Source organism: Leiobunum rupestre, chromosome 3 (assembly GCF_980474605.1).
Source record: "Leiobunum rupestre chromosome 3, qqLeiRupe1.1.hap1, whole genome shotgun sequence".
NCBI lineage: Eukaryota > Metazoa > Arthropoda > Arachnida > Opiliones > Sclerosomatidae > Leiobunum > Leiobunum rupestre.
In genome coordinates, this window is record NC_143386.1 from 50,199,814 (window position 1) to 50,271,902 (window position 72,089).

At 37.0% G+C, this 72,089-nt stretch overlaps 1 protein-coding gene across 1 annotated transcript; it reads left to right on the forward strand.

Annotated features, from left to right (window-relative positions):
- Positions 1 to 17,826: 17,826 nt before the first annotated feature.
- On the forward strand, positions 17,827 to 50,027 carry LOC149952509 (protein white-like). The gene is made up of 13 exons (XM_090169727.1): positions 17,827 to 17,968; positions 18,519 to 18,757; positions 23,350 to 23,588; positions 24,646 to 24,748; positions 25,111 to 25,197; positions 27,416 to 27,547; positions 29,838 to 29,930; positions 31,463 to 31,520; positions 33,525 to 33,602; positions 34,662 to 34,767; positions 36,993 to 37,093; positions 37,819 to 37,889; positions 49,923 to 50,027. Exons 1-13 carry the CDS (start codon positions 17,827 to 17,829, stop codon positions 50,025 to 50,027), a joined length of 1,554 nt encoding a protein of 517 aa, XP_090025853.1.
- Positions 50,028 to 72,089: the final 22,062 nt, after the last annotated feature.

The following is a 72,089-nucleotide window of genomic DNA, read 5'->3' on the forward strand; positions in this document are numbered from 1 at the left end:
GCTCTAAGGTTACACTAGTCCTTTAAAGAGTACCCTCGAGACGATACAAGCTTTAAGGTTTCACCAGTCCTTTAAAGAGTGCCCTCAATACGATACAAGCTATAAGCTTACACCAGTCCTTTAAAGAGTACCCTCGAGACGATACAAGCTATAAGGTTACACTAGTCCTTTAAAGAGTACCCTCGAGACGATACAAGCTATAAGGTTACACTAGTCCTTTAAAGAGTTCCCTCGAGACGATTCAAGCTATAAGGTTACACTAGTCCTTTAAAGAGTACCCTCGAGACGATACAAGCTTTAAGGTTTCACCACTCCTTTAAAGAGTGCCCTCAATACGATACAAGCTCTAAGCTTACACCAGTCCTTTAAAGAGTACCCTCGAGACGATACAAGCTATAAGGTTACACTAGTCCTTTAAAGAGTACCCTCGAGACGATACAAGCTATAAGGTTACACTAGTCCTTTAAAGAGTTCCCTCGAGACGATTCAAGCTATAAGGTTACACTAGTCCTTTAAAGAGTACCCTCGAGACGATACAAGCTTTAAGGTTTCACCACTCCTTTAAAAAGTGCCCTCAATACGATACAAGCTCTAAGCTTACACCAGTCCTTTAAAGAGTACCCTAGAGACGATACAAGATATAAGGTACACCAGTCCTTTAAAGAATACCCTCGAGACGAGACAAGCTATAAGGTTGCACCAGTCCTTAAAAGAGTACCCTTGAGACGAGAGAAGCTATAAGGGTACATCAGTCCTTAAAAGAGTACCCTCGAGACGATACAAGCTCTAAGGTTTCACCGGTCCGGTAAAGAGTGCCCACGAGACGATACAAGCTCTAAGGTTACACTAGTCCTTTAAAGAGTACCCTCGAGACGATTCAAGCTATAAGGTTACACTAGTCCTTTAAAGAGTACCCTCGAGACGATACAAGCTCTAAGGTTTCACCGGTCCTGTAAAGAGTGCCCTCGAGACGATACAAGCTCTAAGGTTACACTAGTCCTTTAAAGAGTACCCTCGAGACGATACAAGATATAAGGTACGCCAGTCCTTTAAAGAATACCCTCGAGACGAGACAAGCTATAAGGTTGCACCAGTCCTTTAAAGAGTACCCTCGAGACGATACAAGCTCTAAGGTTTCACCAGTCCTTTAAAGAGTGCCCTCGAGACGATACAAGCTATAAGGTAACAACAGTCCTTTAAAGAGTACCCTTGAGACGAGAGAAGCTATAAGGTTACATCAGTCCTTTAAAGAGTGCCCTCCATACGATAAAAGCTATAAGGTTACACCAGTCCTTTAAAGAGTACCCTCGAGACGATACAAGCTCTAAGGTTTCACCGGTCCTGTAAAGAGTGCCCTCGAGACGATACAAGCTCTAAGGTTACACTAGTCCTTTAAAGAGTACCCTCGAGACGATACAAGCTTTAAGGTTTCACCAGTCCTTTAAAGAGTGCCCTCAATACGATACAAGCTATAAGCTTACACCAGTCCTTTAAAGAGTACCCTAGAGACGATACAAGATAAATGGTACACCAGTCCTTTAAAGAGGACCCTCGAGACGAGACAAGCTATAAGGTTACACCAGTCCTTTAAAGAGTACCCTCGAGACGAGACAAGCTATAAGGTTGCACCAGTCCTTTAAATAGTACCCTCGAGACGATACAAGCTATAAGGTTACACTAGTCCTTTAAAGAGTACCCTCGAGACGATACAAGCTATAAGGTTACACTAGTCCTTTAAAGAGTACCCTCGAGACGATACAAGCTATAAGGTTACACTAGTCCTTTAAAGAGTTCCCTCGAGACGATTCAAGCTATAAGGTTACACTAGTCCTTTAAAGAGTACCCTCGAGACGATACAAGCTTTAAGGTTTCACCACTCCTTTAAAGAGTGCCCTCAATACGATACAAGCTCTAAGCTTACACCAGTCCTTTAAAGAGTACCCTAGAGACGATACAAGATATAAGGTACACCAGTCCTTTAAAGAATACCCTCGAGACGAGACAAGCTTAAAGATTACACCAGTCCTTTAAAGAGTACCCTCGAGACGATACAAGCTATAAGGTAACGCCAGTCCTTTAAAGAGTACCCTTGAGACGAGAGAAGCTATAAGGTTACATCAGTCCTTTAAAGAGTACCCTCGAGACGATACAAGCTAAAAGGTTACACCAGTCCTTTAATGAGTGCTCTCAATACGATACAAGCTATAAGGTTACACCAGTCCTTTAAAGAGTACGCTCGAGACGAGACAAGCTATAAGGTTACACCAGTCCTTTAAAGAGTACCCTCGAGACGAGACAAGCTATAAGGTTGCACTAGTCCTTTAAAGAGTACCCTCGAGACGATACAAGCTCTAAGGTTTCACCAGTCCTTTAAAGAGTGCCCTCCATACGATAAAAGCTATTAGGTTACACCAGTCCTTTAAAGAGTACCCTCGAGACGAAACAAGCTCTAAGGTTTCACCGGTCCGGTAAAGAGTGCCCACGAGACGATACAAGCTCTAAGGTTACACTAGTCCTTTAAAGAGTACCCTCGAGACGATACAAGATATAAGGTTACACTAGTCCTTTAAAGAGTACCCTCGAGACGATACAAGCTATAAGGTTACACTAGTCCTTTGAAGAGTACCCTCGAGACGATTCAAGCTATAAGGTTACACTAGTCCTTTAAAGAGTACCCTCGAGACGATACAAGCTCTAAGGTTTCACCGGTCCTGTAAAGAGTGCCCTCGAGACGATACAAGCTCTTAGGTTACACTAGTCCTTTAAAGAGTACCCTCGAGACGATACAAGATATAAGGTACGCCAGTCCTTTAAAGAATACCCTCGAGACGAGACAAGCTATAAGGTTGCACCAGTCCTTTAAAGAGTACCCTCGAGACGATACAAGCTCTAAGGTTTCACCAGTCCTTTAAAGAGTGCCCTCGAGACGATACAAGCTATAAGGTAACAACAGTCCTTTAAAAAGTACCCTTGAGACGAGAGAAGCTATAAGGTTACATCAGTCCTTTAAAGAGTGCCCTCCATACGATAAAAGCTATAAGGTTACACCAGTCCTTTAAAGAGTACCCTCGAGACGATACAAGCTCTAAGGTTTCACCGGTCCTGTAAAGAGTGCCCTCGAGACGATACAAGCTCTAAGGTTACACTAGTCCTTTAAAGAGTACCCTCGAGACGATACAAGCTTTAAGGTTTCACCAGTCCTTTCAAGAGTGCCCTCAATACGATACAAGCTATAAGCTTACACCAGTCCTTTAAAGAGTACCCTAGAGACGATACAAGATATAAGGTACACCAGTCCTTTAAAGAGGACCCTCGAGACGAGACAAGCTATAAGGTTACACCAGTCCTTTAAAGAGTACCCTCGAGACGAGACAAGCTATAAGGTTGCACCAGTCCTTTAAATAGTACCCTCGAGACGATACAAGCTATAAGGTTACACTAGTCCTTTAAAGAGTACCCTCGAGACGATACAAGCTATAAGGTTACACTAGTCCTTTAAAGAGTACCCTCGAGACGATACAAGCTATAAGGTTACACTAGTCCTTTAAAGAGTTCCCTCGAGACGATTCAAGTTATAAGGTTACACTAGTCCTTTAAAGAGTACCCTCGAGACGATACAAGCTTTAAGGTTTCACCACTCCTTTAAAGAGTGCCCTCAATACGATACAAGCTCTAAGCTTACACCAGTCCTTTAAAGAGTACCCTAGAGACGATACAAGATATGAGGTACACCAGTCCTTTAAAGAATACCCTCGAGACGAGACAAGCTATAAGGTTGCACCAGTCCTTTAAAGAGTACCCTTGAGACGAGAGAAGCTATAAGGGTACATCAGTCCTTTAAAGAGTACCCTCGAGACGATACAAGCTATAAGATTACACCAGTCCTTTAAAGAGTACCCTCGAGACGATACAAGCTATAAGGTAACACCAGTCCTTTAAAGAGTACCCTTGAGACGAGAGAAGCTATAAGGTTACATCAGTCCTTTAAAGAGTGCCCTCCATACGATAAAAGCTATTAGGTTACACCAGTCCTTTAAAGAGTACCCTCGAGACGATACAAGCTCTAAGGTTTCACCGGTCCTGTAAAGAGTGCCCTCGAGACGATACAAGCTCTAAGGTTACACTAGTCCTTTAAAGAGTACCCTCGAGACGATACAAGCATTAAGGTTTCACCAGTCCTTTAAAGAGTGCCCTCAATACGATACAAGCTCTAAGCTTACACCCGTCCTTTAAAGAGTACCCTAGAGACGATACAAGATATAAGGTACACCAGTCCTTTAAAGAATACCCTCGAGACGAGACAAGCTATAAGGTTGCACCAGTCCTTTAAAGAGTACCCTTGAGACGAGAGAAGCTAAAAGGGTACATCAGTACTTTAAAGAGTACCCTCGAGACGATACAAGCTATAAGATTACACCAGTCCTTTAAAGAGTACCCTCGAGACGATACAAGCTATAAGGTAACACCAGTCCTTTAAAGAGTACCCTTGAGACGAGAGAAGCTATAAGGTTACATCAGTCCTTTAAAGAGTACCCTCGAGACGATACAAGCTATAAAGTTACACCAGTCCTTTAATGAGTGCTCTCAATACGATACAAGCTATAAGGTTACACCATCCCTTTAAAGAGTACCCTCGAGACGAGACAAGCTATAAGGTAACACCAGTCCTTTAAAGAGTACCCTCGAGACGAGACAAGCTATAAGCTTGCACCAGTCCTTTAAAGAGTACCCTCGAGACGATACAAGCTTTAAGGTTTCACCAGTCCTTGAAAGAGTGCCCTCAATACGATACAAGCTATAAGCTTACACCAGTCCTTTAAAGAGTACCCTAGAGACGATACAAGATATAAGGTACACCAGTCCTTTAAAGAGGACCCTCGAGACGAGACAAGCTATAAGGTTACACCAGTCCTTTAAAGAGAACCCTCGAGACGAGACAAGCTATAAGGTTGCACCAGTCCTTTAAAGAGTACCCTCGAGACGATACAAGCTTTAAGGTTTCACCAGTCCTTTAAAGAGTGCCCTCAATACGATACAAGCTCTAAGCTTACACCAGTCCTTTAAAGAGTACCCTAGAGACGATACAAGATATAAGGTACACCAGTCCTTTAAAGAATACCCTCGAGACGAGACAAGCTATAAGGTTGCACCAGTCCTTTAAAGAGTACCCTTGAGACGAGAGAAGCTATAAGGGTACATCAGTCCTTTAAAGAGTACCTTCGACACGATACAAGCTATAAGATTACACCAGTCCTTTAAAGAGTACCCTCGAGACGATACAAGCTATAAGGTAACACCAGTCCTTTAAAGAGTACCCTTGAGACGAGAGAAGCTATAAGGTTACATCAGTCCTTTAAAGAGTACCCTAGAGACGATACAAGATATAAGGTACACCAGACCTTTAAAGAATACCCTCGAGACGAGACAAGCTATAAGGTTGCACCAGTCCTTTAAATAGTACCCCTGAGACGAGAGAAGCTATAAGGGTACATCAGTCCTTTAAAGAGTACCCTCGAGACGATACAAGCTATAAGATTACACCAGTCCTTTAAAGAGTACCCTCGAGACGATACAAGCTATAAGGTTACATCAGTCCTTTAAAGAGTACCCTCGAGACGATACAAGCCATAAGGTTACACCAGTCCTTTAATGAGTGTTCTCAATACGATACAAGCTATAAGGTTACACCATCCCTTTAAAGAGTACCCTCGAGACGAGACAAGCTATAAGGTTACACCAGTCCTTTAAAGAGTACCCTCGAGACGAGATAAGCTATAAGGTTGCACCAGTCCTTTAAAGAGTACCCTCATGACGATACAAGCTCTAAGGTTTCACCAGTCCTGTAAAGAGTACCCTCGAGACGATACAAGCTTTAAGGTTTCACCAGTCCTTTAAAGAGTGCCCTCAATACGATACAAGCTATAAGCTTACACCAGTCCTTTAAAGAGTACCCTAGAGACGATACAAGATATAAGGTAAACCAGTCCTTTAAAGAGGATCCTCGAGACGAGACAAGCTATAAGGTTACACCAGTCCTTTAAAGAGTTCCCTCGAGACGAGACAAGCTATAAGGTTGCACCAGTCCTTTAAATAGTACCCTCGAGACGATACAAGCTATAAGGTTACACTAGTCCTTTAAAGAGTACCCTCGAGACGATACAAGCTATAAGGTTACACTAGTCCTTTAAAGAGTACCCTCGAGACGATACAAGCTATAAGGTTACACTAGTCCTTTAAAGAGTTCCCTCGAGACGATTCAAGCTATAAGGTTACATTAGTCCTTTAAAGAGTACCCTCGAGACGATACAAGCTTTAAGGTTTCACCAGTCCTTTAAAGAGTGCCCTCAATACGATACAAGCTCTAAGCTTACAACAGTCCTTTAAAGAGTACCCTAGAGACGATACAAGATATAAGGTACACCAGTCCTTTAAAGAATACCCTCGAGACGAGACAAGCTATAAGGTTGCACCAGTCCTTTAAAGAGTACCCTCGAGACGAGAGAAGCTATAAGGGTACATCAGTCCTTTAAAGAGTACCCTCGACACGATACAAGCTATAAGATTACACCAGTCCTTTAAAGAGTACCCTCGAGACGATACAAGCTATAAGGTAACACCAGTCCTTTAAAGAGTACCCTTGAGACGAGAGAAGCTATAAGGTTACATCAGTCCTTTAAAGAGTACCCTCGAGACGATACAAGCTATAATGTTACACCAGTCCTTTAATGAGTGCTCTCAATACGATACAAGCTATAAGGTTACACCGGTCCTTTAAAGAGTACCCTCGAGACGAGACAAGCTACAAGGTTACACCAGTCCTTTAAAGAGTACCCTCGAGACGAGACAAGCTATAAGGTTGCACCAGTCCTTTAAAGAGTACCCTCGAGACGATACAAGCTCTAAGGTTTCACCAGTCCTTTAAAGAGTGCCCTCCATATGATAAAAGCTTTTAGGTTACACCAGTCCTTTAAAGAGTACCCTCGAGACGATACAAGCTCTAAGGTTTCACCGGTCCTGTAAAGAGTGCCCACGAGACGATACAAGCTCTAAGGTTACACTAGTCCTTTAAAGAGTACCCTTGAGACGATACAAGCTTTAAGGTTTCACCAGTCCTTTAAAGAGTGCCCTCAATACGATACAAGCTATAAGCTTACACCAGTCCTTTAAAGAGTAACCTAGAGACGATACAAGATATAAGGTTACACCAGTCCTTTAAAGAGTACCCTCGAGACGAGACAAGCTATAAGGTTGCACCAGTCCTTTAAAGAGTACCCTCGAGACGATAAAAGCTGTAAGGTTACACTAGTCCTTTAAAGAGTACCCTCGAGACGATACAAGCTATAAGGTTACACTAGTCCTTTAAAGAGTACCCTCGAGACGATACAAGCTTTAAGATTACACCAGTCCTTTAAAGAGTACCCTCGAGATGATACAAGCTATAAGGTAACACCAGTCCTTTAAAGAGTACCCTTGAGACGAGAGAAGCTATAAGGTTACATCAGTCCTTTAAAGAGTACCCTCGAGACTATACAAGCTATAAGGTTACACCAGTCCTTTAATGAGTGCTCTCAATACGATACAAGCTATAAGGTTACACCAGTCCTTTAAAGAGTACCCTCGAGACGAGACAAGCTATTAGGTTACACCAGTCCTTTAAAGAGTACCCTCGAGACGAGACAAGCTATAAGGTTGCACCAGTCCTTTAAAGAGTACCCTCGAGACGATACAAGCTCTAAGGTTTCACCAGTCCTTTAAAGAGTGCCCTCCATATGATAAAAGCTTTTAGGTTACACCAGTCCTTTAAAGAGTACCCTCGAGACGATACAAGCTCTAAGGTTTCACCGGTCGTGTAAAGAGTGCCCACGAGACGATACAAGCTCTAAGGTTACACTAGTCCTTTAAAGAGTACCCTCGAGACGATACAAGCTTTAAGGTTTCACCAGTCCTTTAAAGAGTGCCCTCAATACGATACAAGCTATAAGCTTACACCAGTCCTTTAAAGAGTAACCTAGAGACGATACAAGATATAAGGTACACCAGTCCTTTAAAGAGTACCCTCTAGACGAGACAAGCTATAAGGTTGCACCAGTCCTTTAAAGAGTACCCTCGAGACAATACAAGCTATAAGGTTACACTAGTCCTTTAAAGAGTACCCTCGAGACGATACAAGATATAAGGTTACACTAGTCCTTTAAAGAGTACCCTCGAGACGATTCAAGCTATAAGGTAACACCAGTCCTTTAAAGAGTACCCTTGAGACGAGAGAAGCTATAAGGTTACATCAGTCTTTTAAAGAGTGCCCTCCATACGATAAAAGCTATTAGTTTACACCAGTACTTTAAAGAGTACCCTAGAGACGATACAAGCTCTAAGGTTTCACCGGTCCTGTAAAGAGTGCCCTCGAGACGATACAAGCTCTAAGGTTACACTAGTCCTTTAAAGAGTACCCTCGAGACGAGAGAAGCTATAAGGTTACATCAGTCCTTTAAAGAGTGCCCTCCATACGATAAAAGCTATTAGGTTACACCAGTCCTTTAAAGAGTACCCTCGAGACGATACAAGCTCTAAGGTTTCACCGGTCCTGTAAAGAGTGCCCTCGAGACGATACAAGCTATAAGGTTGCACCAGTCCTTTAAAGAGTACCCTCGAGACGATACAAACTCTAAGGTTTCACCAGTCCTTTAAAGAGTGCCCTCGAGACGTTACAAGCTATAAGGTAACACCAGTCCTTTAAAGAGTACCCTTGAGACGAGAGAAGCTATAAGGTTACATCAGTCCTTTAAAGAGTGTCCTCCATACGATAAAAGCTATTAGGTTACACCAGTCCTTTAAAGAGTACCCTCGAGACGATACAAGCTCTAAGGTTTCACCGGTCCTGTAAAGAGTGCCCTCGAGACGATAGAAGCTCTAAGGTTACACTAGTCCTTTAAAGAGTACCCTCGAGACGATAGAAGCTTTAAGGTTTCACCAGTCCTTTAAAGAGTGCCCTCAATACGATACAAGCTATAAGCTTACACCAGTCCTTTAAAGAGTACCCTAGAGACGATACAAGATATAAGGTACACCAGTCCTTTAAAGAGGACCCTCGAGACGAGACAAGCTATAAGGTTACACCAGTCCTTTAAAGAGAACCCTCGAGACGAGACAAGCTATAAGGTTGCACCAGTCCTTTAAAGAGTACCCTCGAGACGATACAAGCTTTAAGGTTTCACCAGTCCTTTAAAGAGTGCCCTCAATACGATACAAGCTCTAAGCTTACACCAGTCCTTTAAAGAGTACCCTAGAGACGATACAAGATATAAGGTACACCAGTCCTTTAAAGAATACCCTCGAGACGAGACAAGCTATAAGGTTGCACCAGTCCTTTAAAGAGTACCCTTGAGACGAGAGAAGCTATAAGGGTACATCAGTCCTTTAAAGAGTACCTTCGACACGATACAAGCTATAAGATTACACCAGTCCTTTAAAGAGTACCCTCGAGACGATACAAGCTATAAGGTAACACCAGTCCTTTAAAGAGTACCCTTGAGACGAGAGAAGCTATAAGGTTACATCAGTCCTTTAAAGAGTACCCTAGAGACGATACAAGATATAAGGTACACCAGACCTTTAAAGAATACCCTCGAGACGAGACAAGCTATAAGGTTGCACCAGTCCTTTAAATAGTACCCCTGAGACGAGAGAAGCTATAAGGGTACATCAGTCCTTTAAAGAGTACCCTCGAGACGATACAAGCTATAAGATTACACCAGTCCTTTAAAGAGTACCCTCGAGACGATACAAGCTATAAGGTTACATCAGTCCTTTAAAGAGTACCCTCGAGACGATACAAGCCATAAGGTTACACCAGTCCTTTAATGAGTGTTCTCAATACGATACAAGCTATAAGGTTACACCATCCCTTTAAAGAGTACCCTCGAGACGAGACAAGCTATAAGGTTACACCAGTCCTTTAAAGAGTACCCTCGAGACGAGATAAGCTATAAGGTTGCACCAGTCCTTTAAAGAGTACCCTCATGACGATACAAGCTCTAAGGTTTCACCAGTCCTGTAAAGAGTACCCTCGAGACGATACAAGCTTTAAGGTTTCACCAGTCCTTTAAAGAGTGCCCTCAATACGATACAAGCTATAAGCTTACACCAGTCCTTTAAAGAGTACCCTAGAGACGATACAAGATATAAGGTAAACCAGTCCTTTAAAGAGGATCCTCGAGACGAGACAAGCTATAAGGTTACACCAGTCCTTTAAAGAGTTCCCTCGAGACGAGACAAGCTATAAGGTTGCACCAGTCCTTTAAATAGTACCCTCGAGACGATACAAGCTATAAGGTTACACTAGTCCTTTAAAGAGTACCCTCGAGACGATACAAGCTATAAGGTTACACTAGTCCTTTAAAGAGTTCCCTCGAGACGATTCAAGCTATAAGGTTACATTAGTCCTTTAAAGAGTACCCTCGAGACGATACAAGCTTTAAGGTTTCACCAGTCCTTTAAAGAGTGCCCTCAATACGATACAAGCTCTAAGCTTACAACAGTCCTTTAAAGAGTACCCTAGAGACGATACAAGATATAAGGTACACCAGTCCTTTAAAGAATACCCTCGAGACGAGACAAGCTATAAGGTTGCACCAGTCCTTTAAAGAGTACCCTTGAGACGAGAGAAGCTATAAGGGTACATCAGTCCTTTAAAGAGTACCCTCGACACGATACAAGCTATAAGATTACACCAGTCCTTTAAAGAGTACCCTCGAGACGATACAAGCTATAAGGTAACACCAGTCCTTTAAAGAGTACCCTTGAGACGAGAGAAGCTATAAGGTTACATCAGTCCTTTAAAGAGTACCCTCGAGACGATACAAGCTATAATGTTACACCAGTCCTTTAATGAGTGCTCTCAATACGATACAAGCTATAAGGTTACACCGGTCCTTTAAAGAGTACCCTCGAGACGAGACAAGCTACAAGGTTACACCAGTCCTTTAAAGAGTACCCTCGAGACGAGACAAGCTATAAGGTTGCACCAGTCCTTTAAAGAGTACCCTCGAGACAATACAAGCTCTAAGGTTTCACCAGTCCTTTAAAGAGTGCCCTCCATATGATAAAAGCTTTTAGGTTACACCAGTCCTTTAAAGAGTACCCTCGAGACGATACAAGCTCTAAGGTTTCACCGGTCCTGTAAAGAGTGCCCACGAGACGATACAAGCTCTAAGGTTACACTAGTCCTTTAAAGAGTACCCTTGAGACGATACAAGCTTTAAGGTTTCACCAGTCCTTTAAAGAGTGCCCTCAATACGATACAAGCTATAAGCTTACACCAGTCCTTTAAAGAGTAACCTAGAGACGATACAAGATATAAGGTTACACCAGTCCTTTAAAGAGTACCCTCGAGACGAGACAAGCTATAAGGTTGCACCAGTCCTTTAAAGAGTACCCTCGAGACGATAAAAGCTGTAAGGTTACACTAGTCCTTTAAAGAGTACCCTCGAGACGATACAAGCTATAAGGTTACACTAGTCCTTTAAAGAGTACCCTCGAGACGATACAAGCTTTAAGATTACACCAGTCCTTTAAAGAGTACCCTCGAGATGATACAAGCTATAAGGTTGCACCAGTCCTTTAAAGAGTACCCTCGAGACGAGACAAGCTATAAGGTTGCACCAGTCCTTTAAAGAGTACCCTCGAGACGATACAAGCTCTAAGGTTTCACCAGTCCTTTAAAGAGTGCCCTCCATATGATAAAAGCTTTTAGGTTACACCAGTCCTTTAAAGAGTACCCTCGAGACGATACAAGCTTTAAGGTTTCACCAGTCCTTTAAAGAGTGCCCTCAATACGATACAAGCTATAAGCTTACACCAGTCCTTTAAAGAGTAACCTAGAGACGATACAAGATATAAGGTACACCAGTCCTTTAAAGAGTACCCTCGAGACGAGACAAGCTATAAGGTTGCACCAGTCCTTTAAAGAGTACCCTCGAGACGATACAAGCTATAAGGTTACACTAGTCCTTTAAAGAGTACCCTCGAGACGATACAAGCTATAAGGTTACACTAGTCCTTTAAAGAGTACCCTCGAGACGATACAAGATATAAGGTTACACTAGTCCTTTAAAGAGTACCCTCGAGACGATTCAAGCTATAAGGTAACACCAGTCCTTTAAAGAGTACCCTTGAGACGAGAGAAGCTATAAGGTTACATCAGTCTTTTAAAGAGTGCCCTCCATACGATAAAAGCTATTAGTTTACACCAGTACTTTAAAGAGTACCCTAGAGACGATACAAGCTCTAAGGTTTCACCGGTCCTGTAAAGAGTGCCCTCGAGACGATACAAGCTCTAAGGTTACACTAGTCCTTTAAAGAGTACCCTCGAGACGAGAGAAGCTATAAGGTTACATCAGTCCTTTAAAGAGTGCCCTCCATACGATAAAAGCTATTAGGTTACACCAGTCCTTTAAAGAGTACCCTCGAGACGATACAAGCTCTAAGGTTTCACCGGTCCTGTAAAGAGTGCCCTCGAGACGATACAAGCTATAAGGTTGCACCAGTCCTTTAAAGAGTACCCTCGAGACGATACAAACTCTAAGGTTTCACCAGTCCTTTAAAGAGTGCCCTCGAGACGTTACAAGCTATAAGGTAACACCAGTCCTTTAAAGAGTACCCTTGAGACGAGAGAAGCTATAAGGTTACATCAGTCCTTTAAAGAGTGTCCTCCATACGATAAAAGCTATTAGGTTACACCAGTCCTTTAAAGAGTACCCTCGAGACGATACAAGCTCTAAGGTTTCACCGGTCCTGTAAAGAGTGCCCCCGAGACGATACAAGCTCTAAGGTTACACTAGTCCTTTAAAGAGTACCCTCGAGACGATACAAGCTCTAAGGTTTCACCAGTCCTTTAAAGAGTGCCCTCCATATGATAAAAGCTTTTAGGTTACACCAGTCCTTTAAAGAGTACCCTCGAGACGATACAAGCTCTAAGGTTTCACCGGTCGTGTAAAGAGTGCCCACGAGACGATACAAGCTCTAAGGTTACACTAGTCCTTTAAAGAGTACCCTCGAGACGATACAAGCTTTAAGGTTTCACCAGTCCTTTAAAGAGTGCCCTCAATACGATACAAGCTATAAGCTTACACCAGTCCTTTAAAGAGTAACCTAGAGACGATACAAGATATAAGGTACACCAGTCCTTTAAAGAGTACCCTCGAGACGAGACAAGCTATAAGGTTGCACCAGTCCTTTAAAGAGTACCCTCGAGACGATACAAGCTATAAGGTTACACTAGTCCTTTAAAGAGTACCCTCGAGACGATACAAGCTATAAGGTTACACTAGTCCTTTAAAGAGTACCCTCGAGACGATACAAGATATAAGGTTACACTAGTCCTTTAAAGAGTATCTCGAGACGATTCAAGCTATAAGGTAACACCAGTCCTTTAAAGAGTACCCTTGAGACGAGAGAAGCTATAAGGTTACATCAGTCTTTTAAAGAGTGCCCTCCATACGATAAAAGCTATTAGTTTACACCAGTACTTTAAAGAGTACCCTAGAGACGATACAAGCTCTAAGGTTTCACCGGTCCTGTAAAGAGTGCCCTCGAGACGATACAAGCTCTAAGGTTACACTAGTCCTTTAAAGAGTACCCTCGAGACGAGAGAAGCTATAAGGTTACATCAGTCCTTTAAAGAGTGCCCTCCATACGATAAAAGCTATTAGGTTACACCAGTCCTTTAAAGAGTACCCTCGAGACGATACAAGCTCTAAGGTTTCACCGGTCCTGTAAAGAGTGCCCTCGAGACGATACAAGCTATAAGGTTGCACCAGTCCTTTAAAGAGTACCCTAGAGACGATACAAGCTCTAAGGTTTCACCGGTCCTGTAAAGAGTGCCCTCGAGACGATACAAGCTCTAAGGTTACACTAGTCCTTTAAAGAGTACCCTCGAGACGAGAGAAGCTATAAGGTTACATCAGTCCTTTAAAGAGTGCCCTCCATATGATAAAAGCTATTAGGTTACACCAGTCCTTTAAATAGTACCCTCGAGACGATACAAGCTCTAAGGTTTCACCGGTCCTGTAAAGAGTGCCCTCGAGACGATACAAGCTATAAGGTTGCACCAGTCCTTTAAAGAGTACCCTCGAGACGATACAAACTCTAAGGTTTCACCAGTCCTTTAAAGAGTGCCCTCGAGACGTTACAAGCTATAAGGTAACACCAGTCCTTTAAAGAGTACCCTTGAGACGAGAGAAGCTATAAGGTTACATCAGTCCTTTAAAGAGTGTCCTCCATACGATAAAAGCTATTAGGTTACACCAGTCCTTTAAAGAGTACCCTCGAGACGATACAAGCTCTAAGGTTTCACCGGTCCTGTAAAGAGTGCCCTCGAGACGATACAAGCTCTAAGGTTACACTAGTCCTTTAAAGAGTACCCTCGAGACGATAGAAGCTTTAAGGTTTCACCAGTCCTTTAAAGAGTGCCCTCAATACGAAACAAGCTATAAGCTTACACCAGTCCTTTAAAGAGTAACCTAGAGACGATACAAGATATAAGGTACACCAGTCCTTTAAAGAGTACCCTCGAGACGAGACAAGCTATAAGGTTGCACCAGTCCTTTAAAGAGTACCCTCGAGACGATACAAGCTTTAAGGTTTCACCAGTCCTTTAAAGAGTGCCCTCAATACGATACAAGCTATAAGCTTACACCAGTCCTTTAAAGAGTACCCTCGAGACGAGACAAGCTTTAAGGTTGCACCAGTCCTTTAAATAGTACCCTCGAGACGATACAAGCTATAAGGTTACACTAGTCCTTTAAAGAGTACCCTCGAGACGATACAAGCTATAAGGTTACACTAGTCCTTTAAAGAGTACCCTCGAGACGATACAAGCTATAAGGTTACACTAGTCCTTTAAAGAGTTCCCTCGAGACGATACAAGCTATAAGATTACACCAGTCCTTTAAAGAGTACCCTCGAGACGATACAAGCTATAATGTTACATAAACCCTTTAAAGAGTACCCTCGAGACGATACAAGCTATAAGGTTGCACCAGTCCTTTAAAGAGTACCCTTGAGACGAGAGAAGCTATAAGGGTACATCAGTCCTTTAAAGAGTACCCTCGAGACGATACAAGCTATAAGGTTGCACCAGTCCTTTAAAGAGTACCCTTGAGACGAGAGAAGCTATAAGGGTACATCAGTCCTTTAAAGAGTACCCTCGAGACGATACAAGCTATAAGATTACACCAGTCCTTTGAAGAGTACCCTCGAGACGATACAAGCTATAATGTTACATAAGCCCTTTAAAGAGTACCCTCGAGACGATACAAGCTATAAAGTTACACCAGTCCTTTAAAGAGTGCCCTCAATACTATACAAGCTATAAGGCTACACCAGTCCTTTATATAGTAACCTCGAGACGATACATACTCTAAGGTTACACCAGTCCTTTAAAGAGTACCCTCGAGATGATACAAGCTCTAAGGTTACACCAGTCCTTTATAGAGTAGAATTAAGTTTAACCAATGTTTTAATTCATATTCAGGGGCGATTTAACATGAATACGCCCCAGACTTATTGTTCTTACAAATAAGAAAATAGGTAAGTAAATTGCTTAAATGTTTCAGTAATTTTTCTATAAGACACACGTTAATATCGCACGTTTACTTATTCCTATTTTGAGTAAACTTTTGAAATTTTTCAAAATATTAGTCTACATTGTATGTTAAATTTTAACTGAAACATATCTAGAATATTATAAAACTTAAAAAACGCGGAATAAATATTAAAATTCTAATTGATAAGAAATTTAAAGAGATGGCGCTCACGCGTGACATTGGAACTTTCCAATTAACACGTGCTACCGAGAATAAGCCACCCGCCGTTATTAAATAGAAGCGAGAAAGCCTCTTAATGTTGTGTTAAAATATCCCTCATTGCTTGATGCTGTTACCTTAGTTACGTCCTTTTGTGAATATGTTTAGTATACTATAGCTAAGGCTTATACTGGTTGTTTTTCAAATAGGATTGGTTCCATGTGCGCAACGCTATAGCTCTAGTGAAGATGTAAGTGATCGATCATGTTCATAAACCATAATGTTGTGTATTAAGGTGCGCAACGTGTACATCTACCAACGGCTGCTGTGTTAAGCTCTCATACGGCAAGAGCTCCTACCGTGCAAATCTCAAACGTGGTTATGTCATCTTACCAAGAAAATATTCATTTGTAAAGACAACCCGACTAGCTCTTAAATGGGAATTTGAAGACGTTTCTCTTATAAATACTTTTTTCAATCTATTTATTTACGTTTAGGGATAATTTCTATATTGAGAAGATTGTTAGTCAATAAACCGTTACTTTCATGGGCCCTGAGAAAATATTTGCGATGCCGCTATGACCTCGTTTTCATTGAACATTCCCACCGTTTTACACATGTTACCATATAGTTATTCCCTAGACGGCTGAGAAGCCACTATTTGGGAGAAACTACAAAAAACTCAAAATCCACCTCCCGCCAAAGCCGTCTTAGTCTGCGCACTGCTATCCTTGAACGCGTTACTGCGAACGGCGGCGGCAGGAGTGCTACTCTTGCCTTTACTAGGCTTGTGTTCAACTAAAAATAAGAAGTCATTTTTATGCATTTAAGACTAGAAATACACTAGTACAGGCACATGAGCTTAATAAACAAAGACAACATATTATTATTTTACTTGGCTTTTACTTTTGGCTTTTATAACGGTAATTTCATTGATTATAACAAACTAATTTATAGTATTTTTGTCTTATTGTTGAAATTAAACAATTTTTAAGACTAATCTCTCCTTGGAAGAACGATAAATATTCTTAGAACCACAGTTATATTTGAATGTCTCCCATACAGCTGAATTCCATTCGACCGAATCCTACAATTTTGGCGGATTTCTAATAAAATTACAAGTAACTTTTAATTTTCAATAATAAAATATCATTTTATTCAACCTCACTTAACCCAACCTAACATAACCTAACCCTATACCTATAGCCTATTTCCTATACCTTTACCCTATATCCTATACCAAACCCATACCGTAATCCTAACTCATAGGGATATATTACTTTTCAAATTTCGGATATTTTTTCAATTGGTTGAATGGGACACCACCATCACCAACTTTGTGCTTTTTCCGTATATATATTGGCTATATACTGATTCGGTCTAATGGGACCGTAAAAAAATTCAGGCAGAAGGGTAATCTTTTAAGTGGGGATTATATCTTAACTTATTGCTTTAAGAAAATATTATTAAACTCATTTAAATATTAAACTTAAATTTTTAAATGCGAATGTGGAGAGCAAATTCACATTTCATTTGTTTAAATTATTAAATTAAAATTTTTATTCATTATAGCCCACATATACAAAATATTCATTTCGTCATTATCTACCCTGCATTACCTAATAATTAAGCCATTTTGGCCACCATATGGGATTGCACCTACCTAGTTAGTTTTACTCCCCGTCTACCACACGCTCTAAGATTATTTTCAAATCAACCTGGTGTCTCATTGGTTTCCTTAAACTCGTGACGGGGGAGGGGTGGGGGGTTTCCACAGCGTCTCGTCTCAACATAGTCATTGTCCTACAGTATAAGCAAATATATTCTGGTCCTTAGTATAAGCAAATATATTATTTAACTTAGTATAAGCAAATATAATCTGGTCCTTAGTATAAGCAAATTTATTCTGGTACTTAGTATAAGTAAATATATTCTGGTCCTATTTCAGCTAATACTCTTTAAACATTTCTTGTATATATATTTTTTTTTTACTACATAACATCAAAAATCACTAGCTTCAAAATAAATGGCTCAAAATGAAGATAATTGTCTTCGTCTGGAAGATAAACTGGAGTTATCTTGGAATGATATCTTGGCCAAAGCCGTCCCCGAGCGCAAGTGGAATCATTTTGCTGGCAAGGAATCTGGGAAGACAATACTCGACCACGGTAAGAATGGTGTTTTATCACATTATGGGAAAATGTGAAAATTATCATTCTTTAGATAAAACATTTCGGTCAGGCAGAGTGAAAGTAACACTTTTATTATTATAGAAACTATAAATACAGGGTCATACAAAGACAAACATAATTGGTTATACAAAACTAAGATAAAGGTTTATACAAAGACAAAGATAATCGGTAATACAAAGAAAAAGATAATGGGTTATACAAAGACAAAGATAAAGGTCTATACAAAGACAAAGACAATGGGTTGTACAAAGACATGGATATAGAAAGAGAAAAATAGTGATATGCAAAGACAAAGGGTTATAGAAAGATATATAGTGTAAGACAAATATGAAGGGTTCTATGTTAGTATTAAAACAGTAGTAAATAAATACTTTTATTTAAAATTAAATTTTTTCCATCCTAAAATATTTTTTTTGGAAATTTGGCTTTGGTACAAAAAAGCGGTAATTTTAAAAATTTCCAATCTATATCCTACTAAAAGTATATGGTTGTAGAAAGTCTAAAATTCTGATTTAATATGACACAGTTTCAGGAGCAGCGAAAAGTGGTGAGATTCTGGCCGTTATGGGAGCAAGTGGCGCTGGCAAAACTACTTTGCTCAATTTACTTTCCGGCAGAAAATGCCAAGGAGTGGAATACGAGGGACAACTGAAATTGAACGAACAAGTGATGAAATTGGCCACATTGACACGATTAACGTCATTCGTGAAACAATTTGAAGACTACCTTCCCTATCTGACGGTCAAAGAGCATCTACTCTTCTACGTAAGTGGATATATCATATTTTTATCTAGTTTTTATTTAAAAATTTGTCTTCAAAGTAAGGCTTAGATTTTGACAATTCACAAGTTTATTTTTAATATAATATTGTGATAGGATGGTCCACAACTAATTAAGAAATACACATCATTTATCCCTTACTGAAATATAGAAAATAGATCAGGCTCACTTTCTTAGATAATAATTTTAGATCTTAATTGTGAATTTAATCTACTTTAACCTTTACCGCCATCGCGTTGCTTCTGCTAAACAATAGATTTCCTCTTTTATAACATTTTATACATCTCTAGAAACGATATATTTTGTGTACATATGTTTTTTTTCTAAACTTACGATTTGTTTTATTAAAATTGCTTGTTAGTTAATGGTGTAATTATTTAATATACATTTTACAAACCCAACAAAACCCTTATAATATTTGTTTTTTTACGAATTAGATATCTTTTTTTTAAATAATTTTCTGAAATTCAATAATACAATTCTTTGTCATTTAGCTAAGATCAAGGTGCAGACTGAAAATTCGAGGGTCACTTTAAGACCACATGGAGAGCACTTAATCGTTCCATAGTGTTCTTAAAGTGTACTTACACTTTATTGTATGCTCTTAGTGCAATCATTCGTGAACTTGAAGTGCCTAAGTGTTCTTAAAGTTTGAAAGAAAAGTTGCTCTCTTGCGTCGTCTGTTAAACGTATCTACCTCTGTTCAGAAGGGAAATAAATCTTAACAATACATTCTAGCTCAACCCAAAAGTTAATTATATCGTCGAACGATATAAAATAGAAGATACTTGTTGAAATGCCAGCACTACCACCAACGCCATTACTGCTCCCGATTTTGAGAGTAGTTAGTGATTGAGTTTGTGCTTGGTCTTAGAAACCTTATCCCGCCTTCCCTTAAAGTCACAACTCCATCCTGAATGTTTTCCTGTGTTGAGGCATTAGGTTGATTTCATGTATATATCTAAGGTCACCTACATAAAGGTTGTTCTCTACAACATGGCTTTTATTATTTAAGTTTATGCACAAAATAGGTCCATATTTTAAATATTAACACTGTCTCTTATATTTCGTTTTGTTCACTCATTTTATGTTTGAACAATTTTGATAAAAATTAAGAAATAAGTGCAAATTAAGCAACTTATTAAAATAATTATATTATGATAACCGAAATGATATAGATGCCAATTTAAGAATCGAAACTAATAAAAAACTGCGTAGTTCACTCAGCGTAGTCACATAGGAGATTTAATAAATTCCCATACGGAGAAGTTGTACGTGAAACGCATTATCGCGAAATCAAAATCTATAAGCTACCGTGTAACAGTGTACCTCGTCGTGTTGGGTTTAAAATGGCACCGTCCAAATTTTGGCTTGGTCAATGGTATTTTAAATAAGAATGATTTTAATCATATTTAATTGAATCACTTTTAAATTTCAGGTGAAACTAAAAATGAAAAATATAAAACACATGGAAATTAATGTTAGAATCGAATCAATTCTTCGAGAGGTAATTTAAAAAAAATACAACCTATATTGAAGTTATCTTGCGGAGAAAGGTGAGTAACTGACGTGACAATTACTTTTTCAGTTTCGGTTGCAGAAGTGCTCCCACTCGCTTATTGGAATTCCGGGTTACATGAAAACACTCTCTGGAGGAGAATACAAGCGACTCGTTTTGGCTACAGAGGTACGAAATAAATTTGGCCTGTATCAGATTAAGTAGCTCTCTCTTTTGGTATCGACTAAGCCCTTTCAGTTTACAAAGAGCCAAGATTATGCCCACCTCGAGATTCTTAAATGAATAGATGGAAACCCATGATTTTATCCGCTTTTCACATTGGTCGTCACGTTATTTTTTCAACTGCACATAAACTAGGCTTAAAATTATCGGTTATATTTTTAATCGTGATTTTCATTGAAAAAGGATAGTTCACTTAACCAAAAGTGGTAATACCTGATTTTGCAATGTTTAAAAAAAAATCCATGGGTTTATTATAATAAAATTATTTATTATATTTAAATATCTTATTTTAATTTTGAATTAAACAAAATTCGTCTTAAAGACGGGTCTTGCTTTTTGAACTCAACACCATTACATCGCGGAAAAATAATCTACGCTCGAATTTATAAATCAACGCCAATATAGAGGTTTCGAGTTCATGCAAGTTTGTCAATTGAAAGATTACAACTGAAAAATGACGAAATCATTATTAGATCGTAAATATTTTCTTTCTTTAAGGGTATTTAAAATTAATCATTAAACCGTGGAATTGTTTTATGGACTATGTCTTTGTTATTAAAAACAAATCCTTGCCAGGAAAAACTATTAGGAATTGTTAAAAGTTTCCATAATAAAATTAAATTTACATACGAAGGTGAAATGGATTAGTAGTTAGCTTTTTAGCTCGGCACAACAATAAAAACTTTATAAAACATAAAATTATACAATTAAATGTAATTTCGGGCAGTCAAAAATAACATTAAAAACTAAAAGGGATGGACATCAAACCAGTGTAAAAACTCTAGATTAAAAGAATGGCCTAGCTGTCCGCATTTTAACAAATGGTAACCACAAAATATACTGGGAGTCAAGAACCAGATTGGAATAGAAAGGCTTTTATAAACGCGGTATATTATCAAAAGTTAGGACGTCTGAATTAAGATACCAATGTGGTTGATATTAAAGTGTTAGGGTATTTCAAATTAAATTCAAAATGTAAATAAATATATTATTTGCGCGTAGAAAAAAAGTTTCATTGTAGTTGGTTAACATGATTTATTAAATAAAGTAATAAAAATTATTTTCTTATCAAATTTCTTATACTCCTCCTTATTGATTTGAGTCTATACGATCGATTCCCAAAAGATCGAAAGGTACCATTTGATCGAATTTGCTTTTGACCGATTGTACCTTTTGATCGAACGAAATCTGATCGAAAGCTGCTTTAGGGTAAAACTACTAGTTTTTGGGAGAAGATCGAAAAGGCATAATCTAGTCAGAATGAGATACAGTAGATTCTATGAAAAACAAATAATTTCTTTAAACTGTACTTTCTTTCTTTAAAGTATAGGAAATCGTCAAAACAACCGCATTTAACGACGACACGATAGTTAGATGCCATAATAACAACCTATACTAACAGATTCGAACTATTCTCCGCTATATTTATAATACAGACATCTAAAAAACAACAAAAATTCAACAAAGAATCAAAACAAGTCGTCACAATTTCCTGTATAAAAAACGTCACTGGCGTAACACAGGGTATTACGTCTTATCTTTTCCATTAATTAACGTACACGTTTTGTTTCGGTAAAAACGTTGCCTTAATCCTACGACACCGCGCGTACTTTCCGCACTTACTAACTGATCTCGACCTATTTCCGACATTTCCAAACATGTCAATTTTTGTAAACTTACCTTCCCCGATGGGGATTCGAACCAAGATTTTCTAAATGACAGTCCAATGCTTTTCCTCGAGACCATGGCGAGACGAAAACCTCATCAAAATCTACTCCGTTCATTCGAGCTTACGAAATTTCGCTAATGTATATACTATATACTCCATACTACATTTGAGTCTATTTGATCGATTCCTAAAAGATCGAGCGGTCCCATTTGATCGATTGTACCTTTTGATCGAATTATTACGTCATTTTTCCTACTGCACTACATTTTGGCAATATGTAAAATAAAAGATACTAAACTGGTACTATAAATACTTTTGAATTCGATCTAATGAAACAAATGACAAAATGAATTTATTATATTATATTTATTATATTATCAATAGACGCGGCTGAAGAGAGACTACGGTCCGTAAGTTCCAGAGCATTTAATTAAAATAAAATATAAATATATACCATGAAGAAGCAGAACTTTTATTTCTAAACTTTTATATCATAATTTTTTTTTGTAACCGTGTTATTATATTTTTTCAAATTGACAAAAAGTGGTCTGATTTTTCTTCAATTAATGCTGTAATTTATAACATTTTTTAATAGTTATGAGTACGTATACGTGATTGTAGTGCTTCCAACGGAAAATAGTTCAGGATAAAATAAGTCATAATTTACCGATATCTAAAGATTTTCAGTTAGTCAAATCAGGTGTATTTGCTATTTTTCTTTTACCTTGAAATCAGATCTCAAATTGTATCTGATTCATTATCACACGTGTAGCCGATTTGAGCTACGCTGCTATAATTCATTGCACCAGATGCAGTATTTTGATCAGTTATCCGAAATTTACGTTAAGTAGATATTTAACCTTTTGAAAATAAACGGTTACTAAATTAAGAAAGGAATTGAATCGGTGAAAATGTTAAATCGATAATTGTGAGGTATATAAAAACTGACCACTTTCTGTCTGTCACCTTACAATTAATTCAAATTGGTTTCGGGTTTAAACTATCAGGTTTGCATTTTTATAAACTTATCTGATTATATCGGAGAAAAAATTTACATAATCAGATCTTTTTTATTTATATCTTCGGTTCATATAACCTGACTGTTATATGATAATCTGTTTTTGAAGTCTGGATGTTAATAAGAAAACCGGCACGAATATCTTTCAGACAATAAGTGACACGCCTGTGGTTTTATGCGACGAACCAACCACTGGCTTGGATAGCAGCATGGCCTACGATGTTGTTTCAACCCTGAAATACTTGGCAAGCCTGGGGAAAGTGGTCATTTGCACTATCCATCAACCTTCATCAGTCATTTTCGCCATGTTTGACCGCATTATGCTGATGCATGACGCCAGAGTTGCCTTTAGTGGAAAAATACCGGACGCCATTACATTTTTCGATAAGTAAGTTAAAATGTTTCACTATAGTCTGAGATACCCCAATTTTATATGGATCTTCTTTGCTAAACTTAGCAATTTAAATTTTAATGTGGTAAGCAATTAATAAGCTTATAAAATAGTTACCCTTATAATAAGAACCAATCATGAAGGTTATGATAATTCACAATATTTAGGAATATTATAAGGATGCGTTCTTGGATTTCCACTAATATTTAATGAACTTCAGTGGTTAGAGTTTTAAACAAGATTTTGCGACGAAATTAAAAAGACCCCAAAACTCCACGGTTCGGTGTCTGTTTGGTGGCTTACGAGGACCGAGGCATATCTTACAAGTTTATGTTGAATCTTTTTAGAAATCCCTCAACATATAACGCTCCATTTAACCCCCGTTCTCTCTCCTCAAATCAGTAATTCAAAAAATCCACAAAACCAAAAATTGTAAAACTTAAATAAAAAGAAGGGGAAATTATTTTCAAAGAAATTTAGTTAAAATAGGGTTTGGTAAGGACACCTGCAATGTTTTGAAATACAGGTGGTCATTCCAATATCCTGCCTATCCAAAATTTGACCATTCGTAGCTTAGAATTTTGGGGTCTATCTCACTCGAAGAGTTTCAGTTGCCAATTTCCATTTGGATAATATGACGGCCAAGATTCTCGATCCTCGCGGTATTCATTTTCAACAAGTAAGTTGATTCTTAATAAAATTAATTTAAACCTATTCCGAGTTGAACATCGTCCCTTAGACCCATCACCGCCGATAGTTTTTCAGTCAGATAGCGGAGGTTAAAATTAAGCTGTCCAATTAAATAAATTACAAAATAAGAACTCATTTTATCGGCAGTGAGTTTTTTACATTTAAAACATTATCATGTCTTTGATTGGTGTGTATTCTTATTTGAACTGCTATTGCACTCTAAAATGTTTGAGAAAATTTTAGTCTTCTAAAATCTTAATAATTAAGTTGATAAGTTGAACGGTTCTTGTGAGATCGAGATTGCCTGTGAAAAAAAGTCGGAAGTATACTATGTTGTAAAAATAATAAGAATCCTATTTTACAGATTGGGCTTCAAAATGACAGCCAATACAAATCCAGCTGATTTTTTCATAAAATGTCTCGCCATAGTTCCCGGACAAGAAGAAATTTGTAAGAAAAGAACTCGGGTACGTAACAGCCTAAACTTCAAATACTTTAGTGAAATTTCTGAAAAATTGCTATCCCGAAATGAATACTTTATATTTGGACTTCAGTATACTTATGTTAAGAAAGTGTTGAGTAATTTATCATACACTACGTAAAAATAAAATAGTAATTGCTTAAAATTTAAGATGCATTTTTGAAAAATGTAGGAAGCTAGAAAATGTGACGGATTTTTAGTAACACTTTTTACTTTAACTTTGGATATTGTATTGAAAGATAACATAGTTCTTAGCACAATTAACTTGAACTTTAATTGTAAAATTTATAAAAAATAATAGTTAAAGAAGGTATAATATTTAATTTATTTTGTATTTTTTATATTTAGATAATTTGTGACAACTTTAAAGGTATTGAAAGAAGAGACATAATATGTGAGCAATCAGATTCTCAACAAAGAACTAGCTTCAAAATGGTATATAGTTAAACCGTGGTCAGCATATATTTAATATTCATGCTAATTTTCCAAATAATTTTTAGCCCTTGAAGAAAGCGTATATCGCGACCGGGTAAGCGCTTTATTCTTAATACTCCTATAAAATGGTGGTGGCATTAGAGTGAAATTTATTGGCAGTAGCGAAGGATTAATAAGATAACTGTGGTTATCATATCTTATTCACTGCTCAAACCACTTTATCGAAACTTATTCGCGTGAATTGGTCTAAATTGGCCAACGGCCTTAAACTGCTCTTAATGTCTATCGTGACCTTGGCCTTAATAGATTTAACCGTTGGTCTTTCACCCTGAAATCCTGACTTGATCTTTAATCATGGGGTTTACAGGGAAGCAATGCCTCAAGGTTTTCAGAGCCAGAAAATATTATTTTATTTGCTGAAATTGAAGTTTGAGCGGTCTTTTGCAGTAATTTCCGCTTCGTCCCTGAGTATGAAGTAAAGTTTTGGGGCACGGGCGAGTATTCACTGGAAGTTGGATCTTTGTTACAATAATATAAAACAACGTGTTGTTTTCAGTTGTTTAAAGCGATGGGTGCTTTAATAAAAAAAACCCTCTCTCTACACGACCCCCCTACGTAGTGAAAATGGAATCGCTGAATGAATTATTTGCGGTTGGTGGCTTACCAGATTTGCCAGACTAATTAAACAAGTCAACTTCTTACCGTACTTAAGCCAAAACAGGTCAACTAGGTTTGATATTTTATATATATATTTTTGATATCGCAAAATTTTCATGTCGATGGTTATAATAACAGCACTTACAACTATAATAATTAGTTTATTGCATTATGTATTAAAACCTACTAGCGAACTGCGAATCGCTGAATGGGTTTTATTGCAGCTTCTTTTGGTAAGAAAAAAATTAGAAATGAACTTAAATATTTTAATATTTTTGACGTTACCTAAATTTTCCTAAATGAAGATAGTAATACTCACTATTTTTAGAACCCAGGCTTCATTCTGGACACAGATGAAAGTTCTCGCTGAAAGGGAGCTTAAAATGAAAATTCGAATAAATAAAAAAGGCTATGGAAATATGGCAACACTCGTAGTAAGCTTTAGTCTTTCTTAAAGTGTTGTGAGACGACAAGAAATGATTCCGTAATTAACGGAGTACCAAAAGTGACATAACTACAAAAGCTGAGCACAAAGCGGAAAGTGGGTGTATCGCCAATCCTAGTCTTGCCTTCAGTGCGTTGTAACTCTATCGCATCTTTAGCATTTGAAAGAATCGGAACTGGCACACGTTTGTTATTATGCCACTTTTGGGAGTACTCATATTACTACGTTGTTCTTGGTGCTGTGTGTCTTCTTAACGCCGTTTTAGAAAATCGCAGGTGTGTTGTTTGTTTTCCAAGAATACAATATTAATTTTCAAATGCGGGATCAACTAGGATCAACATTCAGGTAGATTAGCTATGTGAGCGGTTTTCTCGCTTCTTTTCAAAGCCGCCAAAACTCGGGGCACTAAACTTTTTTGGGGGGCGCCAATTCCTTGAAACTTCTGAAATAAGTAAATATACCGAAATTGGCTTTATTTTGCTATTTTTTAAATTTATAATATACGGGCCAGGGGAAAACAGGCTTGGGCTGGAGGGGGAATTAGGAGCTTTGGGGTGGGTGGTCTCGAAAGAGGTGTTGCACAGAGGTCTAGGGAATAATTGTACCGTAAAATATGTAAAACATAGCGATAGCGAACTCCAGGAGGTAAAGATTATTATTGTATGGGTTATTTTCTATTAAATAATAATTATTTTACCAAAATTTGGCGCATCTATAAAATAATCCTCTATTTTTCGTCAAAATATAAAAATTTAATAGAATTAATTTAAGGCTATTTTTCGAAAGTACCATTTTTGACGGTGAGTGGGTTTTAGAGCTAGTTTCTTTCCGTTCTGGCTGTGCGAGGTCACTTACTCCTGGCGACTCTGCATCCACGTTTTAAACAAAAAAGTTATAAGGACATTTTTTTCTGACACTTCCTCAAGGGCAAGTGACAAATACCAAATAAAGATTAGCTTGTCTGTTCAGACTCAGTGTATTAATACTTCCAAACGAATTGCTGAATCGGTTTTAATTAAGACCTTTTAGCCCATATTGTCTTTGTGATTTTCATACCAGAAGTCTTAAGTAATTCCTTTTGGTTTTTAACGTCCGGTTTTCCATTTTTCTGAACAGATTACCGCTCTTTGGATAGCGGTATGTTTCCCAAAACAACGTTTAACAAGCCGGGAAGCTGATCTTATTACCGGGAAAATATTAGCTATAGTGATCACTACGGGATACTTTTCAATTGTATTTGAAGTGGTGGTAAGTCGTCGTTTATTTTACATTCATTAATGACATCATAATGGCATGACACACCGTAGTTAGAAACTAAAGCATAATGATTTAAATCCGTAGTATGGTGAGTGAGGGTAAGATTGGACCCGAATAAGTTTGGAAACCTTGGGAAATATATTAATTTAAAAATAATAGCTTATGAAAAAGTGCGAGAGTGTTCCTATTTTAAAGCCGAAAAATAGCTAAACACCGCGCAAATTATTTTTTAATAATTTCACCATCTCAATTGGAATTTCAAACTTCAAATAAAAACACCAAAATGGTGAAACCACCTTTTTTTAAATTAAAGAGAAATGACTCTTAAGTTATTGTTTTAAGCTATTAAGCGTAATATCCGCATTTTAACATTCGGACTATTAAACATATTGCGAATTAAAAACAAATTAATATAACCAGTGACAATGCCAAAGTTTCGATAACCTTAGTCGAAAATTTTCGACATTTGCCCCTTAGTGTGCATAGTTACTCTTATTGTGTCCCAGGCAAGCCCACTGGTGTTTAAATAATGCGTAACCGACATGATCTGAGATTAATTGATTAGAGTATAAAATCAGATTATTTGAAATAATTTAAAGCGTATATATTCGAAAAATAAATGTTTTTACCTAAAATATTATGTCAAACTCTCTTTGCGAGCTAATTTCCGTTTTATCCAAGAATTATTGAAATTAGAAAACGAGACCAAAAGTAAAAAAAAAATTATTGCTTTTTCAATCTAATGATTGATTATTGAATAGGAACATAAAATGTACTGTTTGTACTTTTTGTTTCGTAGGTTAATATTTTTGGGATTTTGAGACGTAAACGCGTTTTGCGTCAGATTTCTTGACGCAGACCGATCCTTGATATCTTTTTAGAAACGAAGGTTAACATCGGCGGCGATGATTACAATTTAGGCTTCTAAAGAACCGTGCATTGGATTGCAAATCACGTCGAGCTCGGAATTTTTTGGCTGCAACGTTTCGGCAGTTAATTTTTATTTCATTTTCATTATCTTGAGTCGTCTCACGCCAATGAGTTCGTTCATAACTTTCTTGAAATTTACTGTTAATTCAGTTTGGGTTTTTGAAATACTGGGTCCGTAACGGTTGATATACCATTTTATTTAATCTTCGACCAAATTTTCCGTCGAAGGTCAATTAAATCAAGAAATGACCAATGCTAAATCCATTTGCGTCCAAAGTATGCGAATTGTTGTCCTATTTTAAATTATAGTGTTCAGATTTAGTACACCCACGGTCCAATTCAAACCTATTTTGTCCGATCTTCGACTGACATTCTTAATTTATTAATAAAGTTTTTGTTTAAACATAAGTGGAACCAAATAATAAAAACCAGTGGATAGTTTGTACAAGAAAAACGATTCTTTACATTTGAATTATTTTCTCATGACCAACCCTTAAAATATATTCCAGTCTAACCTACTTTCTTGTGGGTTTCGTAAAATTAAATCTTTTATATATCTAGGCTTACTCGTTTCACGAAAATAATCGCGTTTACCAATAGACGCTCTATTCGGTAATTAGTGAAGAACTCGAAGCTTTTACTAGCAGCGTAAGTACCGTATGACATTCGGGTTGAATTATCTAATAAATGTCAAAATAGTGGCTCTCGGTAGCGTCTTCGCTTAATCAAGGTTTTCTCTTTCGGCCAAAATTAAATAGCTTTAATCAAAACTAAGAGATAGATATTATGGGTTTTAAATTTTATGATCTAAAACCCAGTTGAAATTCCAAGATACTTGCTTTACCTGTGCATTTCGAATTCATTTCGTTTGTTGGGTTTCTTCGACCTAAAATAATGTAAAGATTATTTTACTAAATTTGGTCTAATTACCTGATTTTATATTGAGCATAAAATTCTGAAATTAATTTCCTTATTTTTAAAACCCAAAACTTTCAATTATTTTTATTAGTTTAAATAGTTTGATCTTTGATCCCAAATAAAGTAATTATTTTAATGTGTTCCAGCTTTTTTTCTATTTATTTATGCAAAAGCTACTTTAAATGCAATTATTGAGGTGAAACTCGTGTCGCTACAATAAAAAGAAATTATGGTATAATGAGTGCACTGCTGGTCTGGAGAGGGATTTTTTGGGATTTTATACTTTCATTTAGATTCGCTTTCTGGCCTAAGATAGGATAACGAGGAAGTGTTTGTAGACTAATTGCTCAGATTTTTCCTCTCATACCCCTTTTGAAGATAAACTCTGAACTGTGAGTTAGTGTCCTAAAACTATATTTCATTTTACTTTCAGAGTCTTGGCTTACAACTGCAACTGGTCTACAAAGAACAACAGAAGTATCTTTACAATTCATTTGCTTTCCTTTCAAGTTTAGTTTTGGTTATAGTAAGTAAACATCTCTACTAGAAAGTCTCTAATAGTAAACGCAGCTTTGAACATATCTTTGGAACGCAAAGTTATTTTCTTCAAGACAATATTTAAATAATGATTTATTTATATCTATGGCAATATTGTAAAATTTTCCTTAAAAAAGAGAAGTGGATTCTCAATACATCTCAGCCAGAATGTATTCAGGGGCAATTGTAGCCTCTTTTTTCTTGATTTTCGGGAGATGTTTTCCGGCTGCACAGAGAGAGAGAGCCTGCGATCGCACCAAAGTGTCTTTCCCTAAGACAATAAGAAAGCGGCAAGGATTCCAAGCAGTAAGGCATAGGAGCGTGGTTTTTATTCTAGAAGTCAGAGGCAAACAAGATTATTCAACGATTCGTGATTAGTCTCTATTAAGTGTGCCGATCTCTGCCGAGAGCTAAACAGGGGTCGGATTCTGCTCTGATATCGCATTTTTCCCAAAACCTATAATAGGTAGAGTTAAATTATTCCTGCGTTTGCTGCAATGTGTATTTCTGCACGATAAAGCAAGTCTCAAAATGAACGACTCGTCATATCAGCGATGGATTGGAAGTAGCGGTCCCGTTCTATGGCCTCCAAGATCGCCAAACCTATCATAGGTCGACTTTTTCCTCTGGGCCTTCATCACGTAGCACGTTTGGAGAAAGAGTCGTTTAAAATGGATGGAAGCTGTGGTTTCACACCGTTCTCCAAACCAAGTCCTTTGCCAAAAACAGGTCCCCGCTTGCGCTCCTGATACTGCGTTTAAAGTTAGAAACAAAGAAGATTAGGACAGTATCTTCCATGTAAATATTTTGATGACCTACTCAACGGAACTTGCGATTGACATACCCATGGATGTTTAAATCTCCAACAGCTTCAAGAAATGTGAAATGACTTGGTGTTCTGTTCGGATAGTGAATATTAAATAACTAACTTACTCTTAGAGCGTTCCGATTGTCTGCACCGTAAAACAATTGAAACATTAATGCACACTTTTCGCGAGAATAAAGAAGCATCCTATTAGGACTACAGTATAACTAAGGATAATGATTTTACATTACGAATAATGCTTAAAATGCGATTTCTTACAGTGCCGGAAAAAGTTATTACCTCCTATGACGTCGTATCATAATGAAATTTCGATCTTTTTCGACCGAACCAATTTCATTTGTACGTTTTCAAGTAGGCTCTACAACTTTTTCGATACACGTTTTCGTCTATCACCTACTGGTCAAAAAAATTAATTTTTGAAAATCATGAAAACCTTTTTTTAATATTCCGAAAATTGAGAAAATTCAATGCTATTTACGTTATACGTATACTCTGAAAGTTTTAAAACTCTACTTTATGTAGTGTTAGAAAAAAAATGCCTTGTCAGAGCAAATCAGACACCATGTATAAATGCTCTTAACGTCTACTTACCGTGGTTTTTATTCCTTTCTACGATTTGGTTTCCAATTATTTTCGAATGCATGTAAAAAAGTAGATTTCAATAGAAAGTTCTAAAGGGTTTTCTTTTTTCGCAGTTCATTTGGTATGCAGTGGCGGCCTTACCATTATTGTCAATTATGTATTTTTCAGGAGGTATGTGTAAGTCATTCGATACTGCAAACATACATTTATGTAAATATAAATGGAATCTTTATTTCTTTACATTGCTTAATAATTATATTTTAAAGCACCACATAGTATAAGTGTTTCTTTTAAACCGTTCTAAAATAAATTTAAGTTCTCTCTAGCTACCAGACATTATTTGTAATGCTACGCCGACTAATAACTACCAAACGAAAAATAGTTATAAAATTAAAATAGCACAGTAAAGAATCTAAATACTAGATTTTGAATATCTTGCATGACGGTAAATTTTTAAAGATGCATTTAAATATATCTTCTGGGAAAATAACACTGGGTGATTAAGTCCGAAAACTCCCGTAGTTTTAAATATTTTATAAATTTTGAATGGTTCAATAAGCAGTTCTTTTAAGAAGTTAAACTCAATGATATGTACTAACAGCTCGTGTCTAAGCAACAATCTATTACTTTGGTGATGGAAGTCACTGGTAAGGAACGTTCCTGGTAAGTAGCATCCCGCGTAAGGAAGGTCGCGCGTCAGGAAGGTCGCGCGTCAGGAAGGTCGCGCGTCAGGAAGGTCGCGCGTCAGGAAGGTCGCGCGTCAGGAAGGTCGCGCGTCAGGAAGGTCGCGCGTCAGGAAGGTCGCGCGTCAGGAAGGTCGCGCGTCAGGAAGGTCGCGCGTCAGGAAGGTCGCGCGTCAGGAAGGTCGCGCGTCAGGAAGGTCGCGCGTCAGGAAGGTCGCGCGTCAGGAAGGTCGCGCGTCAGGAAGGTCGCGCGTCAGGAAGGTCGCGCGTCAGGAAGGTCGCGCGTCAGGAAGGTCGCGCGTCAGGAAGGTCGCGCGTCAGGAAGGTCGCGCGTCAGGAAGGTCGCGCGTCAGGAAGGTCGCGCGTCAGGAAGGTCGCGCGTCAGGAAGGTCGCGCGTCAGGAAGGTCGCGCGTCAGGAAGGTCGCGCGTCAGGAAGGTCGCGCGTCAGGAAGGTCGCGCGTCAGGAAGGTCGCGCGTCAGGAAGGTCGCGCGTCAGGAAGGTCGCGCGCCAGGAAGGTCGCGCGCCAGGAAGGTCGCGCGCCAGGAAGGTCGCGCGCCAGGAAGGTCGCGCGCCAGGAAGGTCGCGCGCCAGGAAGGTCGCGCGCCAGGAAGGTCGCGCGCCAGGAAGGTCGCGCGCCAGGAAGGTCGCGCGTTAGGAAGGTCGCGCGTTAGGAAAGTCGCGCGTTAGGAAAGTCCCTGGTAAGGATCTTTCATGGTAAGTGTCGTCACTGGTAAGGTAAGGATCGGCATTCGTTAGGAACGTCAATTGTTAGGAGGTTGTACACGACCAATGGCGAAAAATGATCCTTTTCATTACTGTTTTCCTTCTTAGCCAATATATAGCGGCCTTTTTTACCACCAGTCATTACTCTAAATCGAACACAATAAGCGATCCAATTTTTAACTATTAGTTACAGGTATATCATACTCAAATTATTGTAAAACCTCTGCGAAATTAACCTGAAACCGGCAATGTACTTTCCATCTACTGTTTAAATTACCATTAACCCACTATTTATTAAAGTTTATATTGAATAGTAGATATATTTCACCCACTTACTTCAAAAGGCCGCTATATATACAGGGTGTTAACCGCAAAACGATACAAGTCCAATAACTCCAAATAAAACGTGCAAGAGGCTATTTGACAACGGAAATTTCCATGACCTTGAACTATGTCTAAAGAGCTTTAATATAACCTAATTTGACCAATAACAAGTCTAGGAAATTTAAACAAAACAGGAAGGTCGAGATAAAAATGATGTACAAGAGACCAGGTTGAAGGGCTAATAGCCCACAAAATACTCTTACTAGACATTCTGATCTGGTAGGGCGACTTAAAAATTTGCAAACTCAGTTCACCCTTAACTCATGTTTCACGGTCATACAAAGTTTATCTCGAGAACCAATGGATTTAGAGAAATTGTTCCCATTTAAGTTCCGTTACAGATAACACCTGAATAAGAAATAAATATTTATTTTTCATTTTAGTATTTCCCTATAAGACGTCGACATTCTTTTGGTTATACTTCGTCATTATTCTGTTGATATTATCTTCCATAACATTTGGTAAGCTCTAAACTTTTTTGAAATTACGATAACCAACGTTGGACGTGAGCAGTGTTCCAAAAATACCACTTTTTTCGAATATTGTGAAAACCACTTGTAAAAAATGGTAAATTTGGTAAATTATAGTAAATATTGGTTTATATTATAAAATGATATGTGAAATCAAGAGAATCATTAAAAATGGAAAGACGATCTTATTTTATAACAATAAATCCAGGTTTAAGTTTAAAATACTAGAAATAATTTATTTAAATTAATTATAAACTATTATTTACCATATTATACCATAACGTTTTTAAACATTATTTCCCACAAAATTGACCACCTGTTTAATACCATTTCGGGGCCTAGGACTGGGAAATGACACATATGACTTACCGTCATAGTAGGATGAAGCTCGGCGTGCTAGGGATCAGAAACTAAAGGACAATTGATAAGGTGGCAAAAGTGAAATGAAATACAAACATTAAATGCGGGCAAGCCGACCCATGACGGCTAAACACCCACCGACGTTCGAATACCGAGCAGTCAGTGGTGGATTATCCAATAGGCTTAGTAGTTTTAAGCCGAGGGGCCCATAACATGCCCAAATAGTAGGGGGGGGGGCAGAGGTGAGGCTAAAGCAAAGCAACGAGAATCCCTTTAACTAAATTTGCAAAACCAAATCGTTGGACTTATTTCCTTCTTCGCGATTGATATAGTTAAATATATTTCTTTTCTTTATACGAAGAAACTAATTGTGTTTTAATGTTATTATTGTGCATCATAGCTGCACTTTGTTAACTGTGTAGTTTATTTTCTCATATATCTAGAAATTTCTTAAGGACTCTTTTTAAAATTTTTGCTTTGTATTTAAGTCTTAAATATCTCTAAAGCAAACTTTTACTATACTTTGCTTTGAATTAGGGATGACCTAGTAGGTGACCTTTAGTTAATGATGATCCCGAATATTAAAATAAAGTTTTATATCTTCAAAATTATAATAAATTATCTGAATAAGCAAGGTGATATACCAGTCTTTTACCAAAAGTTGTTACTTAACAAATTATTTCTTTTTAGGAGCGCTGTATACTATATTCTTGAACCGAATGAGATTAATTGGGGAATGTCTGAGCCCAGTGCTAATGCTTCTATTGGTCGCTAATGGAGTTTTTATAAATATGAAGTACACACATTTTTTTTATTTGATAATTTCATTTCTGGTATGGTACTTAAATTTTTAACCAGATTTGTTTGTGGTTTAGGCAGAAAATTGTTAATCTTTTTGGTGCAAAGCTATTTTCATTCAGTTTCTGTATCTTTTTATGTAATTTTATTGTTATTCCATTAACTTGTAGTATATTTAACGAGAATCACTTTAAAAAAATTTAAGCTTGTCTCGAGCTACATAAAACTAATTCGTATATTATGGTATTCTCATACGACGCGAGACGGTAAGGAGAGAAGCCCTGAATTCATTTCTCAATTGATTGCGAAAAGATACAAGTGCCGATTTCATTTCCCAATTGATTGCGAAAGATAGGAGTGCCAATTTCATTTCTCAATTGATCGTGAAATGGAGGAGTGCCGATTTCATTTCTCAATTGATCGTGAAATGGAGGAGTGCCGATTTCATTTCTCAATTGATCGTGAAAAGGGAGTAGCCCCGATTTCATTTTTCAAATAAGGATTTAAATTCCAAAGTCCCGTTTTCTTTGTCCTCATGAGCGTTAAAAGAATTTAGCATTAGTTTATTTTCTTCGATGATCGTTTAAAAAGAGGAGCGCTGGTTTCGTTAGTTGATTGCACTATAAAGAGAAAAGCGCAAATTCAATTCTCAAAATAATCTATCTCAATTAAGCTTTAAAAAAGGAAATCAAATAAAAAATGCTTAAATGAACGTTAAAAAGAGAGATGCGGCAATTTAGTGTCTTAAAGACCGAGAAGAGAGCGAATTTTTACCCCTCTCATCCTGTAATTTTTTTGTGATGAGTGACAACTGATTGACATCTCTGACAACTAGCTTGACAGGCCTGAAAACTTACTTGATAGCTCTGACAGATTAAGTTATGCTCATGATCGATATTTTATTCAAAAACGGTGTGAGTCATCGGTCAAGCTGTCAACGCTGTCACTCCTCAATAAATCGACCAGTTCCGTTTGGCGAGGGTCAAAATTTACGAACGAGAAAGTAGAATCTCTCTTCTCGGCCTTTAAATAAACAAAATTGCAAGAGCAAAGCATTTAGTTGTATTTATATCCGGGCCCTAAAGGGGTTGGAGTGGAAATAACTGGTGGCTTTACCGGGGAGTCGGGGTCCGGCTCTTGTAACCCATAAAGGCGGTGGCGCACTGGGAGATGTTAGCTTTGATCAAAAAGTCCTATCTCCACCTCCGACTTCGGTTAGGTTTGGGCTGGATACTGCGCTTCGGCTCAGGCTAACGGAGAGGGTCCGTGCAAACTGGCCGCCTCGGCGGATTGGGTAGCCTGCTGTGGGGCGGCGGGCCTCCGTATGAGGGCACGGCAGTCCTGTTTCCCGGCCTTTTGGGGTGCCACCGGGATTTCTGGTCCCAGCTGTGCCGGGTTACTTTGGACTGCTGTGTGCTCGTCGTTCCCCTTTAGGAGCTCTCTCCAAAGAGTTTGACTCCTTAACTACGTAGGTAGGGTGTCGGCTGGAGTTGCTACAGCATCCACTCTTACTAACACTCTTACTCATACTTGCGAAGTGGGAAATGGTTCCCCATTGCTGCACCTTCTGCTGGGTTGGGTGGATTGCGTCAAAGGTGCGACCATCAGTAGTATTGTTCTGCTACCCATGCTGGTTTTGTCACCTGTCCGGGCGGAGGGGACGCTGGCGTAGGGCACTATGATGATAGACCTCCGGTGGTATGATCTTTGTTACTAGGTTCACCGGGCTATAAATTCTGACACACTGTATTTATATATGGTTGCATAGCAATTATATAAAAGCAAATTATCTATCTATAAAAAAATAGTAAAGTTAAAATTTTATCTAAAATTATAGATTTTATTGCTACCATATATATCTTACGCCTGCTTTGGCGAATTGGCTACAAGGTGGACTAGACGTAAAGCCTCGTGGTCGAAAGAGGCCTCAAAACGTACGCTGCAATAAAATATACTTTTACGTAAATAACCCAAAGTTGGTGTGGTTGACGAGTGACGCCTAGTACTATATTGCTTACATTCATCGATTCACTGTCGGAAAAGAAAAATGTCTATGTCAATTATTCCAAGCCTCAAGCCAATTCCTGTTAAGAGTGAAAGGTGTTTCACATTTTATTATTATAAATACATTGCGGCACCTTTCTTACTAAAAAATCAGAGTTTTAAAATTTTAATATTGTATTGTCACAATAATCCTTCTTAACGATATCCCAAAATTTCCAGGTCCGTTCCGAAATTTTTGGTGTGGCTGCGAGATTGGAATTATTTTACACGTGCTTTGGAAGCTGCAATGGATTGCGTATTAACTTCAATACCACATCTGGGTATAAGATAATTTTTTTTTGAAATTTGTATTTGGTAGCATATTAATATTACTAGCTATCACTTTCAACAAGCCTAAGGTAGATTAGACCCCAGTGAGCTAGATACTTTTATTGGCTTTAAATCAAGCGGCTGAGTTTCATTTCATAGGAGGGTGGTGATAAGCTCTTCGTGTCCCGAAGTCCTACACTCACTATTATCGTTAACCTCTACAAGTTTTATAATATGATAATTACAGTGTTCGTCACCTGATGGAACGAGCAAACGTCTTCTAATTGAGCGCTGAATTCAGTCTGCCTTTACGCTTCTACGGCTCCTCTATTTTAGCTTTGTGAGCGAACCATGGGTGGCAAGGTTTCAGAAGTGGATATAATTAATTTGTGTAAAAAAGGCTTAAAGGATATAATCGATCTTTATTTTTATGTTTACCTACCTATTGTGTTTCCTTGAAGCGAACCCTTGGCTGTCGATAAGTGACTAATTGGGATATTGGCAATAGGAGGTGATTAGATATCACCAGCAATTGTTATTCGCAATTGGTCACAATACCAACATCAAACCATTTTAAGCATGTCCCCCTAGATAGTAAGTGATAAAAATCTTTATTACAGATATAGTACCCCGTATAGGCCCTGAAACTGTTGGTAGTTTATTTTCGTAAATTTTTGGCTCCAAAATTTAAAACTTTAGCTAAATTTAATTTCATTTTTCAAATTACACTTTTCAGAGTGCATTGATAATTCGACCAATTGTATAACTTCGGGTGATCAAATATTGCTAAAGCATGGATATGAAAAGGTTTGTTGTTTTTAATATCTGAAGTTGTTTTTTTATTAACCAGAAATATAAAAAGTCACTTGAGGATTTAAAATAAAATCTTGTACCGTCATGAAGGCATATTTGCCGAAGTACCGCGGATTTAGAAGTTCAGTAAAACGGTTTATTTTACTCTTTCATCAATTTCCCCCTGCATTGCCCTGCTTTAAAATTGTATAAAATTATCTGCTGTTTCGACTTATCAGGGATTTATCAACTACTGCGGTCTAAATCCTTGACATTCTCCGGGATTACCACCAGTTCCTTCAGTTGTGTTATACAGACTTATTAAATCTTCCAAGACTTCAGGAAATCTTTCGTTTTTGCCTAAAGATTCCTAAAGAATAACGTCATTCTAAACTGTTTTCTATTACTAGAAATGATCTGTTTATACGACTTACTACCCATATTATATTTGTAACTTCCAAACGACTGTTAAAATATTACGTTGTTTCCAAAGGAGCCAAATGGACAGAAACATTTAAGTCATCGTTATCTCGTCTCCAAGAAGGAGGTTTCAGTTAACATAACGATTCTCTGGTTATTGTGCTTGATCGGTCATCAAACATAATTAAATGGAGCAAAACGTCTCGGCTCATTACCCGAATAGCAGTTGATTCTAATTCTCAAGGAAAAACACGTGGTTGCAATACCTAGTGATCGGAGGGTGAACGGCCTATTAGTCATCACAGAAAACGTCCCCCTGAGGAATTTCTGCTGCTTTGTGGTATTGAAGCATACTTAAGAAGTCATTGACTTCGTTAACAATTTCATGACAACCCACCTCTTTCGCGAGTACCTCTCACGATATTTCAGATATTTAAGCCTGTAAGATGGACGTTCAGTTCCGTGGTATCGACGCATTAGGCCTTGGAGCTGTACATCACCTTTTGTAAAAAATGAAATAGAGAATCTAACGGTTTCCATCTTGGATCAGAAAAACATTTCACAAGATAAACAAGCTGTCATTCGTTCTCTTAAAGATGGGCATAGCATTATTATAAAACCTGCATATAACGGCGCACAGTGGGACGAAACGAAAAAAAAGTAGGCGCCGCGAATATCTCCAAACCTTTTTTAGGTAGAAAACTGAAATTTTCAGGTCGCATACAGTGAGTAGGGGAATACCTACTATAAATATTTCGATGACCTTGAACCATGTCTTCAAGGTCATCCAAAAATTATCTCGAAAACCGTAAGAGTTACGAAGATGGTTTAAATTAGAAAAGTGTTCCACGTCCTATTCTAGGTCTACATAGGTTTGATTCAATCGGATTTGCACAACAGAAAGTCGATAAAATAAAGATCAAAAATGCAAATTGACTAATAAAATGGCGCTCAATTTTAAATCAAAAGCAAAAAGCTATAATCATCCTAAATCACGCGCTGAATCTTTCTACATATTTTTCTGGCCGCTAGAAATGTCGCTTGTAGTCTCTATCGAGTTCAAATTCTTCTATAGTTGGGTGAAGTAGGATACGCGATAAAGGAAAATCGTATTTGGACGTTTTTCATAATGTTTCTGGGAGACATTGTGATTTAGTGCTTTATCTTTATAATTTTATTTGTGCTACAGAGGGACCCGGATGGATATGGGTTATTGATATTTATGAACTAGAATACTACTAGAATCGATAAATATGACTACTTGTATAATATTATTTAATATTTTTTTTTAAATCTAAGAATTATTCGTATCTTTACACTTTTTAAGAGCAACTTAGATTTTAGATGTCCATAGACATAGCAAAATTTTCTTTTTGAAATTGGAAAAATATTAGATCAATGCGTCAAATAACAGAGACTAAAAATATACATAGATAACCTAGAATTAATTGGTTTTAATTTATGGTTTTTATATAAACGAATTAGTAAGGATGACAAAACATATACAAGTTTTTTTTAACGAGTTTAGTCACTTTAACAGGTTCTATGTCCTCCACAGAATAAAATATGACTTGCAAAGAACAGGTCACAACTTTAATATCGTTTCTATAAACGGATTACTATTTTAAACTTTAAAATTATCGCGCTTGGACCTCAACTCACCAGGATTCAATTAAGCAAATTAAACACCAGTTAACCCAATGTACTAATTTACAATATTTCGATAGCGCAAAATAATCAAAAGTGATTGTAGACGCTTCCCCAGTTGGATTAGCAGCCATGATCATTCAAACTGATAAAAATGGAAATGACACCGTAATTGAATTTGCTAGTCGAGCTCTTACCCCAACAGAACAGCGGTACTTTCAAATTGAGAGATAAATTATTACCTTCGGAAGCGAAAAATTTCATCTTTACCTTGCTGGATCAAATTTTAAGGTCATAACTGACCACAAACCGTTCGTTCCTATCTTCAACAATCCTCGTTCTCCCACATCAAGCCGCAGACAAATGGGATTTTACGCCTCGAGCAATACACATTCACTGTAGTATATCACCCAGGCAAAACTAATCCCATGGATTAAATGTCTCGTCACCCAATTGAAAACTCGGAGGATTCGACAGAACACTTACTCGTTGCATCTTGTTCATCGCTCGGTGCTATAACTCTCTCCGAAGTCCAAACCGAAACATCAAATGATCGATTATTACGTGCATTACCTAAGCACTAACTATCACCACCCTGTGGGATACATAGACACCCGATGAATCTGATTTACGACGATGGAATGCGTTCAAACTCTAAAGAAATTCAATTTCTGAAGAAGACAACATTATTTTCCGAGAAAACCTAATTATCCTACCAGAATATCTCGTGGATCGTACCATTGCGACAGCGCATCAAGGACATCCCGGCATAGTCCGTACAAAATAAACGCTGCGAGACAAGGTGTGGTTTCCTCACCTTATTGAAAACGTTAAGTCAATAATCGATACTTGTATCTCGTGTCAAGCTAACACGCCCAACAAACAGTACCAACCACTATCCATGTCCACTGTACCAAAACATACATGGCATTCGATCTCAATCGACTTCTTCAAACCCACACCTACAGAACCACACATACCCGTGATCACCGACTCATATATCTGCTACCCAATGAAATATACTCAAAAATCAACAGCAGCCACCCCAACTATTCAAACTTTGAAAAACATTTTTTCTATGTTTGCAGTTCCTCTCACGATGAAAAGTGACAACGTTCCTCCTTTTAACAGCAGAGACTTCGCTCAATTCACCAAAGGATTCGTTTTCGACCATCAAAGGATCACTCCCCGATGGTCATAAGCCAATGGGCTTATAGAGCGTCAGATGCTTATTCTAGGTAGAGTAATTCGGACTGCGATCATTGACCAACGATCGTGGACCACAGCTTTATCATATAACCTACTAAACTACCACGCAGCGACTCATCCCACTACCGGTCAATCCCCAGCGACCTTGCTTTTCAATGGTCCCATAAATACTCGGTTGCCGGCAACCATTCTCATTTCTCCATTCGACGCGACAACACAAGAAAGAGACACTCAACAGAAAGCAACGATGAAAGAACACGCTGACAAATTACACCATTAACACCACCACACTCTCAAACAACGAAACACGGTTCTCCCTTAAATCATTGAATGAACAAAATTTTAATCATACTTTGGCACCAGCCCTTGGACTATTACAAAAGTTAATGGATCAAACGTATAAATCCAAATTGCTCACGGAAACCATTTAAACCATAACAGCTTGATGCTAAAACCAATCCAAATTTATTTATCGCGTTATACATTCGGTTACAAAGACATTTATCAAAACATGTACATGTACATGTACGACCAAGATTTTGTACACAAACTTCCACCAGGCCTGATACTCACTTACACAGTTGAATTTAGTGAGTTTAGTGACTTAACATTAAAAATCAGTGACCGAAAAGTGACTAAATAGTGACTGCAAATCTAACTAAAATGGTAAAAAAATACTTTTTTATTGCGTTTTTTGACTAGTTACAAATTCAAAATAGTAAATTATATAGCCATAGGAAGTTTTATCACTTTTTAAAAAAAAAGACGAAATTAGAATAAATTATTTTTTATCTATTTTCTTTTGAATCGTGTCAGCCGATTTCTTTTCAACTTCTTCTCCTTCTTTAACTTTCATAACACCTACTAACATGGCTTGGGCCAATTCAACTTCTACGAAGTTTTTATCACTAATCGCTTTTTTCAAGCGCTTATTTGCTTCATTAAAAAGCTGCTCGGCATTTTCCTTTTGCGATCTTCTTTAAATCGTTTCTCACGCAACTCTGTTTTTTGTTTCTTTAAATCTGTAGCATCTTTCTCTATTTTTTAAATGTTCCTTTATTTCCACTTTCTTTTTTTCCTATTCGAGCGCTGCAGTTCTCTCTTTTTCTATTTTAAGCTTCTGATTTTCCAAATAATTCTGAAAATATTTACGAGCATTCAGTCATAATGTAATAATTTCTTTGGTAACTGGGACACATTCTGGTTTGTTGCGAAAGCTCTGTAAGACATCCTTAATTGTTAATATGGCGTTTAAGGTTCTTTCACCGATACTAGCTCTTTCTTCTGTAAAAACTTTACCCGATTTGGAAAATCTTCTTTCCACGTCTCCATTTCCATGATAAAGAGAAAGAGCTGCTTTGACTAGCATTGAAACATTTAGGTACTCAATACCACCTATATCTGTTTCTTGAAAAAGAAATTGTCTCCAATAAACATCGATTCGTTCTTTATCTTGGTGAGACGTTTTTGGCATTGTTTCTTTCTCAATTTTAGTAGCTTCAATTCATCTAGTAACTCATCTGTCTTGACCTCTAAAGGAAAAGCTCTAGCAATTGAAATAATATCATTGCAACTTTTTGAGATACAATTTTTTCTGGTTGGAAACAACGAAAGTACTTAAGAAAGTTATTTGATGAAACTGGCGATTTTGAAAGAATATGTTGACATAATTTTACATAATGGTCTCTAGCAGATTTTAAGAAACATATTTGTTCCTTTTGGGTACATTTCAACTTAATCTCTTCTGAAACATTTTCAGCACAAACAATGTCTTGCAAATTTAGACAGTTATCATCTTTAAATTTATCAGCCGAAACGGTTTCTTATTTCGTGAAAGTTCCCGGTTTGCAGACTCTATTACTTGTACATTGAGTAGAGTACTTAGTTCACTGTGTAAAACATGAATTGCATTAATGTTCCAGTAAATTTAGTAAAAATCTTAGCACTTGAAATCACAAACATGGCTTCCGCTTTCATCGATGATAGCTTAAGATACGTTGAAATCTTCTTGTAGCCATTAGCTCCAGTTTAAGTAGGTTCACCTTTGGGAATATACGTAAAAAAATAATGAACTACTGCCACCCCCTGTTCCAAGAATCTTTCTGCGGCGTTCTCCGTGGTTAGCCATCGTGAAGCAACATGTTTGATGAAATTATGATTAGGGACTTTCATTTCTTCTTGAATTTTTTCAAAAGCTTCCCATCTTGCTGGCCAACCATAAAAAATGATGAACAGTGTAGATCAAATCTGAAGCATTATTCCCCAATTCATGTACACCTTTCAGAAATGCATTGTGAATGATGTGAATATTGCAAATTCCAATATTTAAAAGTTTCTTTTTTCTAGAGAGGATCACTTTTTCTGGCATTAAACGTTTAACCTTTTTTATTTACATTATGTCCATCAGACCTTAGCATCAACAAATTTTTTAATGGAATAATCGCATTATCTATTGTAATAGTAAGCTTCTCATATAGATCTTCACCAGTCGCCTTTCGAATAAAAAATGTTTCCAGATGTTGAGAAACAACCATGTTCCTTCACGCAGACCAATATCTTACTGTTGTTTGAAGTTCTTGGTGGCCAGCACTATTTGTGGTTTCATCGTAACATGAAGTGTACCAAGTGCCTTTCAAATCCTCAATTAATTAAATCATATGAGCATACGTACTCACCCAGAGCTTATCGACTACAGCAGCGCCAAAATGAGCAAATTATTAACGTAACTGCCGGCCTTTTCAAAATTTTTAAAAATAAAAGCGAACGGAGTTTGATTTTGTTCTATTATTTGTAAAATATAGGTTGTAAGACAGTTTTCTTACGTTCAATGCTAAGAAAATCTAACAATTTTGGAAAAAGTGACTTTTAGCGTCAGATTTTGGTAAAAGTGACTTAGTGACAGATTTTTAAAAAAAAGTTATTTTAAGTGAGAAAAGTGACTCAGTATCAGGCCTGTTCCATGGATCCCTCAAACAATTACCAATCCCGCAACGCGACTATTCTGCACCAAGCCAATACCACAAAAAATGTTACCCAACGATGACAAGTAAATCCAGACTATCAACAACGACATCACTACCCCCAAAACAAGTCGCAAACAAAACCAACAAATAGTCGTGGATGATAACCAGAACGGTCGAAAACTCTCCGAAGAACCCGTAACAACTCCACTTCACCGAAATGTTTTGCCAATTCTACACCATAGGTATAAGAAATGTATATAAAGGTCTTGATAAATTTCGGGGCGTCTAAGCCTAACATAAAATACGGAATTAACATCTAGCAGACACCGAGGAAGGCACGTGACCAGGAGCGCGAGCTCTCTTAGCATTTAAGTACTACGTGCTTGACCTTTCCGCAGGCCGTAGTCTTTAGACACAATCTGTTGGTGACTTTTAGTATAATTTTTAAGCAGGAGACAATGGCTTTCGCGACGATAGCACGAGCTTTATTACCGATAGATAGCGACTTATAAGGATAGCCTGCTGAAATTACGCGTTTCTGCTAGCTGTCACCTCCGCATTCACTACCTTTGAAATATTTTATCTAGACCTTTATATACGTTTCCTATATCTATCAGCGCCAATCCACACGTAAGGAACAACCACCAAAAAATGTACTCCATACTAGTTTCAATAATTCATAATTAAAAAAAATCTTAAAGGGGGGGGGGGGAGATGTTACATCCTTTATATTAACGAATAACTATTTTAAACTTCAAAATTAAGCGCACGCACTTGGAAGAATAAAATATGACCACGAAAAAGGCTTAGTTGTTATGTAACCGTTACCCAGGCCATACACCATAAAAGTTATCTCTGTTATGCATTTCATTTCTTTCTAAATAACTGCTATTTGAAGACATTACAATTACCTACATTAACCCGGTGGTAAGCCATCTAGAGACTAAAAATTCCTTTTAACAGTTGGTCTGGTTACAACCGAACTTCTCGTTTCTACCTTTTACTGAAAATTCATAAGTCTGGAAATCAAAGCCATTCAATTGTATCTGCCTGCTCTTTCAAGTTTCTTAGACGAAATAATGCAGCCTTTAGTTGCACGAAGGACACCAATGACGCTCTTTGTATGTTTTATAATTGTTACTTTAAAGGAAAACACCGGTGGCGTATCACTTGGACATAAATTCGCTCTCTTAACCATTAGTCCTCACTACTATGGTCTCAACAGCTATACCAACAGATAACCTCACTGATAGTTTATTACGTATGGCTGAGCTGCTACTGACACTCAACACTGTGTCATTCAACGGGACGTTTTACAAGTAAATGAGAGAAATGTGAATGAAAATGAAACAAGGTTACGCCAATCTGTTTGTTGGATGAGCAGAATACCTTTTTCTCCAGCTACTCTGACCCCATTCCCGATTATCACCGATGTCGCCCAATTTGCATCTTATAGTCACCAAGAACTTCATATATTTATCCATGAATTTTGTAACACGAATACCTCGTTGTAGATCACTGCCAATGTATCTGACACCTCCATAACGTTTCTATACATGACCATTACAGTTGATAGCGAAGGGGTTTCCACGAGCATCTATCGACAACCTTTTTTTTGTTCCTTTCTTTTACCAACTTCTTCTTTCCAGTTAAGACACTTGACTAGGTTCATACCTTACTCGCTGTTTTTGCGTTTCAAACGTAGAGGATTTTGAAACCAAAGCCGTGGAAATGCGTGAAAGTTTTACAAAATGAAGGTACGATGAAAATGCCTTAACAACGGAACTTAATCGAGTTTCCAAACCACCTGGAGGCCTATTCTACTCGACTCGTTAGGCTTTTGAACGACGAAACAAGTCGTTTAAAAAAATTATCGCTTAAAGATAAAAATGGAATTCTACTCCGTCGTTAAATTTTTTCTCGTTAGGTAACTACCAGAATTTATCGTTCAGTGAACGACATGGTCTGATGGTGTAGTTAAGATCTCACCGACCAATATTCTCAATAAAATGGCGGAAGCAATAATCGAATTGCAAATATTAAGATTAATTATTATTAATAGCTGATAGGTTAGGTCTTCGAGATATAAGAAGACAAAGAGTGATAAGAGATGAATCACAAGCTTTCGAATTAAATGACCCTTTTTTGTGGACCACTTCCATCACTGTTTAGCATGTTTGCTAAAGTTTCCCACATTGAGCCTTTTTTGTTTGTGAACGTTTGCGATTGTTTTGATGATAAAAACTCCGGATTACTACTCATATAATTCACCATTATTTCTCTTTGTATATCCGATATTTTCCCCGACCGTTTCCCATTGTTAGTTGCCATTTTAATTTAAACACGACAATATGAAGCCAACAATAACCACGTGTGACGCGGAGTGTGCTGTTTGGGTTTTTTCCCCAGCTGACCGGCAGCAGCTGATTGCAAAACCCTTTGCAACGGACGTCGTGATTGGCTAAATTCATAGGAGGAATTTTTGGTTTAAAATCTCCGTCGTTCATACCATTGAACGACTGATCTAGTAACTACATCGCCGAATAAGATGAATAGAATACCCATTTCCAAAATTCTGAACGATTTTAGTTAGGGAGTGGTCGCTCAGTCAGTCGACAAAAAATTTATCACTCGCTGACCGATTACTGTAGAATAGGCCTCCAGGATTGAAGCCCTCACAATCAAACAAAAGGTGATTTACGACCACAACTGTGTACTAAAATATCACTCACATCTCCTTAAGTTTGAAAATTTTATTCCTAAGAGCTTTAAGATAGTACTATTGCGAGTCTGTATATACAAGAGTTTAATTTTTATGATTTGAAGGAAACGTTCGCGCCCTGATGTTATAACGCTGGGTCGGGGCGATTGATTTAGGATTAGTATCGTCTGAAAGCAGGTCAGTGGTGACTGGTGGCGGATTAACACCAACGGTGACAAGTGGCTGCGTAGCATTGACGGGCGGCGGTGTAGTAGTTACGGATGTCTTAGTAAACACGGCTGGTGCAGTCACAGCGAGCGACGAGCTTACAGCAATGTCACGGAATCGAACAAGTATCACGGAATTAAATAAGAATCAAAGAATTAAGAGTAGACTCACGGACTCAAAATAGAATCCCTGAATATAAAGGAATCACAGCGGAATCACGGAATATTGCTTGAATCTAGAATCTTAGGGGAATCAAGAATCTTGATTCCAGATTCCGAATCTCGTCCACGATTCCTCGAAGTGAAGGAACCTCGGTCTAGGCGTTTCTCAGTCTCCCCTTTATATAGTAGAAGCGTGAACGTCGGGGAAGCTGTTGCAGCTCAATCTGCTATTGTGTAGAGTGCGAACGTCTGGGAGATCAGCTTGAGGGCGGACGGCTGGGAAGCTGTCATGGCAAAATCCGTTTGTTACATTTTGTATGTGGGTATAAGGGCGCTTTCAACGCGTTTACTACAACCGATTACATTACACTCGAAGACAAAGCGACAAAAGAAAGTGCCGCAAAGGCATTCGTTTAGGTCATTTAGATTGGTATGACAAATATAATTTCACTTTAACAAGCCTCGCTAAGTTATGCGAAGCAAAATGTGGTGATAATTTGGTAAATTTATTTCCTCTAATAGCGCTTCTTAAAACCGAAGGCTACTCATTACTCACAGGCAATGACCCTCGAAAATATTTTGCTGGATGAGGCTACCAATGTGATTGCCCCTTCAAACTTTTCGGTTTGGTTAAAAAAATACCAAATGAATTATTAAAAATATAAGAGCCCAAATATAAATAATGTTTAAGGAAACATTGCTTTGGTATCATAATACTAACAAAAATCTTTTTTGTCTTAAAGATCGACTCAAAACCATCTGTTTAATTTCAAAATACAAAACATTCTTAACAATTACCGTTATTTGCTTTATTTTAAATTAAGTTACTGACCTCCAGGGTTTAAGCAGCTGTGCCTTTCCCAAACGATACTACGCCACTGATCCTGTATCTCCAACTGGTTCTTTCCTATTTGGTTCGAAATTTCGAATCAAGGACTTTCGTGAATTTTGAATACGCCTAAATGGAAAATTAACTTTGGGATTTCGTTTTCGTTTAGCAAAATTTTTTTTCAAAAACTAAAAAATAAACAAGATTTAACATTGGTAAATTACACTTAAAAGGTCCAAAAATTTATATCATTTACATTTTTTTCGAAATATTATTTAATAATGTCCAACTATCTAGAGGAATTGTAACCTTTCAGGTTCACCTACCCCCACATGCTTACATTTTTTTTTGTACTCTTCATCAATATTTAATAAGCTCTCGAGGAATAGTATCTTGTAACGACCGAGTCTTTACCATTTTGTTCTGTGTATGTAAGGTACTAGTTTGCCTATTTATTAGTAGTTATTCTTGAGTATTCCTAAAATCCAATATTTTAAATGTCTTGGAATTCAAAGATCTATTTAATAAAAACGATTCCACACTTGTTAAACATAATTAAATTTAACGTCAACTTAAAACTTAAAATGCTTTTGATTGTCACATAAGAATTGAATATAGTTTATACAGATAATAGAAATCGGTTAACCCTCGCTATAAAATAAAGTTAAACAGTTTTATTAAAATAAATTATAAACTAAAACCCTGCCTTCAGCGAGACTAAAATGAAATCCCTCGCATGATAGTGCTCATGAAAGTGTTTTTCTCTCTGTCATATGACCCTAGTGCAATATATTCCTAACCCTTCCCAAGCCCAGATATTTCCTTAAACTTTCCCGAGGTATGCCCTGGACAAAAGATAAGACCGCCAACCTTCCCTCATCTCACAGCGATCTCATGAAACCATTTTCATGTTCGCCGGCCTCAGTCTTACTACCAGGTAGCAAGATTCTAACAACAGCGTGATTTTTCCCATCTTGCAAGGTCAAGACCACGTCTCTGCTACAGTGATAGATATTACCAGCTGCAGCGTTCTCTCCCGCTTTAAATCAATGTCAGAGACCAGGGCTAGCCACGAGTTTGCAAGACCCACTAAGCCCCCCTCCCCTACAACCACGTAGAGCCATCCACTAGCGACTTTTCCAAGTTCAGACGACGGCATCCGTAGCATCACAAGACACAAGTCTTAAATTTAATAATGGCCCACATAAGACATGAGGTCACAATTGTTTTGGTTTAGACTCTCTCGTGGTGTCCTAACCATCACAAGAGTCAAATAGAACTATTCCCCTAAATATGAAGGAACGAAAATAATAATTTTCTCCATTATGCTTATTTGTGTATAGAGTCATTATATATTGTTAAATAAATATTTTGTGATTGATTCTTGACAAAGGGTTTCCATTCTGAATTCGAGTCTCTCGTCTTTCCCGTTCCCTTCTGATTCACCCCACGTACGGCCACTACTCACATTTTGTCGCCATCTTCCTACGCCTTGGTGAATTAATATTGTTGAGCAAGGGCTAGGACTATTTTCTAGACCATACTTGTTATCCTCCAGATACGATACGCGTTGAGGAATTATTTATTATTTATTACTTAAGTATTACGAAGACCTACTTAAAAGTCCAATTGAAACCAAATCGGTAAAGCTATCTAATAGTTTAAAGAAAAAATCGTGACATTGGAAAAAAATACATTAAAGAAATTAGATAGGTTAATGTTATTAATAAACATTTCTAAATTTGAAACAATTCAAAGAATTATTTTTCTTAAGTATTTCTATACCTTCACGTGCATTTTATAGCTCGTAGTTAATCAATCGCCTCTTACCCAGTGTTCATTTAATTTCCTTATAATTATGCTGTATATAACCTGCTTTTTTATTTCTAGGACAACTTCTACAAAAACCTCTGGATAGTTTTTCTCTGCGCAGTGATATTTTTCGTTATTGCAAACGTACTGTTTTATATAAAATCGAAGTTGTATAGAGAATAGTGTCTCCTACGATTCAAATATTTCAAAGTTCTCTAATTTACTTACGCCTTGTTTAAATATATATGCTAATCATTCTGCTTAATATTTTCTATTTTCTTGTATTTTATAAATAGTTATATAAAAACTGTTTAAAAACTGATGATTTAAGATTTATTTATTTATAATAAAAATCTTGTGAAATATTACCGAAACTGAAAATTTGGCTGCGTTCAACAAGCATAATCGTAAAAAACCTGTACTTTTGATTTAGTGACCTTTTTAATAATGAAAGATTCTCTGATTTCTAAGAAGAAATAGTTCCTAACCGAACAACTGCCTGTTTAGAAAATACTATCGCATATTGTATTCCGTCTGACATCAAGAGCCATCTCCGTATGTCAACCAGAGGAATGGAGATAATTTTCCACAATCGTTCCAATTTATGAAGTCAAAAATATTTAATATTTTGTAGATCTTGATCATGTGATATGGATCTGCACGAAGTAAAGTTATTTACGATTCCTGTTGAAAAGAGATTTTGTTATCACTATGAATTCTTGGAACCCGCAAGAGCTATCGCAGTGTGGGTGACTGTTTTGATTTATCAAAGGAAAATTCACACTTGATATACCTTGAGTTTCTTCGAATTACTAAAATGACCATCAAAGACTTAAATGAAAATAACAATGGAGTACCGTCATGAACAATTTAAGTTTCCAGGGACCATAGGGGCAGTTGACGGATGTCATCTTGATATTAAGAAATGTCAATCTGTATTTTTAAAAAAATTTAAATATTTTTTTATTTTAATATTAATTTAATAGCATCTTAGTTTCCCTTGAATTGCCAATTAAATCATATTATTCTAGAACGCTTATGTTGGAGAGCCTGGTTTGGTTCATGATGTAGGATCTGAAGATAAAATCAAATTATAAGAAAATTAGAAGCCAGAAGAATTGACATTTCAGAAAATAATCATATTTTAGGGACTTGTCTTAACCCCTTAATTATTTTATAATCCTTCCCTATAAAGATATCAGCCACCTTACTAATGGCCCAAAATTCCACACTTTCCTCTTAGCTCCTCAGGGCAAATGACTGAGAGAAGCTTATCACTTCTACGTTGGAGGATATTTAAATATTTAGACATGAGTTTAATTGACAACTAATGCGTGAGGGGATAGCCTGAAGTATCTATAATGAACATTTAAATGATAGATATAATCAAAGACAATGATTTTACAGTCATATTTTATGAACTCATATCAATAAAGTCTTTTTACATGATGTGTATTGAAGATTGTCAAATTAGTGAAATGTATGTGAATAAAATGCATACACGATTTGCTATTTTATTTAAAATTTAATTTCTTTGGTTAATACTTCATGAAATTCTTTCGATTCTAACAATTGCTTCTCTGTACTTTCATTCTCGAGTTTTGCCAGTGCCACAAGTCATTCTGTGCTGAATTATTTTCATTGAAAGTTTTCCTTTTTTTAATTTTCGGTTACACACCTTTCGTTCTATCTTCATTCAACCTGGATTGTTACAGAAATGGGATGGAAATGGAAGATCACACAGAATTTGTTGTTCCACTGCTTGACATTGGAATAGCTGAGCGCGAATTTAAAGTAATCAACGATGATAACCGTGATCCAATTATTCTATTTTTTAATATTTATTCCTTATTTACCAAACTGAACTGAATTTCTTGGGTTTATATCAAGCTAATTCACTTTAAGGCTAGTTGAGTAGGTCAATTTGATACCCTTCCGAAATCTATCGTGACGTGACCGCTGAAAAAAAAAACACTCTTAGGTTTCTTTGATACGTATTTGCTAACAAATCAATAGGTTGCTGAACGCCACCCGTTGATCTTTTAGGATGGCCGCGTTGCTACGAATTGCATTACTACGAACATAAAATATAATAAATCGGAACATAAAATTGACGATTATAAAATTAACAAACATTTTTAAAGTTAGGTTTTTCCTGTCAATTTATGGCCGTCGTACTAGCGCGGTTTCACTTTGAAAAATAAGAAACTATAGGTTGTGCCAAAATTATTCTTCCGGAATTGAAGATTACGCAAAAAGCGTTCATTTATGGGCCCCCGGGGCATTGGAGCCTATGCAGCCTCACCAGTGTGACTCTCAGCAGTAATGTTATCCTGCTGTCTAAGGTTGTTAGTCCCACGTCCATGCTGTGGGCACTTTTGCCGGTCAATTAGACTACCGGCGATATAGGATGATTGATATCACAGGTTCACGGGCTTGTAAATGCTGAGCTAATGTGCAATAAATATGCTTTGTTCACGTGAATGAGCTATATACTTGTTAATAATGAATAACTGATAATGATTGTGGAAAAGATAAAGGTGGATTTACGTATTAAATGTATCACTGACCTTTAAGCCTGACGGACATTTAAAAATCACTTAAAACATGGCAAACAGTTTTAATGCCAATACGTTGTTGTATAAGTTTTTATTATTATCACCATATCGAAAAAAATGTTTTCGTCAACTATTTTTGAATCGCAGCAGAGGGATGAACTAAATTGCATTTAGTGATTGAATAAAATCGTTATAAAAATGTTTTGTTGGATATTGAAACATAAAAACAGACATTAATTTCAACTACTGACGCTCTAGAATTTCAAAAATTAATAAAAAAAATTCAATTTTCGATCATACCAATAAAATTATTACGATTTTCAGTATATCAACTTACTTGTAATAAATTAAATATTCTGGGGCCGAATTTTTTATTCAAAACTCTAAAATTTCCAAACCCAGAAAAAAATTGCATTTCTATGTTATAATCTTTTTCAGAAATATAGCCTGATTGATCAATTTCAAACTCATTTTATATAAAAAAATATTCTAATCGTTTCATAAAGTTTGTGAACGACTACTTTATCGATATTTTATTTGAATATTTACATATTTTCTATTCATTACGCTATTTAGAAATACGTAAACATATTTTTGACTTAAATTCAATGATATGTAAATAATGCCCTTGAATGTTGCTCTTTACAATATATTCAATACATTTATCTAACATTAACAAATTGGTTTGCTAAAAAAAACTGGAGGCGTGAATGACATAACATTAATTATACATGTATGGTTAATCTCCATATCCAGAAATAGTACAAGTAAAACTATTTGGTTGGATAGTTATGATAATTGTGATTTTTTCATTCTTATCTCTTCAACAACAACCGTTGGTACGTACGGTATACTTCGAAATTCTTAAAATGTGCATGATTGAATAGGTTTATAGTAAGTGGCATATCTTTGATTCGTTGCTGTTGAATATTTGCCTTGTTCTGTACATCGGTGCCAAACAAAACACTTGATGTCCTACAACAATTTTTTTATTTGTGAAACAATCGTACGGCAGAATCAGTACTGTTCTCTGCTGTACAACAACGTGAAACTAACGGCAGTTAAATGGATTCTAGCAAGGAATGTATCCACGGAGATAATCTATTGTTAACATGGTATGAAGTTGTGGCCAAAACAGTTCCTGGGCGTTGTTGGAATCCTTTCACTATAAAGGATCCTGGTAGTATAATACTCGATCATGGTAGGCAAACATATTTATATCAATGCTAACAAAAATTCCATATTTTTATTATATTTTAAATCAATGGTTAATTTAATTAACATTTTCGTTGTTTTAAATTATGTTAAAAAATCTTTAAATACATAACTTTCGCAAGAAAAGTTTCTAACAATCTCAAATGATTTAATGAAAGATGAGTGTCTAAATAGTTAAAATAATCGAATGATCAATTAATATAATTTCAGGCGAGACAGAAGATAATTAACCACAACGACATAATGGATAAAATCGATTCAATTCTTAAACATGTATTTTTTTAAATACAACATTTAAACTAGCCAACGTAATCTTTAGTGCAAATAAAGTAAAAAACCAGCGTAACATTATTATTATACAGTTTAGGCGCTGCCTACGTTAATCAAGGCCCGTGCGCGGCACCGATTTTTTTTTCGTTTGGCAATTTAAGTTGCCTAATTCTCTCACCGCGAACGCTGCGAGCTTGACTACAGAAATTTGAAATCACCATTTTCCCGCGCGTTTCGACTGGAAGTTACCAGCTTGTAGAGGAGAGAGTGCGGTGGAGAGTAGAGCCTTGGTAGAGCGGCCGCAAATATCGGCTTGCTAATTAATACGTAAACTATAATTATTAATTTAAATATGTTAATAGATTTTATATAAATAAGCAAAATAGAACCGCATTTTAATTATTTTAGAATTGAGATGATAATTCTGGGAGTATGATCACTTTTAAGGCTAAACAGAAAGAGCCAAGGGTTCTAAGGCTTTTATGAAAGTTAACAGGTATGTTACCAATTACCAAATTGTTTTTTGGTACAATTTTATAATAAGTGTAAATTTTAAGAAAATTATTGTAAATCAAAATGGTGGTATGCATGGTACCATGTTGTACTAAAAGCGAGAAGAGAAGGAAAAGGAAGTCATAAGAAATTGAAGCAAACCCTATTAGCTTTCACGTTTTACCGAGAGAGGAAATATTTAAAAGAAAATGGATAAGTGCAATATTTCAAAAGAGTTACTGTGATGAAATTGCTCCCAACGGAGATAACAAGGTGTGTAGCCTCCATTTCAAAGATCAAGATTTTAGCAAATCTTGCGTAAGTGCCTTCTGTGATGTTAATTAACTGTGATAATTCGAGTCTAATTAATAATCAAGTTGTTAATAAAAAAGTCTGTGATATGAGATAAAGCTTCAGCAATCTAAGAAGTAGTGGTGGTTTTAACGATTGCATGAACGCTAGGTCATGCTCTTTAGGCCAAAGCGTGGCTCAATGAAACCGGACACCATTTCAGCGGTCATGAGCCTGAAGTCGTGGTGGGCCTCGGACTAATTTATTTTACAATAGGATAAAAAAACCTAACTTATCTCGATTTATTTGTAAAGAATGTTGAAATAACCCTTTATTTTATTTCTTGACATTTCCTATCTTTTCTATAAATGGTTGAAATAAATAAAAATAAATTCTGGTCATCGATAAACGTTTAGACATTGTTCTTTTTTCCGTTCTCGAACTCACCATTGTTTAAGTTAATCAAAGCTCAGGGCAATGGGGGTCTACGGTACCCCAGCCGTCTTTGAATTAAACTGTTAACCATTGTAACAGATTTTGCTGAAAATTCGACTAATATGTTACCAAACTATCTAGTGCTCGCCACATACTGCCAAATAATTTTCCCACATTTTATACAACCTGTAAAATGCAACTGTCCTGGTAATGAAAATTTAGTTAAATTGTTACTCGCCAAATATTTATACAACCTTGCGCGTGATGCTCGGATCGGCAAGAAATTAATAAAACTCTTAAATCTAAGCCCTTATCCAGAAAAGTATTAAAAGTATGAGTTAAGTGCTTAACATCGGAAAATAATTCCTAATAAAGATTTTAAAATTTAAATTTTTATGGTTTCTTTCATTTTACATACCTTTTTAATTTTAATTTCTATGATTTCTTTCATTTGAAATACTTCTTAATTTTAATTACTATGGTTTCTTTCATTTAAACTACATTTATCATTAAAAAATTAAAATAAACTTGTTTTAAGAAATAATATATTTATGGATGCCCCCTTGAAATTACCGCCTTATCATTTTCAAATTAATAGATGCTCTCTTATTTCGGGCCAGCTCGGTGTGCCATCTCACGGGAAAATAGAGATAAAACAAAAGTCGCATTTCTTTAAAGTCTCCCCCCTCGAAAACACCGCGCACGGGCCCTGATTTGGTAAAATAAGTTGCCCCCCCCCCACCCAGTTAGAGAGCAACATAAACTTGTGGAAATGAATGCGCTCGGCATGCGCTTCTATGCGCCACCTTTTATTCCTCGTGTGCCGTTATGGATCAAAAGGAAAATGAAAAACCAAGTGGGGGGGGGGCAACTTAACGACAGCCCCCCCACGTACGAATATGAGGACCTAAGTACCACCAATCGATTGCGCTCGGCGTGCGCTCTTATGCGCCACCTTTAACTTCATGTACGCCACATTTACTTTCGATATTTATTCCATATTTATTCAGAACAAATTTTAGTTACAGGGTCGCCCAATTTGCTCTGACCAGGCTTTTCTCTCAACAACTATATGAGATATAATCTTGAAACAATCAGGGTATGAGAATTGCGTTGGGAACGTTTCAAATTGCTTTGAAAACAATCTAATAACTTTTCCCTTTTTTTCAAAATTAATTTTTTTACCGATAGGTGGTTGGAAAAATTTTCAATGATACATTTTAATCTACCTGAAAACCTACAAATAACGTTGGTTTGATTGAAATCGACTGAATTTATCCCTAGATAATGAGGTCAGAAAAACAAACAGGTTGGCCATAGCAGGCCGAAGGGTTCTTTATTAAATGAGAGAATGGTAAACTGCTCTAATTAGAGCTAGTAACTATGAATAACTCTTAATAAACGAAACAGATACTTCATGGTTTTAAATTTAAAATCATGAAGTATCCGTTTCGTTTATTAGTAGTTATTCTAAGTTTCCCACACCGTGGTCATCATGATTTTTAAAGTTTATATGATTTTTTTATTTAGTATTTAAACAAAAATAACCCGCAATAACGATCAGTCTGAGTGTTGCGTGTTCACAATGCCTGTGTATTCTGCTGAACAGCGCGCTTTCATGGTTGAAATATTTTATGGTGAAGCCCATCAAAATGCTCGTGGGGTATGCCAACTTTTCAGAATGCGGTTTCCAGACCGATTTCCTAGTCACAACACTGTTCTCGGCGCTGTTTGAGATTTTCGGAACCACGGTGATGTCAATCCAAGATACCGAGGAGCTGGTTGTATACTATTGGACCGAATCCCATTGAACCGAAAAGTATTTTCGTTTATAGCCCAACATGGCGGGAATCATTTGAATGGGAAATTTAAATCTGGTTCGTTTTCACTTCGGGTAGGTTAGTTCAGGTTGGGTTAGGCTAGGTTAGGTTAGGTTAGGTTGGGTTGGGTTAGGTTAGGTTGGGTTAGTTCGGGTTAGGTTGGGTTAGTTCGGGTTGGGTTAGGTTAGGTTAGGTTAGGTTAGGTTAGGTTAGGTTAGGTTAGATATGGTAGGCAACTATTTCACGTCGGGTCTTATCAAGGTTATTTTCCAAAATTAAACTCGGAAAATATCAAATTTCAAGGGAAAAAGGTCTAAAAATACACGTCGTTACGAAATAATAAATATTTAAGACATAGTTTAGTCCAAATTAGATATACTATCGTCACGTAACCTACGATATATAAATATGTATCACTAACGGTATATTGAATGAAAACCGCGCAAAACGCGGTTTTCAGTCGATTGGAATTCGGTTGAATGGTACATTCGGACGAAAGGGATTTCGGTCCAACGGTCTACAATCGAGGAGCTGGTCGTCAACACATCGACAACGAAGAGCTCTTTTTAGCGTTGTCCTCGGCATATCTTTATGCAAGCATTCGAGGTGCAAACGTAGAATTGGGTGTGTCCAGAGCCCGCATTTGAGAATCCTTCACAATTTCCATCCTTATCGGGCAACACTTCATCAAGCTCTTCATGACGGGGATATGGTTCGTAGGTTTGAATTATGTTACTGGTTGTGCAATATGGAGCGCGAATCTCCGGAATTTTTTAACTTACTTTTGGTGTTCGATGAGTGTTCGTTCGGGAGAGACGGGCCGTTAAATCACCAAAACAATCACATGTGGAGTGATATGAATCCACGATGGAGATTTGCTCACCACCGCCAACAACAATTTCGGTTAAACGTTTGGGTGGGTTTGGTCGGAGATAGAGTCATCGGTAATTTTTTTTGCCACACCGTTTAAATGGGCAGAGCTACTTAGGTTTTTTACAGAATGACGTCGCGGACGCATTAGAAGACATTGCTTTAGCCAACTACAGATGACTATGGTTCCAGCATGACGGTGCACCTCCACATCAACCTAGAGCAGTGGTAGACTACCTTTCCGCTGAACTCGAACATCGATGGATAGGCTGCAACGGACCCGTCCAATGGCCTCAAAGGTCGCCTGACCTCACACCTAAGGACTTCTTCCTGTGGGGTTTCGTTAAAGCTCATGTCTATGCGACGCCTGTTACGAGCGTTGTCGAATGACGTCATCGTATCATCGATGCCTTTCAGTTGATCACTCCCAACATGTTCCATCGTGCATTCAGAAGTATGCTTCATTGCGCTGAAACATGTATCACGGCAGACGGAGGAATTATTGAACCATTCTTGTGATGTCCCAACCTTTTATTCGCTTGAAGTGGTTTAAATGCTTTTGTTTGATTGGATAGAACTTGTTTATCGTTATCTCATTTGTTAAACAACTCTTTTTCCTGCTATGGCCAACCTGCTTCTTTTCTTACCTCTGTATCTAGGGATAAAATCAGTCGATTTCGATCAAACAAACGTAATTTGTAGGTTTTCAGGTAGGATCTTCAATTTTATCATTAAAGAGTTTTTCCTACCACCTATCGGTCAAAACATAAATTTTGAAAAATTGGGAAAAGTTATTATTATTATTATTATTAGTATTATTATTATTATTATTATTATTATTATTTATTTAGGAGTAACTCATTCAAATTACACTGGATCAGTTTCCGCCAACTATATTATTTGAGAACAAATATATCATAAACAGACAAATGTCCAAAGTAGAAAAATTACATTAGTATATCATTGAAACAGTACCATTAAAGGATTATTTAAAACATCTCTACAGAGTGAGCAACAGAAAAGAAAAAATGACTTAGTTATTTTGTATTTAGCAACATACAGTTTTGGCGAACGATCTAGAATCTTTTAAATCTTTGATTTCACTTGGTAATAGATTGTACAGTTTCACACCTTCAAAATATAGCGATTTTGGAATAGACTAGTATTACAGTTTGGTATTTTGAGATAGTATTTATTACGCGTAACGTAGCGTTTATCATTCCAGTCGATTACCTGGAAAGGCATATGAGAATTTGAGAGTAGGCTATTATGAATATCAATTAGAGTTCTCAGACGCCAAATTTTTTCAATTGTTAGTACGTTTAGCTGAGTAAATAAGGGTTTGGTGTGTTCACGATAAGGTTTTTTACAGATTATTCGCACTAGGCGCTTCTGCAGTATTAAAAGTCTTTCCAGGTCATTTCGGGAAGAATTACCCCAGATTGTTATACAGTATATTAAATTAAATTAGTAAATCAGGGCGAAATAGATCATTCGCATGGTTTTTTTGTTAAACAGATTGTTATTATAATTTAGAAAATAGGTATATCTAGCAATTTTGCTATAGAGTTTATCAACATACTTATTAAAAAGTAGCTTTTCATCTAGCCAAACACCAAGGTATTTCTAGCAAGATACTCTCCTTAAAAAGTATTATAAATTGATATTATGTTTGTTTGGGAGTTAATCACCCGGTTTTATTAGAAAATATTATATATTCTGTTTTTGAAGTATTCAAAAATATTTCATTATTATCCAACCATGTGCTTATTTTACCAAGTTTAGTATTAATGTTTTCTATCATTTCTTGTAGATTTGGGTTGTATTCGGAGACAGTCGTGTCAACAGCGTACAAATTAAGTTCAATAGGGTCTTTTAGCAGTTTAGTTATATCATTAACAAATAGGTTAAATAGAATAGGGGATAATATCGAGCCCTGAGGCACACCAATTTTAAGAGGGAACATATCTGAATAGTTTTGGTCAATTTTAGTGCAGACTTTACGGTTTTCCAGAAAAGACTTCAACCAATTATTTGCCATACCTCGAATTCCTTTGTGCTCTAGTTTGCTTAGCAATTTTTTATGGTTAACTAGATCAAAGGCTTTTTTTAAATCTAGAAAAACAACCACCGAATAATTACCTCGATCAATATTTTCTAGTAGTTTCTTATCACCGTTTCAGTATTTTTTTTGGGCATAAAGCCATGCTGTTGATCAGATTACAGATTATTATTGATCAGATATCAGATTATTATTGATCAGATATCAGATTATTATTGATCAGATATCAGATTATTATTGATCAGATATCAGATTATTATTGATCAGATATCAGATTATTTTTGAGCATATTTATATTATAGATAATTTTCTTACGATCGGTCTCCGTAACAACCATTGGAGAAGGCAGTTTTTCGTCTAAGCATGGGTTTTTTGAAAGTATATTTTTAGATTTTAGCTTTAAGAAAAATTTGGTAAATTTATTGATATCGTCCATGTTATTGATTACTGGAGACTTTTTAGTTCTAACGGACTGTTTCGGGACTATTTCATTAATTATCTTCCAGCTTTGCTTCGTGCTATTATTTATATTTATATTACCTATCTTATTATTGAAATATTTTTCCTTTGTTTTTTTAATTTTGTTTGTTACATTATTTCGAAAGCGCCTATAATAGGCAATATTGTCATCGGTTGGGAATTTTTTTGCAATTTTTTTTAATTTGTCTCTTTGATTGATAATTTTTTTAGAGTATCATCAAGCCAAGGGTTTTTTATACATTTTATTGTTTTTAATTACAACAGTCGGAAAGGCTATTTTATAAGCTTCATCAATAGTGTCCAAAAATAGGTAAAGGCTTCATTGACCTCACTACTGTTGTAGAGGTGGGACCAGTTCACAGAAGTAATTTTATTTTTAAAAGCTATACAATTTTCGTTATTAATAGGTCGTACGTTTCGATGATTTTCGCCTATATAACTGTTGATAGGATCTATATTAGGATCACAAGTAATAAAGATTGGAAAGTGATCAGTGATATCGATGTCCGAAAGGACCTGGGTCTTAACTGGGGTATTTGCTATTACTACATCGATTAATTTAGCTGATTGGTTCGTCACTCTAGTGACATCCTTTACGTAATTTTGAAATCCATAGCTTACGAGAATATCTTTCAGTTTTCTGTATTCCAGTTTATTATGATCATTAAAGTTAACATTTATATCACCAAATATATATTTTTTATTTCTAATATTACCAAGGTTATTTAAAACATACTCAAAATCCGTCGAAAAATCATTGAAATGCGAGATTGTTTTCAAAGCAATTTGAAACGTTCCCAACGCAATTCTCCTACTCTGATTGTTTCAAGATTATATCTCAAATAGTTGTTGAGAAAAAAGCCTGGTTAGAGCAAATTGGGCGACCCTGTAACTAAAATTTGTTCTGAATAAATATGGAATAAATATCGAAAGTAAATGTGGCGCACATGAAATTAAAGGTGGTGCATAAGAGCGCACGCCGAGCGCAATCGATTGGTGGTACTTAGGTCCTCATATTCTTATGTGGGGGGGGGGGGGGGCTCGTCGTTAAGTTGACCTCCCCACTTTGTTTTTCATTTTCCTTTTGATCCATAACGGCGCACAAGGAATAAAAGGTGGCGCATAGAAGCGCATGCCGAGCGCATTCATTTCCACAAGTTTATTTTGCTCTCTTACTGGGTGGGGGGGCCAACTTAATGGACCCGCCTTGATTAACGTAGGCAGCGGGTTAACGGTAATAGTAGTTGGAGGGAGTTGTTAGCTGGTGTGGCATGAAAGGCTTGGCACCACCCTCCTACGCATTGTAACCCGGCCACCTGAATAGTTGGCTTTATACGTCACTTGATGACTTAGGCCTAAGGTATTAGGCTAGCTGATTTTTAATATTATTAACCTAAAAATTTTCTGGGGCTCAAATAGGTAACCCCTACTTGAGAAATTTTTAAGCGGATATAAAGAGGTCCGTAATTGGCCCATCCAGTCCTTCGAAGTAAGTTCCAATGTTGGCTTTAGTTTCATTGTACACCAGCGGAAAGTACTATTTTTAAATTTTATTAGACAAAGGTAAAATAGGTTAGTTGAGGTTAAATTATATTATATGAAATTAGGTTATGTTAATATTGGTTGGGTTAAATTGGGATTGGTTGGATTTTGTTTAATTGGGATTGGTTGGTTTTGATTAGGTCAGGTTTGATTGGCTGGGTTTTGTTATATTGGGATTGGTTGGGTTGATTAGGTTAGGTTAGATTGGGTTTGATCAGGTTATGTTAGATTGGGATTGGTTGGGTTTGATTGGATTGGGAGTTTACCGTTTACCTCGAGCCACTTTCAGTGTTGCCAATGTGTGGGATAAATCCCACATGGTGGGATTTTTAACGATTTTTTGGGATATGTGGGATAAAGGGATTTTTAAGCGAAAGTCATTGATTTTGTGGGATTTTTGACCTTAAATGTTTTATTATTGTTTTTGAAAAACCACTTATTTTTCTACGCTGACAGCCGCCCCTTAGGCTAGTGCTAGCCTAGCCTAGTACATATAGTGATGCAGCTCATAAACATAGCTAGACACATAGAATTACACAAATTAGCGATGTATTCGAAATCGTCGAATATTAACTGACTTTTTGGGAATCAAATTGAATAAAAAAAATTGTAGTTTCTAAAAGTATTTTCAATTTAATTTTTTCCCGCGCTAGTCTACGAAACTCAAAAATATTTGGCAAGTTTTGCTCTGAGTTTTGGGAGGGGGTGTGGCTAAAAACGTTTTGGGGGCTTGGCTGAAAATTTTGTAACTAGGCTGTGGGATTTTCGCTCCTCAAACATTGGCAACACTGGCCACTTTAAGAAACTTAATGAGCAATTTTGAAAGCAGTAATTTTAGAATCAATTTGTGATAACATAAAAAAAAGTTGTCCTTTTAAAGGAACAAAGCGTTAATCAAAATTTTTTTAAGGGATTCTAAATGAACTGAACTGATTGGAAATTTTATCTTTGACAGCATCTTTACCATTTAGTTAATTTTTGATCTTCGTTTTAACTTCATCGCTTGAGAACGGTTTATATTAGGTCATTATCTGTGGCACTGCAGATAACGGGTCCCTTCCTTTTTTGGTTTGAGTCTATTTGATCGATACCCAAATGATCGAACGGTTCCCATTTGATCGAATTTCCATTTGATCGAATGGCATTTGATTGAACGAAATTTGATCGAAAGCTACTGTAGGGTAAAACTACTAGTTTTTGGGACTAAATCGAAAAGGTAACATCTAGTCAGACTATGAATAATAATTATTTCTTTAAACTGTACTAAAGAAAAATAACCATAGTACTTCAAAAATAATATACAGGAAAAAAAACCTGAGCGCAGTGACGTAGAAAACAAAATATTCTCTCGGACATAATTAATAGAAAGACCTATTAAAAAAACGAACTCTGTACCTAATTTTTAGCAATAGAAGGGCCGTGAACGTGGTCAGACCCCTCGTTTACAACGGTGCATACGCGCATACGGCGCGCGTACATCAACCTAACCTAACCTAACCTAACCTGACCCTATTTATATATATGAAAAACAACGGGCCGTTATCGTCGATGTCATAAAAAATTCCATCATATAGTGTATAAAGAAAAATCTCTTTATCTTTGTGGCTTAATACAGTTAAAGCAATGAATTATTCCATCATTATTCCTTCTGCAGTTAAGCAATGAATTATTCCATCATTATTCCTTCTGCACTTCATATTGGAATTAGGGAAAGTAAAAACATACCAACTGGTACTATAAATACTTTTGAATTCGATCAAATAGTATTCGATCATTTGAAGGTTCGATCTTATGAAACAAATGACAAATGGGATTCGATCAAATGGAATTTCAATCAATTGCCAAGTATAATGATCGACTGTCGATCACATATTTTTCGATCAAATGGACTAACACCCCTTTTTTCGCTGTCAAATGTCCAGGATTCTCGTGCTTAGTCGAATTGACCTCTATCATAGAGATCGAAATATAATCCGAGGTTTGATTTAACTTTCATAGCAGATAGCATTTTGATCTCGTAAAGACTCTGATGAAGGTACTTTAGCGCATTTTCTGAACTTCTTTGGTTTGAAAAAGTTGTCCGGGGCTTCATTTACTTGGCCCGCCCAACTTACGAAATCTAAAAAGACATACCCTATAAATAGGCACTCATTACGCACCAGTATGCACCATCATAATTAAAATTTGCACCAGTGTCATTTTGAAGTAAATAAATTTTGAAATTTAAATGTAGTCTGCTAATTGGCACCCGTTACGCATCGTTACGCACCACCTTTCTTAAAATGTGCACCACGACGGAATCGGAGATAAAAGAGTTTGAAAATGGGCGGGCCAAGTTAATGGTAGCCCGCCCATTTTGAATTTCAAACGAAGATGCAGCCCATCAATAGGCACCCATTATGCACTATTACACACCACCTTCCCTAGAAGATGCACCATACCGCTTTCAAAGATACAAGGGTTTGGAAACTATCGGATTCAGCAAATGTATAAATATTAAGTGGGTGGGCCAGGTTAACGGTAGCCCGCCTATTTTGAATTTCAAACAAAGATGCAGCCCATCAATAGGCACCCATTATGCACCATTACGCACCACCTTCCCTAGAAGATGCACCATACCGCTTTCAAAGATACAAGAGTTTGAAAGTAGGGCTGTGCGAGTCCTTTTTTTTGGGTTTCGAGTCGAGTTCCGAGTCTTGGAAAATTGGACTTGCGAGTCTTCGAGTCCAATTTTGCAATACTCGTTCGAGTCTTTGCGTCCAATTCGAGTCCCAAATTTTATACTAACCATTTTTAAAATCAGAAAAAATATTCTTAACTGATTATTGTTTAGTGTACTTAACATAAATTTATATGAGTAATTAGTAATACTTTCTTTGTCCTCCTAAAATTTAAAACTGACATCAAACTCATTTGAATCTTCACAAGAAATTTGTGATTCATTGTCATCGTCTGGTGGTAAAATTTCCTCTTGAAATGGCTTTTCTTTTATTCGTTTACTAATTTTTTTTAATTATTTTTACAAAATGATTGGTAAAATTAGTAAAAAGTTAAAAATTATCTTAAATTAAACAAGTTTTCCAAGAAGGCGAGAAAATTATTTCATTGGCCGTGTAGCATTTTAATGGCAATATAATCATAAGCCTTAAGGGGGAAGAGTACTAAAAAATAGCATTTTTCGTTCCAGTACCACGTCTATAATTTGATTGTGGCATAAGTCAAGTTATTTTTCCCTTAAAGAGCAATCTTTCCCCAAGACGCTAAAATAGTTTTCATTATTTTAGAGTTAATATTTAGTGAGTTATAATTTAATTAGTAGACCTGTTTTCGTTCCAGTCCAGCTCAAAAATGACTAAACGTACGAGCTTTATTCCTGTTGTAATAGATAAAGCGTAAAAAAATCTAGTTCCCTAAATAATTTTGGTTAAGAAATTTTATTTACTAATGTCGATTAATCACAATTTTAACCTTCTAAGCTCCTAATCCCATAGATGGAGTCACCGTCAGGTTTTTATAAAACCAACGTTTTTTCACGGCAGTAGTTTTCTAGTAGCGTATTTTCCAACCATGGGATGGGGAGCGGAAAAGAAGACGTCCGACCGGGTGGCTGCTACTTGACCCCCGCGGAGCTAATCATTCGATGGATACAATAGAGCAAGCCAACAAATCGGTTACCTCAACAGAAATTTCCAGAATAATAATTCCCCCTCCCGGCATTTATCTCGGGTGGACGATAATACCATAAAATGTTTAGAAATAAAAATATAATTCAATAAAAATAAAATGCTAGAAGATTTTTTATTTTACTGAGTTGAATAAATTAACCTTAGAAAGCTACTCATAGTATAAGTAACATAAGTATGACACTTGTAATAATCTGTTGGACTGAGGAGGATTGCAAGTTTAGTAGTAAAGATGTTCTGACGGTAGCTTTTTCAAATAAACGTCTTTTAGCTCGTATATGAGATAATAGACAGTGACGAATTTCCAATTACGCAATCTATCTGCTACAGACTGTCACTTACAGATATCATTCAGTGTCATACTCAGGAGCGAAGCTTTGGGGGGGCGCTTACCCCCCCCCCCCCCAAACATTTTCCGAGTTGGCAAATTGAGGTCGACTTGTCTAAACGTAGACCTCCATCAGCAGTCCCCCCTTGAACTTTCCTTGCGAAAGCTTCATCAGCACTCCCACCCTTGAAATTTTACCCAACCGCCAAAGTTATAGTTGGCACAAGCATGCCTTCGCCCCCCAATCCAATCCCCTTCGCTACGCCCCTGCTCATACTTATAGTTATTTTGGTACTTTGACTAATAAAATCAAAGGAGTTGTTATCTCAAAAACTAACCCTTCGTCATATTAGAATAAAATCTGCATTGTTTTGAAAAAAAAATTTCATAAACTCATAAATTATAACGGCGTAGTAAGAGTGGAGAGTAGGGGGCGATAAACCGGGTGCATTTTTTTTTTCATTGTTTTAGGGACGGAAAACCTCTAGCTACGCCACTGATAAATTTGTATTATAATTTAAAAAATACTACACAGTGGTTCCAAAAGTTAATAATTTAATAATTAAAGAAGTATCAACACCAGTTTTTATGTAGTCAGAAAATGAAAGCTTTTTCAAGGAAATTATAGCTACCAAATACTTTCGTTAGGGTCGATCATTTATTTCTGATCAGAAAACTCAATAGCCCTTTTTACAATATTATAAATACATTTGTTACAAAGCATAAATATATTTAGATATGGGTTTTTATTAATCGAAAATATCGAATTTTTTTAAATTTTAATATGATGTTTTTTTAAATTCTTAAACTTCGTTTATTTTTTCTGCCACATTGATAAAAATCCTACATCATTAATTAATTATAGTTAAATAATTATATAATTATTACTTGCGATTTATTTCGCTATGAAATAGTATTGCTAAAGAAACTAAATTTTATACATACATGGAAATAGAAAAGTCGATTAATAATAATAAACGACTTTCAATGAAACCGGTAGCACTGCCAAATGCGCGCAAGGCATTATCGGTACTCGCTTTAGACGAATGGTTGGTAGCTCTGTTTGAAGAATTTGGTCGTTATTATTTATGTAGCAAACGACAATATTCTTTAAACAGGGCTACCAACCATTCGTCTAAAGCGTGTACCAATAATGCCTTGCGCATTTGGCAGTGCTACCGGTTTCGTTGAAAGTCGTTTATTGGATTTAAATCGGTGATTAAAATCTAACCACCCTGAACATATAACACATAATCCAAAATTTATGTAAATTATCTGCGCGAATTTACGCTAATGGTAATGCTAATTTGTTTTTTTTTTGTTAGTAATTTTAACATTTGAGTTCCTTCCGCTTTTTGGCACGTCTTCTGATGTATTTGAATTTACATTTTTGGCTCTCTTCGTTGGTTTCTTTTTCACGGCTGGTTCAGTCTTCTCGGGTCCACAAAATAGTTTCCTTTTCACTGCTTGTTTGCTTGGTGCTCCCTTAGTTGGTTTTACTTCCACGGCTGGTTTAATTTGAGTTCCCTTCTTGACTCCCTTAGTTTGTCTGCTTTTCTTGGTTGGTTTGATTGATTTTTTGTTCTCGGTTCCCTTAGTTGGTTTCGCTTCAACGGCGGTTTTGTGTTGTTTTTCCTTCCCGGCAGCTTTTTTGGCACATTTCTCCAACTTTTGCTTTTCGATTGCGTCAGTTATAAACTTTGGTTCCCTATATAGCATGTTCCTCGTTTGACGGGGGTCTATAATTTCCGGCAGTAAGCAATGCATGAAAAATCTTTCGAGAAGAGTTACCATTTTCTTATTCCAAAAAGGTTTCATCCCTATATATCCTCTCAATAGACATGCCCTTCGGACTCCAAACAATAAAATCACAATATTGTTTTCGGGCTATGTGCAGCTCTCCAAGCACTTGATAATAGTAAATGTGGTTTCGTCGAAGCTTTAATTGGTTGTTTTATTTCGTGCACATAAAATTACCAATCAGTTCCGGCGCTTTTAACGGCTCCATTTTCTCGATGGTTTTGGGGCATTTCACTTCTATCAAGCCGTTATCGTCGACAATACCGTCAGGAGAAGCAGCCAGGAATCCCCTTCCAATGTCAATGAAAATTCCGCATTCTTTCACCGTAGTACCTTTTTCAATCTCATATTGCGCGATTGCAACCGCTTCATTCGCTTTGCCATATTCCATGGCATCCGTAGTCACCGGGGGAGAATACAGCAGCCGCTTCACCAGGTTTTGACTAAGAGTAGTGTGTCGTCTTTTACAAACAGTTCCGAAATTAGAAGCTGTGACACGGTGTAGACGTTCCTCTATCCAAAATTCGTTTGACGATTGTCCTCTAGTTTTTCCCTCTATTTCTTGTTGCATAGATTCACTCACTTTTAGAGTGCCGAGGAGTTCCTCTCTTCTTCGTTCCAACTCCGCCTCCGGAACATCTAGCTCCTCACAATTCGGTCCGTAATCGGCGAGACCCTTAGTAATCCAGTAAATTTAGGAAAAAAATCTACCAAACTTCGGAAAAAATGCCCCCGGGCTGAATTTTTGCATACACCTCTATATAGTTTCCATAAACGTTGTGTCAAAAGTCCCCATCATTGGGGTGTATGGAACGTTTTTTGGCGGGAAAATGCCCGGCAAAAATGGTTTTTCACCAATATCTTCGTTATTATTACTTTTACAGCTATACTGTCAATTACAAAATTAATGCTGAGCACGTTTTTGACAAGAATGGTTATATTTGAATTTAGCGTTTGAGCAGTCGTTTCTGCGCAATCGCAGTGCCAATGTTTTTAGTACGGCTTCCATGTTTTTTTGTGGAAAAAAATATGCCATACCTTAAAATTTCACAATCGAAAGAGGTTGTGGTCTTATAGAACCTGCGCAAAGTCCTAAAGTCTGCAGTGCCAACTTTCACCGCCATCTTGGAAAATGGCCGCCATTTTAAAATCGCTTATAATTCAAAAATTATTTACCCAAACTCAACATAAGAGGTGTCATTCTCCTTCAAACTGTCTTATCCTTCTTTATAAGCTCTTAAAAGGTCGATTTTATTAAAAGGTCAAAGGTCATGAGCTAAAAAAGGTAAAATATCTTTAAATTATAACGAAAAACGGTATATTTCTTACATATTGCTTATTAATTAAAACTTCTAATAATATTTCAAAGTAGCCCTGTTGCTCTGGAGAAGGTCAAAGTTTAATTGGATTAAATTTATTAAGTATTTATTTTAATATTAAATAATAACTGATACCCCACCCTTCGTTTTCTTATAAAAAAACGTCCTTGGTTTAACGCCAATTTCGAATGAAAAATGTTCTGAGGCGAATTCTAAGTCAAAATGTTGCGCTTTGTTCGAAAAAATTGTTTCAAGACTGCCCGACTTGACATTCAACCACCAGGGGGCATTCTAGGTCGTTACGACCACATCACATACAGTTTCCAAGCGAACGGTACGAAAGATATTTTTGAAAACCAATTTTAGAAAAATAAAGTAAATATCAAATATGAATTAATAAAAACATTAATAAATACATGTAGAAAGATTAAAAAAACGACCACTCTTGCATAGTAAAATTTAAAAATGTTTAATTAAAAGACACGACTTGTTTCGCTGCCGTTCGGTAGCCTCATCAGAAGCACATCGCACCTGATGATGCGACCGAACGGCAGTGAAACTAGTCATGTCTTTTAATAAAACATTTTTAAATTTTACTATGCAAGAGGGTTCGTTTTTTTAATCTTTCTATATTTTAATACATAGGTTTATTTTTACCATATTAATAAATACATAAATTAAAAAGTAAATAAAACACAAATAAATAGATATGATAAATTAATGTTCTAAAAATTTATCGTTTTTTAAACTTATTATTCTTCGCTTTGAGCTTCTTGTTTTCGTTTTCATTTTCTTCTTGTTCTTCGTTTTCATTTTCTTCTTGTTCTTCAATTTCATTTAACCATTATGTGGTTGTCGAAAGCTCGGACTTCACTGTTCATCAGTTTGCGATAATTGTCACGGGCAATCATGCCAAAATTGTGAACCAATAGAAATAGATTCAACAAAAAAAAAGAAAAGAGCGATTAGGAAATAGATAATCCAGCAGAAAATGAAATCGAACAACAAGAAGAAAATACAATTGAAGAACAAGAAGAAAATGAAAACGAAGAACAAGAAGAAAATAAAAACGTAGAACAAGAAGCTCTTCCAAGCGCGCCTCAACCAAAACCTGCCATGATGTTGGCTACAAGCGGCTCCGTAACATCTGCCACGAAAACCATTTTTCTTCCCATGATCTATTTGCTTACCACCGTTGAATTTTGCTAACAGCGACATGTAGTTCTCTGCTCGGTTACTAGTGTCGTCGGAAATCAGACGATCAGATTTAGCTGCCAAGCTACCCACTGAAGACATGATCTTCAAATACAGGTTTCGTGGCACTTTCTGCGTTGCGTCTTTATCTTGGTCTTCTTGGTCTTTGCAGAAATAACTTCGACAATGAGCGTGATTTCCAAAACAGTGCTTGGGTATATTGAGTAGATCGGCTTTCAAATCTGCCGATGACTCCTTATTCTTGGCTGCGTGATAAATAGCGCCTTTGGCCGCTCTGGTCATTTTTCTTATTCGCTGTGGATTCAACCATCTTTTGAAATCGGCGGACAAAGCAGAGTGTTTGTAAAGGTTCTTCGTAAAACATTTGACCGCGTGATTTGAGCATTCGATCTTGGATACCGAAGTACCATGGGGAACGTTCTCCAAAATCTTCTTGTATACAGATGAGTCTCCGTCACCGACGAATTTCCTATACTGCAAGCCATGCATCGCTTCACTTTGGCGGAATCCTTCGACAAGAATGTCAGCCTCCATACTCCCTGATGAACCATTCCAATTTTTGTAGCAAATATGTGTAGAGGTCTGATTATGTTTCCGTTTCGCAAACTCACAGGCCGCGCAGTACTTATTTCTCACGCCAATGTAGAGAAGCTTTCCAGTTCTTTTACCTATAATAACTGCTACTCCCGAGTTCACCGTATACCTATGACCGTGGCTCCTGTGCGACCACCTACCATCTACTATAACCGTTATATATGATACGCCGTTGTTAATGTCGCCAGCTCCTATAGCTAATTCTAGTTCTTCTTTTCCAGCAGCTATCATCTCTTCATAAAATACCTGCTCCCATTTCTAGTAAAACAAAAACAATTAGAAACTAGATATATTGTGGGTAGGATAAGAATAACGTAATTAACAAATGTTAAAAGTATTTACCACTGCCAGTATCCCTGAAATTTTCATAAAAGCTTCTTCGATAAAACTGGAACGCCAACGATGGATAAAGCTTCATCCACTTTTGAATGCCCTCCTCCTGTACCCATGGCACCCCAAACGATAGCGTCATTAATCGTCAAATCTTTGACTTCACCCGATTGTTTCAATGGTATTGCGTCAGCCGTAACCGTCTTCTTTTCATGACAAAATGGGCATTGGAATATAAAGTTTGAATAAAAGCCGCGCTGTTTTTCATGGAGCAATTTAAATGACCCTCTAGTGTCTCTGGAGCAGCGATGCCGTTCTAGAGCCCTCATTTGGTGCATTAAATGCTTTATATTAACAATCCTTCTCCCTTCTAGTTCCTGAGTCTTTTCGTCTTGGGTAGGATCTGGCGGACTTAGCTCGTACGTGAAATCTGGAAGTACTTCCAACGAAGAGAACTCTTTTTCAATAGTTTGCAGCGCCACTTTACTAAGTGGAGTTGCAACTTCAAAGGTTGATTTGGAAGCCGAAAGTGTTATACAACCGTTTTCCGCGGGTGAAGTATTTTTTATTGGTACAACATAAGTGCAAGATCTTGGGGTGCTGGTAGCCATTAACAATGCTCTGGTATACTTTTTCCTTGAACGAATTACCATTGCTGGGGAGTATGTTGCCTCGCGAGATTTTCTACATACTGGAGATGCTGTAAGACGTTCCGAAGGTTTATTTACCGCTAGCATAGACGTTTTTATAGTTTCTGTAACCGAATTCTCCAGATAGTCTTGATGTACACGTGTTATGGTCATTTCTTAACTATGACAAAAAGTATCCGATTTATTCTGAATTACTGGATTGCCCGTAGAAAATATAGAGGGAGATTCCGTGGAGATATATGTTGGAGAAGTGGACCGCATTGACATTTCATTAACATTTTTTTCTGCCAC

What these genes read in the sequence shown, in the direction of transcription:
- LOC149952509 (XM_090169727.1), top strand. Translation starts at nt 17,827, where the DNA reads ATGGCTCAAAATGAAGATAATTGTCTTCGTCTGGAAGATAAACTGGAG. An exon ending in TTTGTAAGAAAAGAACTCGG is followed by an intron (nt 24,749 to 25,110) that starts GTACGTAACAGC and finishes TTTTATATTTAG; the next exon opens with ATAATTTGTGACAACTTTAA. An exon ending in GGAGTTTTTATAAATATGAA is followed by an intron (nt 34,768 to 36,992) that starts GTACACACATTT and finishes CAAAATTTCCAG; the next exon opens with GTCCGTTCCGAAATTTTTGG.